General features: G+C 33.2%; 4 protein-coding genes across 4 annotated transcripts in view; 3 read left to right on the top strand and 1 right to left on the bottom strand.

Moving 5' to 3' along the window:
- LOC140961246 (pentatricopeptide repeat-containing protein At2g13600-like) overlaps positions 1 to 881 on the top strand; it is a 5,352-nt gene extending 4,471 nt beyond the window's left edge. Inside the window, exon 2 of the mRNA XM_073419651.1 lies at positions 741 to 881. The gene's annotated coding sequence lies outside the window, so the exon portion shown is untranslated. The remainder of the gene's footprint in view (positions 1 to 740) is intronic.
- Positions 502 to 3,636, bottom strand: LOC140961244 (protein PLASTID MOVEMENT IMPAIRED 1-like). The gene has a single exon (XM_073419650.1). The coding sequence runs from the start codon at positions 3,322 to 3,324 to the stop codon at positions 718 to 720; it is 2,607 nt and encodes an 868-aa protein (XP_073275751.1). The 5' UTR covers positions 3,325 to 3,636; the 3' UTR covers positions 502 to 717.
- Positions 3,637 to 23,078: 19,442 nt separating this feature from the next.
- On the top strand, positions 23,079 to 27,073 carry LOC140962060 (probable serine/threonine-protein kinase PIX13). The gene is made up of 6 exons (XM_073420908.1): positions 23,079 to 23,330; positions 23,438 to 23,766; positions 25,607 to 25,742; positions 25,876 to 26,015; positions 26,100 to 26,223; positions 26,319 to 27,073. Exons 1-6 carry the CDS (start codon positions 23,267 to 23,269, stop codon positions 26,795 to 26,797), a joined length of 1,272 nt encoding a protein of 423 aa, XP_073277009.1. The 5' UTR covers positions 23,079 to 23,266; the 3' UTR covers positions 26,798 to 27,073.
- A 17,378-nt stretch (positions 27,074 to 44,451) lies between these two features.
- Positions 44,452 to 60,715, top strand: LOC140962155 (uncharacterized). Its single transcript, XM_073421034.1, has 39 exons — positions 44,452 to 44,738; positions 44,843 to 44,922; positions 45,705 to 45,798; positions 45,916 to 46,023; positions 46,102 to 46,218; positions 46,433 to 46,583; positions 46,758 to 47,005; positions 47,143 to 47,331; positions 47,709 to 47,785; positions 47,893 to 48,010; positions 48,197 to 48,280; positions 48,396 to 48,491; positions 48,587 to 48,688; positions 49,709 to 49,777; positions 49,884 to 49,979; positions 50,056 to 50,163; positions 50,487 to 50,600; positions 50,797 to 50,880; positions 51,373 to 51,501; positions 52,591 to 52,789; positions 52,901 to 53,044; positions 53,126 to 53,169; positions 54,150 to 54,233; positions 54,332 to 54,400; positions 54,490 to 54,566; positions 55,003 to 55,072; positions 55,758 to 55,907; positions 56,267 to 56,332; positions 56,581 to 56,725; positions 57,150 to 57,214; positions 57,290 to 57,355; positions 57,928 to 58,021; positions 58,510 to 58,546; positions 58,630 to 58,687; positions 58,793 to 58,903; positions 59,168 to 59,235; positions 59,809 to 59,875; positions 59,951 to 60,019; positions 60,428 to 60,715. Exons 1-39 carry the CDS (start codon positions 44,685 to 44,687, stop codon positions 60,512 to 60,514), a joined length of 3,888 nt encoding a protein of 1,295 aa, XP_073277135.1. The 5' UTR covers positions 44,452 to 44,684; the 3' UTR covers positions 60,515 to 60,715.
- Positions 60,716 to 62,877: the final 2,162 nt, after the last annotated feature.

Genomic DNA, 62,877 nt, shown 5'->3' on the forward strand with positions numbered 1-62,877 from the left:
TTGAGGGAAATAAAACCAAACGTAGCAATTAAGTCCTGGAACTGTGGCCACCAATATTTACTTCACTGTAATATTTGTGTGCTTGTATAGAACATTAGTAGGTCATGATGGTATTGTTGCACCTTCATTTTAACTTGTATTCTTCCTGTTATACTCGAACTTTTGTTTATTCCAGCTTTAATCACTTTTACATGTATCAAGAGATATGGTAAATAGCAAAGGATGTCACTTGAACCGACCACAGTTTCGATTTTAGTCTTTCTAATTTGATTTCTATATGCCTGAAAACTTGATTGTTAGTTTGTTCAGGTTTACCTTTGGCCACTAATCATTCATTTATTTTTAGACCGTTATGCTCTTCATAGACACAGTAAGTAGCAATGTTATCCTATTATTTTATGTGTTAAATGTTTTATTGAGAGCTACTTGGTCCTGGGAGTTGCATAGCGTCCATTCTTCTTGTTTAACAAGTCAAATCAACATATAACTTAGCTTTCGCTGTTAAAAGTAAAACTATGATATTTATATCACCAAGTCGAACGATCCACCAAAAACTCCGTTGTACAATGACATTTATTGAAATTTCTAATGAAAATTTTGGTTGCAAACATGATAAAACACAGACTCTGTCCTCGTTTATATTCTGCTCAATGAAAAGAATCTACGTGCATCCACAAGTTAAATCACTTGAGGATCGATACAACTCTGACAATCACTTTACTTGGTGAATTTGACATTAGGGTTTCTTATTGGTTTGAGCCACATATCAGCCATCACACGTGACGAAATGCTCCACAGAAGATCTGGTCCCTTTGATGCAAATGATTTTGCCTTCTTTCCTGCCTTTCCCAAACCGTATGCTACAAACCACTGCAGTGAAGTAAGCCTTTGCTTCTCATTATCCCACATATTTTTGTTTCCTGATGTTCTCATTTTTATGCCTCCAACTTGCAAACTCGTCACTTTGTACTTGTTCTCCTCGTAACTGTAAGATGGTTTGCTGGATATACATGGTGCGTGAATCAGTGCTATCATAGGAGCTCCTACTGCCTCATACTGCCTCATTGGATCCCGTAGTTGGACTGCCACAGACATAGTTATGGTCGCTGCATCATCATCAGAACCTTTTGCATTTTTCTGTTCTATCCAGTCCTCAATGGGAATTGCAGAATCCAACAAGTGATTGAACACTTTGCCATCAGCTGCAGTGGTTTTCGCATCAAGCGGGGAGACATCAAAAGGAGCATCTTCTTCAGCAATATCTGCTTGAATTTTTAGACCTTCTACTGTCATGTTATCAATCTTCTGCATTGAAAAGGCCAAAATCTCATCGACCGTCAATGATTCTTCACTGACAGACCATATTCCAGTTGAAAATCTTTCTTTTCTGCCGCTATTCAATGCTGTTCTGATTGATTTGAGAGCAGCAATGCTTCGAGCAGCGCTTGAACTGGCACCTTCTTTGTCCCTTCCTTGTATAATTTGTGAAGCAATGCCTTCAAAAGCTATCTGCTCTGCTGTTTTACCTTTGAGCTCATCCAAAGGCATCAATGATAAGATCTCAGAGGTCAATTCTTCAAGACCAATTGCTGCCATCTTCTGAAATAACTCGAATCCACTGTTGTTTGATTGAAGAATCAGTGGCTTTGATATCTGCATTGCGAGTTTTGGTGCGTCTTTTCTTGCCACTGCTGTATCTAAAGGATTCATCGCTGCCAAGTAGCCTCCGTTCCTTGTTTGAACCACACATCCCAATCCCTTCCCAAGATCAGGTAGAAAAGCCTCAGAATCCATCTCTTCTGTATTTTCATACTTTTCGAGCTTCAGCAAACGGGTTTCATCACGCTTAACCTTCATATCATCATCTGCATCCTCGAGCATTTGAAGAAACTCTCTTGTTACTTTATCTTCATCTGCATTTAACACTTCTATCATGGTTTCTTCATCTGTTTTGATTGGTTTCTCTCCCCCCATCAGAGATTCAAGAGCCTTTATTTGCTGAGCAATCGAATCTAGTTCCGTCAACCGTGTGATGTGAGACTGATCCTGAACTTGCACTTCTTCCTTCACAGCCTCACTTGAGAATGATACTTTGTCCGAATTTTCTTCAGATTGCTCTTCTTCCTCTCTGTCTTTGTCTTGAATTTCTACTCCTTTATCCTCAACATCAAAGTCAATTAGGTCATTATCATCCATCTTCGTCTCTAGTACCTCGGGCTTTTTCACCGGAAGAGAAATTGAAGGCGGAGGTGGAGGCGGAGGAGCTGGTTCGTCGAGATTCAGTTCATCAATCCCTTTTAGATCTTCAGCCTCTCTAGTCTGTGATGGTGTCAATGCTTCAGCTCGACTCGACATTCTTGGACTCGGAATACTAAATGATGACTTCGACTGTTTCCGGGCGATAGAGGGTGAATATATTCTGCTTTTTCCGGTCTTCTGCCCCTGCCCCTCCGGCTGACCATATATCCCAAGACCTCCATCTTTCTCCATGATCTGGAATCCCAGTTTCAGAACGAGCGCACCTCCCTTAGCTTTACCAGACAGATTAAGAGTACTATCCCATTGCCGAACCCGAGCCCCTTCAAAGCTCTTCTCTACGGATTCCTGAACCATATTACCCAAATCCACTGTGCTTTTCCCGAAATCAAGCTCATCAGCATCAACAGCCACTACATAAATAAGAAATGGTCGTGGCTCGAATTTCATCGGTGTTCCGCTACCAGGGGTGAAGTAAACATGGCACCTCATGAATAGAGTCTCTTCAAAATCAGCAGCTCCCTGTGCCACCCTGGATGGCATGGTCTGCACGGCTCCCTCCTTGCTTTCCTTCTTTCTGACACAAACTGCCATTCGAAGACCATTCATGGAAGCTGGAAGGCCCTGAACAGCGACAACTTCGACAGAGAACAAGCAGCTAAGCTTCTGCATGCCAATGTGTGACAGGGCACGCATCGGCTTCCAATTCCAAATCCCTTTCTTTTCTGATGTTGCAGCTGGTTGGTCATCAGTCCACTTGCTCTTGCCTTCTTTTGGAGCTGACCTTTCGCTTTGTTTTGTCTGCTCGGTTTCTTCGTCGATCTTCTGCCTAGACCGCCATGGAGACAAGGACATGCGCCTTGTTCTCGGTTTCTGGTCGGTCTTCATCTCGTTTTTCTCAGCCCCGGTCAAATCAGTGGTGGGAATTGCAGTTCTTGGGATAGCAAGAGAGGCAGTTCTTCGGGCAGTATTTGAAGAATGTGATTGGTACATCGTCTCACTAAGTTCCTCGAGTTCTTGTAGGATTTGTGTGTTTGAATTTCTTCTTGCTGAGTAATCAGCTGCCATGATTCAGGATTTCGCTATACAAAGAACAAAGAACAAAGCGTCGAAGCGATACTGCAAGGAATTTCGGACTTGGAAAAAGAATTAAATTGGAGAATGATGATTGTAAATGGCTTCTTGAAGTCAGGAAACTTGCACAAGTAAGAGGAAACTGGTGGTGCTTTGTGAACCAAGAGTTGGGTTTTGGTTGTTTTTGTGAAGGATAGACAATAATGTTGATTTCTTAGAAGAAAAAAAAGACAAGATGATGATAAGTGAATGATAGGAAATCATGTAGTGACAGTTGGAATTTGATTTCGGTCATTAATTTGGGAACCCACAAAATAGAAGAAGACAACCAAATCACGAAAAGAGTTCGTTGATATGGTTTTATCTTATTTTGCTTAAGTTTTCATTATTAGCACAATTAAGAAATAATAAAACTGAAAACAAAAATAAGAACACTGGCAATTTTAACGTGGTTTGGTCCAATCGACTTACTTCTATGGAGTCACGTTCTGCTATCAAGCAAATCAACTAAATATTAATGTTTATAAAATACAAAGACTTATTCAAATAAAGACTCATTTTCTAATGACGCTTCTATGATGAATACGTTCAGTAGACTTTACTTGACGAGCATCACTCGTCTTCAATATTCTTCAACTCGAACTCCCTTTGAAATTGCGGATTGTTCACTCCCGAGAACGTCACATTTCTCTCCCGAGTAATGAGTTAGAAGTCGAGTATTTGTGTACCATCAACAAGTTGAAATCTCAAAATCAAAATGAATAAGATGGAACAGGTTGAATTTTGTCTCACGACTTGCCGCAACTCTGAATGCAACACAGAATGAAGATCATCATTTTTCTCCTCCAAAAATCCGAGCAATCCAACTCTTAAATATTTTATACTCAAAGCGCATTAGTCTCCTTAGACCACACGTGGTCACCCTTGACGATCTTCAAAATGAATGAACACTCATTTTTTGCATCGTATCTAGAGCCGTCAATTTGGGTTACGTATGTTGGGTCGGTCCGTCCTACCGCACAATTTAAGTGAGTCGGGTTGAAATTTTTTCAACCCGCGTGGGTTGCGTGCCTAGGTAGTCCAACCCATGACAGGCTTGGGTTGGCCCGTTTGACTGCTCTAAACATATATTCTCATATCAATCAAGAAAATATTTTTTTTAATCACAAGATATACACAACAAAATATTTTCTTCAATTATCTTTTTATCTCTAAGATGTAACGCCCCGGATTCGACGACTGTCCTCACTGTACCAAGACGAGTCTTTCCAGCGTGCTTATGTCCTCACTCACACGCACCCTGGGAAACTTCCCAGGAGGTCACCCATCTCAGAATTGTCCCAAGTCAAGCACGCTTAACTTTGGAGTTCTTATGTGATGAGCTACCGAAAAGAAGATGCACCTTCGTGATATGAGTAGTACAAATCAAATATTTTAAGCCATCTTCAATTGTACAGTCCATTACATTGAACAGTCTCGGAATCCCTCTCATTCCAGTGTGGGATCGGTTCATTCATGTTCCCTCCACCTAGAAGCCTGCCAGGAGCTGCTCATTGTCCGTGCAACTGATGGCACCGGCGATCACCCCCCGCCCTCTTTGGCCTCGGGCCTCACATGCCCACCAGCTTCCGCTTGGTTCGTCCCCGAACCACACCGTACTAAGAGAGGTCGGCTCTGATACCACCTAAATGTCACGCCCCGAGACTGGGGTTAGTCGACACCGGCGTTGTTTTACAACCACACAATTGAAAACAACAAGCCTCGTAGTACAGTATAAACCAAAAACCAGTCTATTTCATCATTAACTCAAAATAATCTTGTCTTACGGAGATAAATTCCAAAACGAAATAAAATGTGCGGAAGCATTGTACAACTTGAATCAAAACTTAGGAAGAACTTAAGCGAGAAATCTTCATATCTCGAAACTTCATCACCAACCCCGAAGCATGTCTTATTCATCGCCGTCTACTTGATATTCGTTCTTATCTGGAGAGAGATGTAAGGGGTGAGTGTTTTGGAAAACACTCAGCAAGTGGGGGCCGATCGATTACCACAAGTACATATAAATATAATTTAAAACCCATATTGCAAACTGATTTTCAAAACGTAGTATATCATATCAGATCAGAATCAGAATCGAAATGCGAAACAGAGATTATCAGACATTCAGAACAGAATGAATCAGAACAAACGAAAACACTGTTATTCATCTCGTTATCTATGGTCAAATTGTCCCCAATATGTTAGTCCTCTAAGGGGTGAGGCCAAAACACAGTTTTATACCCACTGATGGGGGCCGAAACACAGTTTTATACCCACTGATGAGGCCAAAACACAGTTTTATACCCACTGATGGGGGCCATGTAGAACATACAATCGTCGTTCCATATCTCACTCGAATCATAACAGTGCAACACAAGATCGGATATATCAAACAACACTTATCGGAATTTTTGAATGAACTCAGCAAAATCAAAGAACATCGAAAATATGAGGAAACATATCGTACATCGATCGAGATTTTATGAAATATATAATAGCATTTTCGAAAGTGGTTTGACACACATACAAGTATGTCATGAAATACTTATACAAAGTTTAAATTACAAAGAAATACATAGCGAAAGCCCACTTACTGATTTCGTTTGGATTAAAACGCTAGAAGGACGTGCCAAAAGAACTTCGTTCGAACAAGGTTGCGATAGAGCTTCGTCTAGGCTGCTGCAAATGCTAAATTTTGAATTCTTGAAGTTATGGGGAGGGAGTTTGCTTCTTATATAGGCTTGAATAACCAACTAAAAAAGATAAGCCCGTATCTCTCCAAGAATGTCGCTGATTGCTTAATCAAAGTGATGATTGCACTTTTCTCTCCCGAATGAACGTGGCCTCTTCTTGATTCAAGATACACATCCGAGATTCATGAGTTATTTTGGTTTTCCTTAAGTGCAAATGGAGAGTGATGTTGGCTGCATGAATCTCTTCCAAGATTGGTGCACTTCCATATTACATATGGTGATAAATGGTCAATAATGAAGGGACAATGATTATTCAAATTTTCAAGATCATGATTGTATGAAACAAAAAAAAATGTTGTGCCAAAATGAGCTGAAATTTCCTATGACATATATAGATTTTTTTTTCGTTGCAAGATTTCGGGTCTTCACATAAGATTTTCAAATCAATATTTTAAATTTTCTTAACAAGATAATCTCAAAAATAAATTCAACCAAAAATATCTAGCAATCTTTCATTTTGGCTTATTTTTGGAAAAAATCATAAAGCAATCAATAAAATTAAAAATATAATAACTATCTACCTTTTTTGACAAAAATAAACACAAGTCCATAAATCAGACAGAGACATTCCAATCAGTTCTCTCTTATCTTCGAGATGGATATTGTGTTTTTCCTGAAATGTTAAATTGTGTATATCACTGCCTTAAAAAACCGAACTCAATCAACATCATAAAAATAATGAACTCGTTCTGATACTACTTGTTGATATGATTCTCTCTTATTTTACTTAGTTTTAATTATTAGACTAATTAATAAATAATAAAATTGATAGCAAAAATAAGAACACGTACAATTTTGATGTTGTTCGTTCTAACCGACCTACATCTAAAGGACAACGCCCAGCTATCAAGCAAATCTGCTAAAGATAAGCATTTACAGTCATGTAAGGATTTATCAAATAAAAAAGTTCCTCTTTTCTAATAGCGTCTCTGTGACGAACATGTTTAGTAGACTTCATTTGGTGAGCACCAGTCATCTTCAATATCTGTCAGCTCGAACTCCTTTTGAAATTGCGGATTGTTATCTCTCGAGGAATGAATCACAAGTCTTTGAGTATGTGTGTACCATAAGCAAGTTGAAATATCGAAATCATAATGAATAAGATGGAACTGACTTAATCTTGTTTCACGACTTGTCGCGACACATGATGCAACACAGAATGAACAGTAACGTTTTTCTCCTCCAAAAATCCGTGCACTACAACTCTTAAATATTTGACACTAAAAACTCATTGGCCTCCCTCGACCACACGTGGCCACCCTCGAAAATCTTCAAAATAATTGAAAGCTCTTTTATACCGAGGATCTCATCATATCCAAGATACATTATATTTTCAAATCTTGCATAATATCTTATCATATCGATCAAGATAATATCTTTCTATATGCACATAACATCTTTAACAATCACAAGATAAATATAACAAAATATTTTATCCTGCTATCTCCTTATTTCCAATCAAATCAATATTTTAAAATCTTTTGACAAGATAATCTCAAAAATAAATCCAACCGAGAATAACATCTAACAATCATTCTCCTTTGACTTAGTTCTTAAAAAATAATAAAGCAGTCAAAAAAAATAAAAAATATAATAACACTTTTACTTTTTTTTTGACAAAAATAAACACAAAATCAGATATCAGAACAAGAGGTTTCCAATCAGTTCTTCCATATATTCGCGATGGATACAGTGCTCCCCTTAAATGCCAACTTGTGTATTCTACATCATGCATCGTATCATTGTCTTCAAAAACTGAACTCCATAATCAACGTCATAAAAATAGATGCCAATTTTTTTAATCTGGTTTTCTCTTATTTTGCTCAGTTTTCATGATTAGCTCAATTAAGAAATAATGAAACAGAAGGCAAAAATAAGAACGCATGCAATTTTAACGTGGTTCAGTCCGATCGACCTATATCCAAAGTGTCATGTCCAGCTATCGAGAAATTTCGTTCAATATAAGCTGTTACAATAACACAATGACTTATTAAAATAAAAGACTTCATCTTTTTTAATGATGTCTTTAAAACGAACACATTCAGTAGACTGATTTTAGCTGAAATTTTTGATTTTATTGTTATTGTGTGTATATATTGCTTAGTATTGGTGTAACACTTCATGTTTCAATAAAAACATATGCACATACTTTGTTGTTTATTGGTTTCTTCAAACTGAAATGAAATTCAAATTTCAGACGCTCTAGACCCAAATTGATCTTGTTCCGCCTCTACATTCATATCATTGCCACAAATAATCCTAAAAATAGGAAAATGGTTTGCAGTCAACAGATAGGGGGGTGGGATATTTGACATAGGTTATTGGAATCCTGTTTTTATCATTATTTAGCACGTTTCATTGGTATTCTTCACTTGTTCATAAAGATATCATCGTTGGCAATTGGAAGTGCAAGATTTTTTTTAATGAAAGAGCTTGTTTTTAGGTTATGTATGATAATTGAGTAGGTCTCTTGTGAGACGGTCTCACGAATCTTTATCTGTGAGACTGAGTCAACCCTACCGATATTCACAATAAAAAATAATAATCTTAGCATAAAAAGTAATAATTTTTCATAGATGACCCAAATAAGATATCCGTCTCACAAATACGACACGTGAAACCGTCTCACACAAATTTTTGCCATGATTAATTTAGGTGTGGTAGATGCTAAATATTAAGGTAATCGGATATGACAAAAAAATTTCGATTGTAATGTCCAATATACAAACATTAAGTAGTCAATTCTTCCTTTAATGTACTCGAAATTAATAAATATATAATCTTTTTTATAACAATTCATGCTTGTTTTTTTTTAATATCATGATTTTCCCAAATAGTTTCAAATTTCCATACTGAACAATACGCCTTATGGTGATTAATTTATGTACCCGAATCTGATAATATTACAGCAGGTTGCATGCTTTGATCAATGAAGAATTGAAACCTCACCTTGAAATTGAGCTTATTCAATCTTAATGAGATCGTCTATCTACAAGTTTTGACCATTGGTGGATTAGTATATGAAATTTAATCACCAACAATTATGTTCTCGATCGTGTAACAGAACTTTTCCTTGATGATTTCAATCAAAATTAGCGTTTTAGGGTGTCGTATGCACCAATATTGAGGTGATCGGATATGGCCATAGCTTTTAATCATCCCATGAAAGTTGCAAAACTGGTCCAATAATTCAAATAAAAAAAATACATCAATAAACCACAATTTTCGTACTCGTTTTGAACAAATAAATCCTAAAATTGGACAAAAAAATATGCAAACAAAAAATCTACAATTCCATAAAACATTACGGCAACATTATTTCACTCAAAGCATATATACAAACAAGTATGACTTCATTGTAACACAATACCGCGTACATATTGAGGATTGGGATACAAAAACATAACTTAATTCATCGTACTTTTTTAACTGCAAAGATAAAGAATTTGTAAGATCTAAACAATTTTAATAATTTTACAAGACTCCATGCTCGAGCAAGTATCGACGAAGTCGTCGTGAACAAAACTCTGAAAATTATACAAAAACTCTCAATCTCAAAACAAATATATGAAATAAAATAAAAACGTAAATAATGAAAAAAGTTTTGAAGATTTGAAGGCGTAAAAGCTTAAAGGATGTGTTCATGTAAGATTTTTGTATAACGTTTTTTGAAAAAGTGTTCTCTCAATATAGTTTTTAAAAGAACAATTGAGATATGTTTTTTGATGTATTTATAAATAAAAACAATGATGGAAATCAAAACATCTTATTTTTTAACCGTAAAAACGTTTTAATAAAATAGTTGTTCAAACGCATATCTTAAAAGAATTTTTAAAATATTTTATAAAAAAAATTGTAAAAACACTTTTATAAAAACGTTTTATAAATATTTGTTCAAACGGAGTGATAGTTCGTGTGGTCGTGATACTCAATATGTTATTAAAGTTCCGATCCACATGTCTAAATGGACCGCTGAGTTTATCAACGAAGAAAGAATCCTCGGTTGTCCCGATTCGAATTGTACGAGCCGCTGGGACTCATTCAAAAGTACGTAGATGAGCCTGTGGCAGATTTTTCTCGTGCTGCGTTTGGTCGTGTTTGTGCCGAACTTAATGTACTCAAAATCGTTGGTGGACTAATTAATCTTCGTAAGATAAGATAATATCCCTGTTAAGCAATAAAATTCAAGTAATGGTGGCAGTGTGTTACCCCTTGATTAGTCCTGTGATATTGCGTAATCCTCATAACCGCCAATGCGCCACCCACGTCTAAACGACTAGTCGTCCTCGCATGCCTGTACGGGCAATGAAGATCCTAACCATGTTTGATCTAAATTATTCGTGAGATGAGTTGATACAAACATAAGACAACATGGACAAAAGTTCAAGGATTATATTTCTGCTCTTAAATGGTAGTCAAATAGTTAGTTTTTAGGCCTAGATCGAATACAATTTCTTCGTATAGATCACATTAGAGATGTGCGTGAAATTTTGTGTTGAGAGTAGTCACTGGAATTACGCAACTCTGGCAAGCGACGTGCAGCAAGGCAGCGGCGCGACAGTTGCGTTGTGGTGGCTCGACCGTGAGCTCCTCAAAAGGGCTAGTGGTCGAGTTTCCTGTGTGTAGGAAGAGAGAGATTATTTGTGTCTCATATATTTAATAAATTATTGATTATTGATTATTGATTACTATTTATTAACTCTCAATTATAGAGTCTCGTTGAGTGACTCCAACTCAATTGTATGAAACTCTTATTTCAATGTTTGATTAAAATACTCTAGTGCACATAATTAAAACTTTTGCCTGGTTTTTTTATTAAAACATTCCAGCGCACGGATTTGAAACTCTTACCTAAGGTTTTGAATATTGAGGACTCTCCGAGTTAATTAATCAAACTTTTAATGATCGTGTGTTCATCATAATCTCGATTGACGATCTGTTATCGCCAATGTGGCGAGTACACAAAATTCGTTATTATGGCGAAAAATGAAAATTTTGAACGTCAAAATTTTCCGATGCCTATATTGTGATCTCCTTTATCAAATTTGGTAGTTCCACTCTTCTCATATGATTAGCAGTTAAGCTAACTTCCACAAATTTCAAAAATTGAATTTACTTATAAACTCTTTTATAAACAATATTTTTTTATCTTAATCAAACTACACTCGCCAAATTCAATTATTTGAATTTGACTATCCCAACGACAACACAAAATTCAATATTTTTGTGACTATCAATGATTCAGAGATACAGCTAATAGTGGGTTCACTCTACTCAAGTGATTCGAAACAACATTTGTTTCTTATATGGGTTTACCCTAATTAGCCTCGTTCTATGTATCAACCCTTTGATCACAAGAATGTCAGAAATCAAGTCTGATCACACTCATCAGATCTTGGTAAGAGCGTCTAGTAGCATCGTCTCATGATCTTCTAGGTATCATGATCTGTATGAATTGACATCTCCATGTCGTTATCAATAAAACATAAAGTTTACATCATATATTCTAGTCCCGAGCTCGGGCGACTTTTATCATTATTTTTTGCTGCTTAATCGACTAATAACGTATTTAGAATATACAATACACGTGTAACGAATTTCATGATCAACCATGCGAAATTGGCCTCGTGGTACTAAAGTATATTCAAGGTCTTTATCTATACAAGTAAATTTCATAATTAGATAAAATTCTTAAAATATTATTAAAATAAAATCATTTTACATTTTATCAAAGATATGTTCAATAAGATTTTATAAAGTTTTGCATCTTTCAAATTCTCTTGTTCTTCATCCTTATGCTTAGGAGTCAAGAGTCGGGCTGACTCGAACTAGTCATCCTATCGCGATTAGTCCACGAGATCAAATACATGTTCAACATTTGATCAATAGTAATCCTATAAAAATATTGGTTGATGTAGATTTTAATATGGTTCTAGGTGTGTCGATGAAATGTTATTCGATGCTACCGTTAGGACATATAACATAGGATTTTCCATTTTGGTGATACGATTGGTCACATGGATGACTTCATCCTTGACATTTTTGTTCGTTTATTTCTTAATAGTGGAGCCAATATTGTCAATTGTTATGAGTCAACTTCTTTGACCTTTTTTTATTTAATTCCTTTCATTTTCTTTTTAAAATACTTTAATTATTTATTCAAATATAACCTATAGTTATAGTTAAATTTTATTAGAATAAAAATTACATAAACATGCACTGTTTTAATATAATTGATTAAAATGTGAACAATCCTTTAACAAAAAATTGGGGTAGGTGGGCATTTTAATTTTAAAAAATAATTAAAATTAAAATATTGTCGTTGACTAGTGTCGTGTTTTTTTTTATTACAACTCACGCGGAGATGAGGGATCGAACTCGGAGAAACCGACTATTCCAGCAGGGGATGAGACCACTGGGGGCTACAAGTCCGGTCTCACTAGTGTCGTGTTTGGAGTTGACAAAAATGTTGAAACAATTAATTATTGGGATTTTGAATTGTAAATTATTAAATAAAAAAAAGTACGTAAGAGTCCAATTATTACTTTTGGGACAAAAAAATGCTTTTACCCATTCTTTTGAATATATTATCGATTTTCAGAAGGGCTTCTAGTAAATCATAGAAACTTAGATTTAGTCAAAAGGGAATATGACTAAAATTATTATAAAATAAAAGTAAGAGTAATAGTGCTAATGATAATGATATTATAATTAAATATAGAGAAGAAATTTAAATTAAAGAATCGGTCAAAGACTTAAATCAAATATTAGACCTCGAAAATTGTTTATAATATCCAAAACAAAAAACAATTAATAATAATAAATCTTAATCTTTGAGTCCTGCAAATCTAAGCATCACATCTCCAACGTCAGGTCATATAAAATACCATAGCAAACATTTGTTAGTACTTGTACAATACATACGAGTAATCTTGTGATATGTTTAGAGTATGTCTCTTGTGATACGGTCTCACGAATCTTTATCTGTGAGACAGGTCAACTTTACCGATATTCACAATAAAAAATAATACTGTTAGCATAAAAAGTATTGTAATACTTTTTCATGAAAGACCCAAATAAGATATCTGTCTCACAAAATACGACCCGTGGACCGTCTCACACAAGTTTTTGTCGCATGTCTATGTGAAAACTGAAATTGAATTTATTGAAACATAGAAAAATTATACACTCAATAAATAAGTGTTATATCATCGAAGAGAAATATATCAAATATCTTGAGTTTTTTTTTGTATATTATATGGATGATCTCATCTGCAAGGACCATGATTGAGAATTTTTTGATCGTCTTTCTCCGAGGAATAGGCAAAATAAAATTAACTTGAATTCGGGACCGTTATTCGAAATTTTAGTGAAATATTAGATTTCTTATCTCATGACTATTTTTCATGAAAAATACCCATTGAAGTTGAGTATTTCTTCAAACAACAAAGAGTTGGGTCCAATATTCAATCAAATAAGCATGTTTCTCATCTTTTCGTGAGAAACAAATAGATTCTTTCTTTACAAAATTGTGCTTAATTTCATACGTGCGATGCGAGAAATTATTATATATTTGCAAGTGTTGAAAATTAATATTTTAATATTGACTATTTGAATATTGAATGTTGAATATTTGAATGTTAAAAATTAGGTAAAATTAGGTGTTGAATATTGAAATTTGTGTGTGATAATGAAGGTAATGATGTAATTTATTTTTGGATTATTTGTAAAGATTTTTTATAAATAGATCTCTCATTTGTGAAGAAAAACACAATTGAGTTGAGAGAAAAATATTATAAAGTGTGTAGTGTGATAATTTTGAGAGTTTGAGATTTTTACTTTTTACCGTAAATTTTTACTTTTTCACAACACGTTATCAGCACGAAGCTCTAAAAGTCCTCCATATTTTTCCAAGCTCCAAAACAGAAGAAAAAGGTAACAAAAGTAATAATATTTATTTTACTGTTTATTTATTTATTGTGTATATACTTAATATATAATATAATGTTATAATAAAATAAATTTTTCAAAAACTTGTTATAAATCCTGGGAGGATGTTAAGACGACATCCCACACTCCCGGTAAGGGATACGACAAGTATAAAAGTCTATAAGGTTTTTAAACAAAATATCTTATGACACCTCATTATAATATTGTGATATGATATACATAATTATTTAAAACATTACTAATATTATATACACCATATTATTACCATAAAATTATACAAATACATACATTTATTTTCTTGTACACCAACGGTCATAAACGGTAACAAAACGGCTAGTTTTTGCCCTATAAATATGATCTCACAAACACATTCAATCACTCCAACTTTCTCTTCTTCTCTAAAATTATTCTTCATCAAATTTTTGAAGAAAAAAGAAGATGGCTTTCACAAAGTTATTTTTAATTATTTTGGTTATAATACTCACGAATCTTGTACTTATCGGAGAATATCCTCCTCATGTGTTTTCTTTATTTTTACGAATGCTTGTATTTGTTGTTTATCCATTACTTTGTATTGCAATATTCATTAACTAATAAAATGCATCATAATTTTTTTTAGTACCACCATGTCAAACTTGACAAAGCTCGAATTTGTTGCACTCGACATTACGGGGAAAAATTATATGCCATGGACTCTCGATGTAGAAATGCATCTTGAGTCATTGGGTCTAAGCGAGACCATTAAAGAAAATGGTATATCTTCATCACAAGAAAAAGCAAAAGCTATAATATTTTTGCGTCGACATCTCGATGAAGGTTTAAAATGTGAATATCTCATCGAAAAAGATCCCATGGCTCTGTGGAAAGGATTGAAAGAAAGATTTGAACATATAAGGGAAGTTATACTTCCGACCGCCCGTGATGAATGGAATATGTTAAGATTCCAAGATTTTAAGAAAGTCAGTGATTACAATTCAGCGATGTATCGAATAATCTCGCAGCTAAAATTTTGTGGACATGAGGTCACAGAATCGGAAATGCTTGAAAAAACATTTTCCACGTTTCACGCATCAAATATAACTTTACAGCAACAATATAGAGTGCGTGGATTTGCGAGATATTCTGAGCTCATCGCCTGTCTTCTTGTGGCGGAAAAAAACAACGAGCTACTAATGAGAAATCATCAGTCCCGACCCACTGGATCATCAGCATTTCCAGAAGTAAATGCTGTAAGTAAAAATGAATTTAAACCTGGAAACCAAAATCAAATTCAAAGACAAGGTTTTGGTCGAGGTCGAGGTCGAGGTCGTGGTCGTGGACGTGGACGTGGAATTGGTCGTGGTCGTGGTCGAGGCCGTGGTTTTGAAAACAATAGAGATAGTTATTTTTATAACTCATCTCAAAAGGGCGTCACGAACCACCCACAGAAAAGGCATCATGAGAACATGAGTGTTAATGAAAATCACTCGAAAAGATTTGAAAGTTCTTGTTTCAGATGCGGCACTCCAGGACATTGGTCTCGTATTTGTCGAGCCCCTGAGCACCTTTGCAAGCTCTATAAAGAATCGATAAAGGGGAAAGAAAAAGAGACCAACTTCACTGAGCGAAGTGACCGTTTGAGTGATTCAACTCATTTTGATGCTGCTGATTTTATGAATGATTTCTCTGGAAATGATCAATATGTTGGTGGGATAGAAATGAACAATATTGATGCTGCAGATTTTCTCAATGATTTCTCTGAAAATGAACAATATAGTGGTAGAATATAAATGTACAATAATTTATTTTTCATGTATTTATATGATAATGTTTTATTGTACAATTATGATATGTGTTATATTTAAATATGTATTGTCATTAATTTTTTTTCATTGCATATTTTTTGAAGTTCAAATATGGAAAATGCTATGAGCAAAGCTGAAGTTTGCATACCCGATAGTGGTACAACGCACACTATCCTCCGAGATAAAAGATATTTCTTGGAACTAAAACCAACAAAAACAACGGTGAATACAATATCAGGTCCTGTAGACTTGATTAAAGGATGTGGTAAAGCACAATTTTTGTTACCTAATGGTACAAAATTTTTGATCAATGATGCTTTATATTCACCACAATCGAAAAGAAATTTGTTGAGTTTTAATGATATATATTCCCATGGGTATGATACTCAAACAATGAATGAAGGGAATGAGAAATATATGTGTCTTACCACATATAAATCAGGAAAGAAATATGTGATTGAAAAACTACCAATGCTCCCTACTGGATTGCATTATACACATATACGTCCCATTGAATCAAACATGGTAATTGATAATTCTTCAATATTAACCAATTGGCATGATCGATTAGGACATCCTGGTTCAACAATGATGCGAAGAATTATAGAAAATACACATGGTCATCCATTGAAAGACCAGAAGATCTTTCAGAATAATAAGTTTCAATGTAAAGCATGTTCTCTTGGAAAACTTATTATAAGACCATCACCAGCCAAAATCCAAACTGAATCACCAATGTTTCTTGAACGTATTCAGGGTGATATTTGTGGACCAATCCATCCACCATGTGGACCATTCAGATACTTTATGGTATTGATTGATGCCTCCAGCAGATGGTCACATGTATGTTTATTGTCAACTCGAAATGTTGCATTTGCAAGATTACTTGCTCAAATAATAAAATTGAGGAATCAATTTCCCGATTATACAATCAAAAAAATTAGACTTGATAATGCTGGTAAATTTACTTCCCAAACTTTCAATGATTATTGTATGTCTATGGGAATCATTGTTGAACATCATGTTGCTCATGTACATACACAGAATGGATTGGCTTAATCATTGATTAAACGTCTGCAAATGATTGCTAGACCAATGATTATGAAAACAAAGCTTCCTATTTCTATATGGGGACATGCAATTTTACATGCCGCTGCATTAATTCGTATCAGACCAAGTGCATATCATAAATACTCCCCATTGCAGCTTGCATTTGGTAAAGAACCAGACATTTCTCATCTGAGAATTTTTGGATGTATGGTGTATGTGTCTATTGCACCACCGCAACGAAAGAAAATGAGACCTCAAAGAAAGATTGGAATTTATATCGGTTATGATTGTCCATCAATCATTCGATATCTTGAACCTCAGACAGGAGACGTGTTCACAGCACGTTTTGCTGATTGTCATTTTAATGAGGAAATTTTCCCAATGTTAGGGGGAGAACAGAAACATACCGAAAAGGAAATTACATGGTATGTATCATCATTGTTACATTTGGATCCAAGAACACAACAATGTGAAAAAGATGTACAGCAAATTGTGCACTTGCAAATAATAGCAAATCAAATACCAAATTCATTTCCAGATACAAAAAGGGTAACTAAATCATATATACATGCTGTAAATGCTCCTGCTCGAATTGAAATTCCAAATAAACAAATTGAACAAAGTCATGATGTCATAAAACGCTTGAAGCGTGGAAGGTCAGTCAGTTCCAAAGATTAAAATCCTCGGAAAAAAAAATTCATAGAGAAACACAATGATCACAAAATAGAGAATGATGTTCCTGGAGAAACACATGATGATCACAAAATAGAGAATGTTGTTCCTGAAGAAACACATGATGATGAAAATGTTCTGTCAGAACCACAAACTGACGAGAATCATGAAATCTCTATCCATTATATTAATACTGGAAAAATATGGAACCGAAAAGATATAGAAGAAATTAATGATATATTTTCTTATAATGTGGCAATCGACATCATAAATGATAATGAAGATCATGAACCAAAATCTTTTGGTGAATGTAAAAATCGGCAGGATTGGATAAAATGGAAAGATGCCATCCAGGTTGAATTGGATTCGCTAAATAAACGTAATGTTTTTGGACCTATAGTCCTTACACCTGAAGGTGTAAAACCTGTTGGATACAAATGGGTTTTTATTCGAAAGCGAAATGAGAAAAATGAAATAGTAAGATATAAAGCTCGACTTGTTGCACAAGGTTTTTCTCAAAGGCCTGGAATTGATTATGAAGAAACGTATTCTCCTGTGATGGATGCAATTACGTTTNCATATCCAATTCTCAAGCGGATTATCATTCGACGAGAAGCCTGTGATACTATATGAAGATAATGCTGCATGTGTTGCTCAAATGAAAGAAGGATACATAAAAAGCGACAGAACTAAACATATTCATCCTAAGTTCTTCGCATTCACCAAGGAGCTTGAGAAGAATAAATATATTGATGTTCGTCACATTCAATCAAGTGAAAACTCATCAGATCTCTTCACAAAGGCACTTCCTACAACAATATTCAGAAAGCACATATATAATATTGGGATGCGCAATCTACGAAATTTGTGAAGAACTGTTCGTGTCAACATGAGGGGGAGTTTACGTGACTGCACTCTTTTTCCCTTACTATGGTTTTTATCCCAATGAGTTTTTCCTAGTAAGGTTTTTAACGAGACAGTATAAAAACACGTAATGAAGACAATTATTATGATCATCATCACAAGGGGGAGTGTTGAAAATTAATATTTTAATATTGAATGTTGAATGTTGAATAGTTGAATGTTGAAAATTAGGTAAAATTAGATGTTGAATATTGAAATTTTTGTGTGATGATGAAGGTAATGATGTAATTTATTTTTGGATTATTTGTAAAGATTTTCTATAAATAGATCTCTCATTTGTGAAGAAAAACACAATTGAGTTGAGAGAAAAATATTATAAAATATGTAGTGCGATAATTTTGAGACTTTGAGATTTTTATTTTTTCACAAAAGCAAGAATATTATTACACCATTAATGATGTCGTGAAAGCGAGGGAAACATATGAATGACGCTCCACGTGTCTGTTTACTTATCAATGATCATCTTATTATCATATTTCTAATTTATCGAACTATACACTAAATTTTTTTAATTATCATTTATATTTTCAAATATATGAAAATGTTGGATAAATTATGTTTAATTTATTCTGTGTGTGATTGTTTATAAAAATATAAATAATATTTAATTAGTCTATAATAGGGATGTTACCCATAATTTTTTGTCAAGATTATTATTTAATGAAAAAAGATGTGTAAGGACATCTCCAACCCCTGCGCCAAAATGACGTGAACAGAACACACGTTCACGCCATTTTGGCACAGGGTTGTTCTCCAATGGAATAGCGCAGCTCCATTTCNTTAAATAAAAAAATATCTGAGAATATTCTTTTTTAGAGTAAGATTTGAAGTAGATGAGTTGGAGATAAATATTGTATTTGGTGCAGAAACTGCATCATTTTAAAATAGAGTTGCTTTAAAATCGAGTTTTGTGTTGGAGATGGTTAAGTAAGTCGAACGCGATATTTCTTGCTGATTTCCATTAAATGTGACAAGTTATTATAATAAATTTAAGAATAAAATATCCAGTTGGCTTTTTGTTCTTATTTTCGTCTGTAATAACTTAGTGGCCCAATCCCAGCTGTTTATTCAAATACAATAAATTTTTAGTAAACATTTTAAATAAAAACAACTCTTATTTTATATGAAAAAAGACTTGTAGGTCATCTTATATTTAAATTTCAAATTTGATACGAGATCTTAGAATCGAGACTCGATTGTAATAATTATATTTTCCATCTCAAAAAAAAAAAAAAAACTTGGTGCGTATTTTAAACATAAACCAAATAAAATTTGAATCAACATAAGAAATTTTGGAAAATCGACTCGATATATTTGTATTATAAAATATCGGCAAATTAAAGACTATATTATATTAGGTATTGACTAGTTAGAGACGTGCGATGTATGTATATAATGTAATACATATTGTATTTATTTATTATATTTTTTGGTTTTAAAATACTTGATTTATTTATAATATTTTATAGAATTAATAAAATAAAGATTAAAATTCTTCTATTTATCCAATAATCGATTAGCTACCATGAAGTTTAGTAATAGAATAATAAAAAAATTAATAAATGAATGGACATTGCATATCAAAGTCATTGCTAATTTATCAATTTATAAAACAATTTTAATTTTAAACATTTAAAAAAATAAATTAGAAATTAAAACGAGGAAAAAAAATGAGGGAAAATAATCTTGAAAAGTCAAAAACATTTGTGTTGCTCTGCTTTGATTGATTCAATGAAATTTCTCCGTAATATTCATGATCTTTCATGGATTTTAATTGTTATATTTTCATTCATTTTTCAGAAATAATTTTCATATTTGATTGTTAATCTAAAAACTTTATCGATCTATTTGCTTTTTCTTCTCAACAATTTCTTTTGAAAATTTGTTTTTGTTTTGTAAGCGTCTCGTTTCGTTTTTACTCCTGAATTGTTTCAAATTCCAGTGTTAGTTCGATATTTTTTTTAAAAAAATTTTAGTCATTTTAACGTGGCGCTGATGTAGCATAAATGCATACTCATGTGGTGTTGATTTGTGTAGTGTCATATCAGCACTCCAGATGAAAAACGATTAAAATTTTCAAAAATCGGAAAATATAAGACTAAAATATAATTTTGACAAATAAACGACCAAAATCGTAAAGTGACAAATATACATGACCAAAAATACAGCTTTTTTTTTGGGGTCAACTTCCTTCTGTCCAAAAAAAATGTTACTTTTAATTTAAATTTTCATATATATTCAAAAAAATTTATTTTATCAATAGTATATAAACGACTTTTTAATAAAATATAGCAAACGGCATTGAAAAAAATAACTGCTTAGGGTATGAAAATCATCTGTGAAGCGTTTGTGCACGTGTTTTGGATCTCTAAAGTTGGGTTTTTATAAATAAATATTTTCGAAATTAAGTAAACTTCTGTATAACATAAGATCAATTACATTGAAAATACTTCATTGTAATTGTTCTTTAGTAAATAGTAATGTGTGATTAATTTGTAAGTATTATTCGGATAATGCATACAAAAATTCTAACAATTTTATTAAGTATGACAAAAACTTGTGTGAGACGGTCTCATAGGTCGTATTTTGTGATACGGATCTCTTATTTGTGTCATACATGAAAAAGTATTACTTTTTATGCTAAGAGTATTACTTTTTATTGTGAATATCGGTAAGATTGACTTGTCTCACATATAAAGATTCGTGAAACCGTCTCACAAGATATCTACTTATTAAATATTCATGTAACTTATTTGATGAGATATTGATAGCCTAATTTGAAACCTAGTCCATTAAAGGCAGTTGCTTGAGTTGCTTGCCTTTCTTATTCTACGATAATCCAAGCTATAGCTCCAGGAGTCTCATTGAAACCTGTCGTAATTTGAAAAAATATCATATATATCAAAATATAAATTGTGTACACTAGGTCAAAAGTTATAGTTATTAGCTAAATCGTAATTTTTTTTATTATACTCGTGATAACGCGAGTGTGTCATGTTTCGATTGTCTTACCAAACAGAGATGATTATTGTACACAACAATATTATTCTCAATAATTGCACGTATTGTAATCAATGAGAACCGAACTTGTGAACTTGATTATGATACCAATTGTAAGACCGAGATATTAACATGTTACTAAATATTATAACTGATGATGACATTGTTTTATATATCATGGACAATTATTACACCTCTAACAAATAAGATTAATAATTAAATCCAATCAAATGTTTGTTATTAAAATTATAATATTATAATTTACATCTTTATTTTATTTATCATTAATTATTTAAAATTGACAAAATTATAAAATTTTAATCAAATCAAGAATAGTATTCTTAATTTGGTAATTAAAAAAAAAAAAGAAAAGAATAGTATTATTAGAAAATATAAAAATTAATAAAAATCGTGGGGTCGAGACATAAACGAGTGGACACGTGTGTGTACGTAGCAAAGAGGAGAACTGCTTTAATGGGCCCGCGTTTGTATTAAAGTGGCCACATATTCGTTGCATGTGTTTTTTCCCACTTCCCATTTGTCATGTTTTTGTAACTTCGTTCACACGCTCCCCCATTTACACAACTAAATTCATAAATTAAATTACACATTTGTCGTTTTATCAAAAATTATATTCGACATAATATAATTTTAATCTTTTAAATAAGTATAACATCACGTAAAAACGTCTTTCTAACATGAACGATTATGACACCCCGACACTGATAATCATAAATATTTGATAATGTTGATTCTAAAAGCAGTCCATGATTTTGATGATGTATCTAAAAAAATCTAGTGATTTATGGGTTTAAGTCATCTACATTTTAAATGTCTTCGAAATGAAATGAAATGAATTGTCTTATAATTAAAAGGGTATATGTTCTTTTGTCCTTGTTGAAACTTGTGTTTCACAAAATAATATCGAGTTAGAATGGTAAAGTTTTTGAGAAAAATAAATTTTTTATCATTCATGTTTGAGTATTTACGATTTTGGTACTTTACGTTGTAAAATCACAGTCTTAATCCATTTTTTTTTTGTCATTTTTGACTTTTTTCAGACGTGTTGTTTACGTGACACCAATGTGATGTTAAGATTCACATCAGCATTTCCGACGGAAAAATGACAAAATTGTCAAAAATCAAGATATACATGAGTAAAACTTAAATTCAATAACATGGGTTAATAAAAAAAAATACGATTTTCCCAAATTTTCGAGGATATGATAATTTTTTTTTAAAAAATGTTTAATAAGAAAGTGTCCACCACAAATTGAACGTGGAATATGCATGCAATGAGGTCACTACATGCATATTATTACAATTTTAGTTGAACAAAAAATAACTTTTTGATTGGTAAAAAATTGATGCCTAGACAGGTAACAATCTAGTTTGGATTTCAACCGAATATAAATAAAATTATTTAATTCGAGACTCAAAAAACACGTTAGAGGAAGAAAATTAGTCAAGTTAGAATAAGTCCACCTTATAAAATAATAATATTATTATTATTAATTAATTAATTTGTATATTTATTGTAATCCACTATATAATAAGATGAAATTATTAAATATGAAGCAAGAGAGTTTCTCTTTTTTCTTGGTGCCCACGCCCCCACCATTTTCCATCTGCTATTTCTCCTTTCCTTCCCAGAAACCTCACATTTTGCTACGAATTTCTCGCAGATTTTTCTGTAATCTTTTATATTAAACTTCCAAAATTAGATATATAGTGAAGCAGATTTTTGCAGGGAAAAGAAAAATGGGAAACTGCTGGCCGAAGCCTATCAATAATCAACCCAGCACCGTCAAGTCATCTAGTCCAGGTGTGTGTTTCTGTGTCAGTGTGTGTAATCTTTATCTACGATTGGGAAGTTTTTTTTTAAAAAAAAAAAAAATTTGCTTTTTGTTTTGATTTGATTTGATCTTGCAGTACGTAATAATGATGGGAAGGCGATCAAGAACCGGAGTCAGAAGACTCACGTGTCCCCGCCCCGTCGCGATCGCGGAGGCGGTGTGCAGCTGCCGGCGAGCGGGAAGATCAACACGACTCCGAACTTGAAGATGTTCACGTTCGCGCAACTGAAGAGCGCGACGAGGAATTTCCGGCCGGACACTGTGCTGGGGGAGGGCGGATTCGGTACGGTCTTCAAAGGGTGGGTGGACGAGAAAACCTACGCGCCGTCGCGGGTCGGGGTTGGGATTCCTGTTGCTGTCAAAAAGTCCAACCCTGATAGTGAGCAAGGTCTCAAGGAATGGCAGGTAATATATATATATATATAATTAATATTTCTCTTATTTTATTAATTTATCGTGCTTCATAGGTAAAAATTAGCTAAATACACCACCATGCTAGTAGACTAAAGAATGTGTTCAGATGATTGCACATAAGTCGAGTTGGGTACCATATTAATGGAGCTCGACTCGATTAAAATTATTTATGTTCGAGTTCAATCGAGTAATCAATTTCAAGTTCGAGTTCAATTCATATATACATATGAGAAACTTGAAAAGCTCTTCTTAGCATAGGTTTCAATTTGATCAGGTGTATATTTACCAAAATATTTCTTAAATTTTATATCTAAATAATATATATATATATGAACAAAAATATGAGAGTTCACCTCTAATCGACATTATATTAAAAGTTATTAGTTATTGATTAATTTTTTAACAAAATAATATGTACTTGAATTTATGTTTTGAATATGTTCAAGTTTAATTCGAGTGTCATAACTTTAAAAAATAAAAATAATAACTAAAATCTACCAGATTGACCTGTTGATGGCTTATTCTATGGACCTCTCATATTTTTGTTCAATTATATTATACTAGTAAGTTATGGATCATTATTGTTTTTTTTTTTTGTTTTTGTTTTTATTACATAAATATGTTTTTGTTTTGGAGACAAAATTATTTTTTATTGAATAGGTATCTATTTAGGAGATCTAGTCAAGAATAAAAAGTGTTTTTGACTGTTTAAATGACTAAAAATTACATAAATTAAATAATATTTTCAAAACTAAATAGAAATAATTGATAGCACGTTTAATAATTAAAATAAATGGTAAACTCATATATATATATATATATATATAAGTATTTATCCAGAAATGTACAAAGATATAATAAAAATAATAATATTATAAAAAATTTAATTAAATATTTGTAAAATATGTTTACTAGCAAAATACAATTGTATTCAGAAAATCAGATATAAATTATATATTCTGAACTAATAAACCACCTTTGGGTGGACAAATACCTAACACTTGTCAGAGCCCATGTGAAGACTTCTTGCCCAATTATCTTGAGCTAGATATTTTTTTTATTTGGGGAGGGGGTTTGTTCAATGAGTATTAAACTCGAAATATCATATCAAATTTGAAACTTTAATCTTAAGATAATTTATAAATCATCGTCAGGATTGGTCACGGGTCCAGTCCGAACATCGTCCAAAAACTGTTTTACTGGTCAAACCGTAAAAAACCGATCAAAATTTGTCAAGAATCGGTTGGACCAATTCACAATTTTTTTAAAAAAAAAACTAATATGTCATTTATAAATGTTGTTTTTGGTCCATCATGCTTATTATTTATCTTGTTTTCATTAATAAATCTGTTGTTTGAATATATTTCTATTTTTGAACTATTTTATTTAATAGCTCACGAGTTTAGATATTCTCCTTACGATTTAATAAATATATTTAAAACTTGATAATTTAATAGAAATCAAATAAATCTTATCCAAAGTTATTTTAAACATTAAGATGTGCTCTAAAAATATATGATTCTAGAATTTATTATTGCCCAAAAAATTAATTTAATATCTATAATCCAGCTATATTCTCTAGACTAACAAAGACCGTAAAGTTTAATTAGTTGTGCATGGAAGTCAAAATTGTAAATTAGCACAAGAAGTCAATTTGAAATGAAATCATGTGCTTTCCTCCCCATTTGCCGGCCAAGTTTTAATTGTACTTTTTAATTATGAAATATCTTCAAAAAGTCAAGCTGTATTAATTGAAAATTCCAAGGATTTCTATAATATTAATATTAATATTAATAATAATAAATATATATTTATTTATTTAAATTTACAGGCGGAAGTGAAATTCTTGGGAAAATTTAGCCACCCAAATCTGGTTAAATTAGTGGGTTATTGTTGGGAAGAGAAGCAATTCCTTCTAGTGTACGAGTACATGCAAAAAGGATGCTTGGCAAGTCACCTCTTCAGAAGTAAGCAAATAATTTTTAATATTTTTCAAAATATTATTGGTATATGAAATAATAAATCTATATAATGATGAAAATAAATAAATATATTAATTATATTATGTTTATTATTGATTATTATTTTGTTTGAATTCAGAGGGAGGGGGTGAACCAATACCATGGGATACACGAATTAAAATAGCAATAGGAGCTGCTCGTGGGGCTGCATTCCTACATACAACCGAGAAGCAAGTCATCTATCGCGACTTCAAGTCCGCGAATATTTTGCTCGACGAGGTTAGTTAGCTCGAACTAACTTTGAGCATTTGTATCTATCAGATTTGTCCCTAGATTTTATGAAGTAAACGGATCGTTTCGCAGGAGTTCAATGCAAAGCTTTCGGATTTTGGACTTGCTAAGTTGGGTCCGAGCGATGGAAACTCGCATATTACCACGGACATTGTTGGCACATTCGGCTACGCTGCTCCCGAGTATATGGCTACCGGTAATTGTTTACCTTTAACGTCGGTACTCGATAAATTATATTAAAAAAATTTCAATGATATTAATATCAAGTTTTGTGATATTAACTTGTTGTAGGTCACTTGTATGTGAAAAGTGATGTTTTTGGATTTGGAGTTGTGCTATTGGAGATCATCACGGGCCTTCAAGTGATAGATCTCAACCGGCCCAACGGGCAAGTGAATTTGGTGGATTGGGCTAAACCTATGTTGGGTAGCAAGAACAAGTTAAAGAAACTAATCGACCCTCGACTTAATAACGAATACCCTTCGAAGGCCGCATTCCAGGTATCGGAACTTATTATACAGTGTCTCGAGCCCGACCCAAAATGTAGGCCCGATATGAAGGAAGTGTTGGAGATGTTAGATCGGATTAGTACAATTCGAAGGAAGCCGAAGGAATCGAAACCCAAGCCGACGCAAAACCAATGGGATGTAAAGGACCTCCCTCTCCCCCAATGGACTCCACAAAACTCCCACCACGGCAAAGGCGGAGCTAGAGGCGGTGCTGCCGGGACTCGGGTACGTCGAAAATCGAGTGAGCCCAAGAGTTACTAACATCTAGGGTGGATATTTCCAACTTCCACTAAATGTAAAAGTATTTGGGCTCTTGTTTTTTATTTTGGCATTTGGCCCAATATGTGTTCTTGTAGTTATATCCTTGTAGAGGAAGTCAAAGATTTGATTTGACTGTGACTTGGTAATGTGCGATATTCAATTATTTCCTGTATAATTTAATGATGAATCTATCATCATATGTATATTGTACTTCCCCTTATATTTAGTGATTGTATTAATTTATCAAATTATATAAATTTTATAATTTGTTATTTATACCATCTAGTGATAAATTTTAATTAAGAAATTAGCCTGTTTAATTNTAGCTTTGCGGTCAAATGTGTTCTTGCATATTGGTTAAATAGAAAGAAATTTTAATGATGAAAATAGAATCTATCTATTTTTTAGGTGGATCAGGTTGATATATGATAATATTAAAAAATATTCAACCCAAACTCGACTCAATCTGTTTCTGAATTTTTTAAATATTAAATAATAATAATATCTTAATTTAAACACATAATAACAAAATCTCTCGTATATGATTTTAGTAAAAATATTTTTACCAAATCAAATAAAAAATTGTTTAAAAAACAAAAAAAATATATACAAAATAAATATTAAATAATAAAAATTTATTATATAAATATATAATACATTTTTTTCAAAAATGCAATATATAAAAATGTAAATAATATTTACTAATTATAAATTTTTAAACAAATTAAAATTTTTGGGTTGACCCATACACGATTATTTATTTGGAGTCAGATATCGAGTCCAACTCGATCTGACCCGAATCCAAAAAACCCCAACTCAAATCTGATTTTTTTTTAGGTCGAATTGAGTCGAGTCAGCTTTTTACACCCCTACAAATAATCAGGGATGTCATGCTATTAAAATATAGCCGAATTTTTAATTCAATTTCCTTCCCAATCACGCATACTTACTTGATATTATGAATTCAAGTCACACTCCATATGATGCATTGCATGCGTTACCCAAATAATTCAAAAAAATTTGTGCTTAATAAAGTTGGCAATGGGTCCAATTAAGATCTTCTCAATAATTTTATGCTTAATAATTTTTCTACTCATAATTATAGTTTGAATTCTTTATGTTGTTAATTATATTATGAGAAAAAACGTAGTTCGAGAGAGAAAATCTGTATGTTTTGTTCACGTGGTATACCTATTTACATGTGATGTTTAATATTTTTTTTATAACGTGAGAAGTTATATCGTCAGTTTTAGTGTACGTCCGATAAATTATAGGACGTGATGCTTAATATTTACTTAAATTATTTGTGTATCATTTTAAATCATTGAATAAATAATGATTTTTTTTAATGATTTAACAATATACAGAAATTAAAATACTTGATTATATGGTGAATGTGCTTAATATTCAAAGTCAAAAACTTGTTTGAGATAGTTTCACGGGTCGTATTTTGTTATACGAATCTCTTATTTGGGTCATTCATGAAAAATTATTACTTTTTATGCTAAGAGTATTACTTTTATTGTTAATATCGGTAGGGTTGACCTGTCTCACAGATAAAGATTCGTGAGACCGTCTCACAAGAGACCTGCTCTAATCTAAATTACATATAATTTTATAACCTTTGGTGGCCTGGCAATCATATGACTCAAATCCCTAAACGTTTTCAACAATCATTACACCAACTTTAAAACTCATGTTTTACTTGATTAATTATTCTTTTCATTTTATATATTTAGATTAGATTTATTTTTTTCGTCTTATTAAAATATATAGTCTAGTTTTCTTATTAATATTATTTTTGTATCAATATATCTCTATTTAATTTGTTTTTAAATTACTAATTTGTTTATTTAATTACTAATTGGATAAAGGTAAAATGAATAATTTTTTTGTGAATTCTACTTTTTCAATAATTTCTTAATCTGTGCAAAACATACACAATCTTGAATAGGTGGGAGGAAGGAGTAACCATATAGAAAGTTATTTCCCATTTGAAAAAAAAGGGTGTAATTGTGTACTTGTATAATTATTTTTTACGCGGAATTAAATTCTTAAAAAATTTTCACGAATATAGTCAATAGGAAAAAAAATATTCTGTTTAAATTTGCAAAAAAAAAAATTCCATTTGACGAATCTTTACTCTAAAACATAAATTATATTAAAAGAATTTTAAATTAATATCACAACATAAAAAGTATATTAAAATTAATATTATACAAACCAGAAACTTTATGCTAAAAATGGAGTAATTTAAAATTAATGAACATGATTGAGCATGGTCCACGACGTGCGCCGCTGGGATTATTCCTTTTTCAGCGGCTTTTTTGTCCTTTTTAAATATATTATTTGAATTTAATTATTATTTAGATTAGTAGTTACGTGCAAATAATGGCTCGATTTTAGAGTAGGTATATTGTGAGACGGTTTCACGAATATTTATCTGTGAAATGGGTCAATCTTACCGATATTCATAATAAAAAATAATATTCTTAGCATACAAAATAATATTTTTTAATGGATGACCCAAATAAGAGATACTATTAGCATAAAAAGTAATATTTTTTCATGTATGATCTAAACAAGAGATCTTTCTCACAAAATACGATCCATGAGACCGTCTCACACAAATTTTTGTCTTGATTTTAATGCTTTACAGATCGTGGGTGGCTCTTGGGTTTGGCCTATATGATACAAAGAAGGATTACGTAATTGGAGTGGAATTTACTTATTTCAAAAAATTACATGTATGATTAATTTTTAAAAAAAACAAAACAAAAATTTAAAACTTTAGTGTTCTTGAAAGATTTTTTCCATTGTAATGCAGATATTTTATCATCTAACGATTGACTCAAGTTTTACATAAAATAATAGTTATAAATTATTAGATTCTCCGTGCATTAATTTATTATCTATATATTATGTATCAACCGTCATATCTTCCAAATCAAACGATGTATGAATAATAGAGGCATCGAGTGAAACTCACACAAATCATATATTCTATCTCTATTGTTATTATATTATTAAATTTGATGACCTCTTACTAATTAGTTTTGAAATGTTAACATGACACCAAAGTTTTCTTTTCAGTTTTACTCTTCATAATATTTGTTAGCCAACTTTGTTGATGTGAGTAATTTTTGTAGATCTCTTTATTTGTTTTCGATTTTTTCTTCAACTTATCTCTGATTTATATAAAACCTCCCGCTCTCGTTAAATCTTATCTAATTATAAATATCTTATCATAATAATCAAGTTCATCAATTGAGTATTCAAATTATGATTCCCAAAGTTCGGACATAAAGATTCATGAGGTACTTATGCTAAAATTATAATGGTAATGAAAGTATTTCTCGTGACATAATAAATTTAAAATAAATATATGAAATCCAATATATGCATTTATCACTTATTGTCGAATAAAATAATTCTTGCTCAAATCTAATTATAAAATATACGAAATATGTTCCAACTAGTCACAAAATAAAATTATAATTGACTTTGATTCATGAGTAGGTCTCTTGTGAGACGGTCTCACGAATCTTTATCTGTGAGATGGGTCAACTTTACCCATTTTCATAATAAAAAGTAATACTCTTAGCATAAAAATAATATTTTTTCATGAATGACCCAAATAAGAGATCACTATCACAAAATACGACCCATGAGACCGTCTCACATAAGTTTTTTCCTTGATTTATTTACACCGATGCCCTATATATTTGTCCAAAAGAAGTCATAAAAATTTTATTTTTTGGTTTCTTTATAGATAACTATATTATTTTAATTTTTATGGGTCACGGTGCCTTATTTGATAATATTATTTTGGTTATCAAGTGAAAAAATAATTAGAATCGCGAAAAAAAAAACTAAAATAGTAGATTAATACTGAAATTTGACAATATAGAGAACTAAAATCACAAATAGATAAATATACATATCCAAATTGTAAAGCCCGAGATTATATCATTTTAATCCGAGATTATGTAATTTCAGAATTTTGGAATGATGAATTAGATTCCACGTTTTTTTGTAATTAAGTAGGATTGAAATTGAATTAAAAGATTGAGCGGGGGCCGATTTGCAAATAGTGAAAAGTTGAGGGACTAAAGTGCAAATATGGAATTGGGTGGGACACTTGTCCTCACCATGCAAATTGATATAAAATATTCATTCCTTCACAACCAATTTCAGCAAGAACGAGACTCAACCTTTTGGAAATTCTCTCAAACTTCTGTGTACTCTAGGAAATTGATTGTACCAAATTCGGTTATCAGAATTTGAATCTGAACACAGTTCTGAGATCCTCTCGTCGACAGCTGCTACTGGACGTAAGTTTTATTGAGTTCTGTTATCATTTGAAATTATGATATTGGGAGAATTGTTATTTGATCAGTATTATGTGTTTTGGGAATACTAGACACCGTAGAATCGAAGTTAGATCAGAAAACGGATTGATTCTGAAATTATTATGATTTTCTGATTATATTAATTGAAAATGGGACAGATTTGGATTATGAATGAATTACAGATTGTACCGGATAGGGGTTATGATTTGTAATTGTTATCTGTTGATATGGTATTGACGGGGATACTGAGATAGTGCCGTTATGCCGTTGATTTGAATTAAATTTAGATTGATCAGAATCAGTATTGAATTGGGACTGGAATGTTGATATTATTATTCTCCATATGTNGAGCATGCATTAGATGAGTAATCTTGTGACAGAAGTACCTGATAGTGGCGGGATCGCCACGGGCACATTGCACGATGTCACAAGATAGTGTATTGGCGATAGGGCCACAGTCTGTGACGGATAGGTCAGGACACTGGATGTATGGTTATATCGACGTGGATAGAATTGGAGTTTCTTCTATTACTGTTGGTCGATATAGGAATACCAACATCTGGAAACCGGGATCCCTAGACTAGGATTGAGTCTAGTCTGAGACGTGGAGTCACGAGTTTATTTACAGTTTGATATTGATTCATGTTTCCGATTTGATACATGTTCTTGATATCTATTTCATGCATTTCTATCGATTATATGCTTGCATGTTTCTTTGATTTATACTGGGAATTATATTCTCACCGGAGTTATCCGGCTGTTGTCTTGTTTGTATGTGTACATGACAACAGGTGGGACATGATCAGGGTCGAGGAGATGATGAGAGATCGAGATTAGAGTGGAGACTACGGACTTGACCTTGCTGTAGATAGGATTCAACACTTGACATTTAGTTGTTGAACCTTAGTTTGAGTTTGATGTTTGTTGTACAAGACCTGTACTTATATACAGATATGTATATTAGATTGAATTCCATTACGTTCCGCACTATATTTTAAAAAAAAAAAATGGAGACCCAGATTAATTACATTGATCCAATTGTCCCAATGACGATTAAGAAGATGATTAGCGTCCGGGTCCCCACAACAGGTGGTATCAGAGCGATAGATCCTTTAGATTGAGATTGGAGCTAGTGAGCGGGGTAGAATGTGTTTTCTTTCCTGTTTTTGATTGCTAGCATGATTTTTTGCCTTAATACATGTTTACCTGAATTATCTGATTTTGATATGGTGATATGTATTCTTGAAATGGATCAGAACCGATTCTTTATCAGAGGTAAGATGCTCAGAAAGGGACTGAGACATATTTATTATGTGATTTCTAACCCTTGTGATAATCAGGTATGCCTCCTCGAAGAATCCCAGAACAGGGCAGTACCTCTGCAAATCCGATGGATGTGACAGCAACACCAATGGAAACCTTGCTGAAGAGATTTCAGTCGTTCCATCCACCGACTCTGAAGGGTACTGAGACTTCAGTTGATTGCGAGAGTTGGTTAGATGACATTGAGATGCTGTTTGACTCTTTGGACTACACTGATGAGCGGAGAGTGAAACTGATAGGACACCAGTTGCATGATGTTGCCAAGAACTGGTGGATTACGACCAAGAGGGCCTTGGAGCAACGAGGTACGCCTATTACCTGGAATGTCTTCAAAACCGAATTCTATCAGAGATTCTTCCCTGTGTCATACAGAAAGGATAAAGGTGCTGAGTTTGCGAATCTGAGACAAGGGCAGTTGAACATTGAGGAATATGTGTCTAAATTCTCTACACTACTGAGATTTGCTCCACATGTGGCCGAGAATGAAGAAGCGGTGGCTGATCAGTTCATCAATGGCTTGAATCCGGAGATATTTACATTGGTGAACACTGGGCGACCAAACAACTTTGCTGACGCCCTGAACAGAGCAAAGGGAGCAGAAGCTGGTCTGATGAGACAGAGAGGAGCTTCATATGTTGCCCCAGCACCGAGACCACAGCAACCCCCTCCCAGATTTGAGAGTGGTAGCAGCAGTGGTGGAAAGAAGGACTATTTGAAAGCCAGAGGAAGACAGTTTAAGAAGTCTGGCAGCAGTTCTTCCAGTTCCAGTGGCTCGAGACAGACTGGTCAGAGCCAAAGTTATACAGGACCTTATTGCAGCACGTGTGGAGGGAGACATTCCACAGAGCAGTGCCGAGGAGTGTTTGGCAGTTGCCGTATTTGCGGACAGCAGGGACATTTTGCTAGAGTATGTCCCCAGAGAGGTTCTCAGGGATCCCAGGGAGCAGAGTCATCTGGATCAGTGGCTCAGACAGGGAGACGACCCTCAGCTGTTCATTCTTTCCAGCCAGCACTATCTACCCAGTCACAGCAGAGGCCAGGAGGAAGCCAGACAGTGAGCCAGCCTCCTAGACAGCAGGCCAGGGTGTTCGCTTTGACTGAGGAGCAGGCACAGGACGCACCTGATGACGTTGTTGCAGGTAACTGTTTTATTTCTGGTTATCCTGCATATGTATTGATTGATACTGGTGCATCGCATACATTTATTTCTGAGAGATTTGCATTGATGCATGCATTGCCTGTTGAGTCCCTATCTACTGTAGTATCTGTTTCTTCTCCTTTGGGGAAAGGTTTGATATCCGTGACTTCGGTTAGATCTTGTGTGCTACAGTATGACGGACATGAGATTGAGCTAGACTGTATTGTACTTGGGTTGTCTGATTTTGACTGTATTATCGGTATTGATATGCTGACCAAGTACAGAGCTACCGTTGATTGCTTCCACAAGATTGTGAGATTCAGACCTGACATGGCTGACGAGTGGAAATTTTGCGGTAAGGGTTCTAGATCTAGAATTCCATTGATATCTGTTATGGCTATGACTCGATTGCTACAGAAAGGAGCAGAGGGGTTCCTTGTCTATTCAGTTGATTTACTGAAATCGAGTCCATCATTGGCGGATTTGCCAGTGGTGTGTGAGTTTGCTGATGTATTTCCAGATGAGATTCCTGGATTACCTCCGATTCGAGAGATAGACTTCAGCATTGAGTTGATGCCAGGTACCGTTCCGATATCAAGAGCTCCATACCGAATGGCACCGATTGAATTGAAAGAATTGAAGGAACAGTTGGAGGATCTATTGGCCAAGGGATATATCAGACCGAGCGTATCTCCGTGGGGTGCTCCAGTACTGTTCGTGAGAAAGAAAGACGGTTCTATGAGACTCTGTATCGACTACCGGCAACTGAACAAAGCAACGGTAAAGAATAAATATCCCTTACCTCGCATTGATGATTTGTTTGATCAGTTGCAGGGTTCATCTGTATATTCCAAGATTGATTTGAGATCTGGATACCATCAGCTGAGAGTCAGGGATTCTGATATCTCAAAGACAGCATTCAGAACCAGGTATGGACATTACGAGTTTATTGTCATGCCGTTTGGTTTGACGAATGCACCGGCTGTATTTATGGGATTAATGAACCGTGTGTTTCAAAAGTATCTCGATGATTTTGTGATTATATTCATTGATGATATTCTGATTTACTCCAAGAATATGATTGAGCATGCAGAACATTTGAGAACTGTGTTGAAAATTCTGAGAGCTGAGAAATTATATGCTAAACTGTCGAAATGTGAGTTTTGGTTGAGACAGGTAGTATTTCTGGGTCATATCATATCCGGAGATGGTATATCAGTTGATCCCAGCAAGGTAGAGGCTGTGATTTCTTGGCCGAGACCGACATCAGTGCCAGAGATTCGCAGTTTTATGGGTTTGGCAGGATATTACCGTCGGTTTATTAAAGATTTCTCGAGCATTGCCAAACCGATTACTCAGTTAACTCAGAAGAATGCTCCGTTTGTGTGGTCAGAAGACTGTGAGTCCAGTTTTCTGGAATTGAAGAAAAGATTGACCAGTGCACCGATACTGACTATCCCCTCAGGTACTGGTGGATTTGTTGTATATTGTGACGCTTCTCACAGAGGTTTGGGTTGTGTTTTGATGCAGCGAGGCCATGTCATTGCCTATGCTTCGAGACAGTTGAAGCAACATGAAACTCGCTACCCAATTCATAATCTTGAATTGGCGGCCATTGTATTCGCATTGAAGATATGGCGACACTACCTCTACGGTGAGAAATTTGATATTTATTCTGATCATAAAAGCTTGAAATATCTGTTTTCACAGTCTGAGTTGAATATGAGACAGCGAAGGTGGCTTGATTTGCTTAAAGATTTTGATTGTGAAATCAAATACTACCCAGGAAAATCGCATGCAGCAGCCGATGCCCTAAGTCGAAAGGTATGTTTTTTGTCCTTATCGACTATAGGTGTTTCAAGTTTGATAGAAGAGTGCTGTTTGTCTGGATTAGTATTTGAAACAGGTTGTCAGCCTTTGAGATTATATGCTATTCGAGCTGAACCAGAGCTGATTTTGAAAATTAAAGCGGCTCAGAAAGTTGATCAGAAAGTACAGGAATCGATTGAGATGGTCAGAGTAGGTCATCAGTCAGAGTATCAGGTACGTGATGATGTACTGTACGTGAATAATCGTATTGTTGTGCCGAATGTTTCAGAATTGAGACAACAGATATTGACAGAAGCGCACCGCAGTCGTTTTAGCAGGCATCCTGGTGGCAGAAAGATGTACAATGATTTGAAGACACAGTTTTGGTGGAAACAGATGAAATCTGATGTCAAAGAGTTTGTGTCAAAGTGTCTGAATTGCCAACAGGTAAAAGCAGAAAGAAAGAAAGAAACCAGGAGGACTACTGCATAGCTTGTCTATTCCTGAATGGAAATGGGATCACATTTCCATGGATTTTGTGACGCAGTTACCGCGATCCTCCCGAGGTTGTGATGCGATTTGGGTCGTGATTGACCGATTGACCAAATCAGCATGTTTTATTCCGTATCAGATGACATACAGGTATGACCAGATGGCTGAGATCTATGTCAGAGAAGTGGTCAGATTGCACGGAGTGCCGAAGTCGATTGTATCAGACCGTGATCCTCGGTTCACTTCGCACTTTTGGCAGAGTTTGCAGCAGGCTCTAGGTACGAAGTTACATCTGAGTACCGCATATCATCCACAGACTGACGGACAGTCAGAGCGGACTATCCAGACATTGGAAGATATGCTGAGAGCCGTAGTGCTTGATTTTAGCACTAGTTGGCAAGATGCATTGCCACTTTGTGAGTTTTCGTACAACAACAGCTATCAGACGAGTATTGAGATGGCACCATTTGAAGCGTTGTACGGTAAGAAGTGCAGATCTCCTCTGTACTGGGATGATATCTCTGAAGTTCCTGAGACTGGACCTGATATGATCAGAGAGATGACAGAAAAGGTAAAACTGATTCAGAAGAGAATGAAGACAGCTCAAGATAGACAGGCCAAATATGCCAATGTTCGACGCAGACCATTGGTATTTGAGGCAGGAGACCGAGTATTCCTGAAGATTTCACCTTTCAGAGGAGTTGTCAGATTTGGCAAGAAAGGGAAGTTGTCTCCACGTTTTATTGGGCCGTATGAGATTCTCGAGAAGATAGGAGACCGTGCCTATCGACTTGCATTACCGCCTTCTCTATCTGGAATACATGATGTCTTTCATGTATCTATGTTACGGAAGTACCTCCCCGATGATTCTCATATTATTCAGCCAGACGAGGCAGCACTTGATGAAAGTCTGAGTTATGTTGAAAAGCCGATTCAGATTATTGATCGTAAAGAAAAACAACTCAGAACGAAGATTATTCCTCTTGTGAAAGTCCAGTGGACTCGTCATGGCATTGAAGAAGCTACTTGGGAGACTGAATCAGATATGAGACAGGAATTCCCAGAGTTATTCCACTGATGTGAGTTTCTTATTTAAGTTTCTGTTATTTCTGATTTGATTGCCTGTGATATGATTGCTTGAGATTTCGAGGACGAAATCATATTTCAGAGGGGGAGAATTGTAAAGCCCGAGATTATATCATTTTAATCCGAGATTATGTAATTTCAGAATTTTGGAATGATGAATTAGATTCCACGTTTTTTTGTAATTAAGTAGGATTGAAATTGAATTAAAAGATTGAGCGGGGGCCGATTTGCAAATAGTGAAAAGTTGAGGGACTAAAGTGCAAATATGGAATTGGGTGGGACACTTGTCCTCACCATGCAAATTGATATAAAATATTCATTCCTTCACAACCAATTTCAGCAAGAACGAGACTCAACCTTTTGGAAATTCTCTCAAACTTCTGTGTACTCTAGGAAATTGATTGTACCAAATTCGGTTATCAGAATTTGAATCTGAACACAGTTCTGAGATCCTCTCGTCGACAGCTGCTACTGGACGTAAGTTTTATTGAGTTCTGTTATCATTTGAAATTATGATATTGGGAGAATTGTTATTTGATCAGTATTATGTGTTTTGGGAATACTAGACACCGTAGAATCGAAGTTAGATCAGAAAACGGATTGATTCTGAAATTATTATGATTTTCTGATTATATTAATTGAAAATGGGACAGATTTGGATTATGAATGAATTACAGATTGTACCGGATAGGGGTTATGATTTGTAATTGTTATCTGTTGATATGGTATTGACGGGGATACTGAGATAGTGCCGTTATGCCGTTGATTTGAATTAAATTTAGATTGATCAGAATCAGTATTGAATTGGGACTGGAATGTTGATATTATTATTCTCCATATGTCCTTTCAGATTTACAGAGACAGTCTTGAATTCAGAATTGATATTTCTTCAGACCGAGACTACGAACGAAAGGTATAAGTCAATGTGGTATTGGGAGATCGACTTGAGTAGGACATACTTGAGTTTCCCTAAATCACATACTTATTCTGATGTTTTATTATTGTGTTTATTGATTTGATTAAAATGCATGTTCTATGGATTTATAGGAGCATGCATTAGATGAGTAATCTTGTGACAGAAGTACCTGATAGTGGCGGGATCGCCACGGGCACATTGCACGATGTCACAAGATAGTGTATTGGCGATAGGGCCACAGTCTGTGACGGATAGGTCAGGACACTGGATGTATGGTTATATCGACGTGGATAGAATTGGAGTTTCTTCTATTACTGTTGGTCGATATAGGAATACCAACATCTGGAAACCGGGATCCCTAGACTAGGATTGAGTCTAGTCTGAGACGTGGAGTCACGAGTTTATTTACAGTTTGATATTGATTCATGTTTCCGATTTGATACATGTTCTTGATATCTATTTCATGCATTTCTATCGATTATATGCTTGCATGTTTCTTTGATTTATACTGGGAATTATATTCTCACCGGAGTTATCCGGCTGTTGTCTTGTTTGTATGTGTACATGACAACAGGTGGGACATGATCAGGGTCGAGGAGATGATGAGAGATCGAGATTAGAGTGGAGACTACGGACTTGACCTTGCTGTAGATAGGATTCAACACTTGACATTTAGTTGTTGAACCTTAGTTTGAGTTTGATGTTTGTTGTACAAGACCTGTACTTTTATACAGATATGTATATTAGATTGAATTCCATTACGTTCCGCACTATATTTTAAAAAAAAAAATGGAGACCCAGATTAATTACATTGATCCAATTGTCCCAATGACGATTAAGAAGATGATTAGCGTCCGGGTCCCACACAAATAAAACAATTTTTCCTTATTTGAAAAAACAAATTCGCTAAATTTTGACAAATTTCCTTTTTTCATACTTCTACCGAAAATATTAAAAATAAATTTAGAAAAACCAAATTATAATGGTATTCACACAATAAATCTCAATTTTTCCAGGAAATATCTCAGTATCTCTGTAGTTGATATTTTATCTGTTTTAAATATATAGATTTGTTTAATTTTTTGTAAACATATTCGTAAAATTATTAGAAAAACAAATTTAATTTAAATAAATAAATTTATTTTATTTTATTCAATTATTAAAAAATGATAATACCATTTTTCCAAAAATTAGCTGACATTAATATACTAAAAAATGAAAAATTATTATTAAAAATAGAATCTAAACTATATATTTTGAACCATCCAAGAAAAAAAAAATCTCAACATATATATAATTTTTCAGACCAACCCGAGAAAATGTGTGGTCTGACTTTGTTCAGAGCGAAATAAATTAAATTAAATGAAGGTCCACATCAGTCAAAATAGGCTGTCGACTTCATTTTGACTAATAATTATTTCCAATTTAAATATCCCACAACTGTGATTGTATACATCAAAGTTATTCAACGAAAGCATTTCTTACGCTGAGTTCGACTTTAAAATTATATATAAAATACAAAATTAAAATACAAATTCGTCAATCAAAATTACAATTTTTGATAATAATGTGTTATATAAACTATTGATTACTATTGCAATATATTTATAATCTATATTATACTGGTGGTCCGTAACATACGCGATATGTATAGTCTTTAAAAAAACGAAGTATATTTTTCAAAAAAGTTTATTAAAATTATCAATTTTTGAAACTGAAATAATAAGAGATAAGACAAGATGAAATTATAAAACAAGTAACCATAACAAAAAAAACTTAGTTATCATATGATTTACATTTAATTGATTCCATAAAAAATAAACTTTGTTATGATTGGGTTATTGGTTAGACGATGAGTTGAATAAATGATCAAACTAGTTTGTCAAATTAATTGGTTGGATTAACAACTTTGAATTTAATGATTCTCGTCAAGTCAATGTCAGTTGATTAATCAGATATGTTCTTTACGGATGGATGGTAAGCTGACATATTGAACACTAAAAAATGATAATAAGAAAACAATTGGGTTAATGAAGATTACAAAGTAAGTCGACTGAAATGTATATAAGTATATAACGCAAAGATGATTCTGGATGTTGAAAGATTTTAATAACTCATACGTCACTCATTCTTTCTTGTAATAATGATGTTCACTAGAAGTTTTTGGATATTACAAATTTTGTAACAATCCAATTCAAAGAGCTTTATCGCTCCATAACTGAAAATTCTCGTTTAACTTACTTAAACAACACTAAACAAAACACTAACTTTGAGTTTACAAGTATTTCGAAAAGAAAATATTAATAATAAATTGATTCTCAATTATCTGATATAATACTTAAGCATACACTGAGAAATTTTGAAAGAAGTCGGGTTATTAAAAGCTTAAATAATTGAACTTATGCGATGATTTCAGATATCTTAACTGATTTACAAGTTCTTCTATTTATAGACTTCGATTCAATGGTCAGTAAAATCAAGTATTATATTAGTTCCAAATATAGTAGTCGTTAATATCGTCTTTTTCATGTCACTGTCATTTCTAACAATTTGTATATTGTAGGCAGTGCTCGAGGATTTCTGACAATTAAGATACTGTTAATACGAAATAATTTATATAATAATTTAACTTTGTAACTCTGGGTAATCTAACATATTATTTAAAAAATATTTTTCATTAACTCAACTATTTTTTAGTTCAGTTGATCTTCAATTATTAGTTGGATAAACTTTTATATTAGTTAGACTTCAAACAAATTTTATCTTATAATAATTTCAATTTAGATGTCAAAACTTATTTGTTTCAACAAAGTTACAATCAAAATCAAATCGGGACCAAAAAAATTATGTTTAGAAACCGTACAAAATCGATCTGACTTTATTCTCTTCTTTTTTTGACTAATTAATACACACACACACACACACATATATATATATATATATATATATATATGAACTTCACTAAGATTATTGTTATTGTTATGGGCCAAACAATTAAAAATCTCAACCTTTTTGCATGATCGAGGCGTGGCTAAAAGTGATGATGAGGAAGTGCAATCATATCCCCAAATAATGTTTTGGAGAGTGAAGAAGAATAATTATACTTATAGGCCAATAATAATACTAGTGTATTTGATATTTTATTATAATTATAATAACAAAATTTATTTTAAATATAGAAACTATATTTCTTGATAATTGATAAATGTGAATCTGAATATTTGAAATTGTATAATAACTCAAAAGTTATGAGAGAACGATCATACATTAATTCAAAAACTACTATAGTTCTCCCGATAAAAGCAATCATCGCATAACAACATTATTTATGTTACTAAGGTATGATTATTTTTCAAAATATGGATGACACAAAATATAATGGAATATAATATGTTGTTTATATAATCAGTGGCAGAGCCACATGTAGCTCGGGTGGTTCAATTTGGTTCAATTTTTTTTTAATTTATATGTAAATTTTGTATAATTTTGGAATAATATTATATTAGTCCGGATAGATCAATTTAAAATATTAAAAAATTCTAGAGTTTAAAATTCTAACTCGGACAGAGCCATACTTCTAGCTCCGCCACTGTATATAATACATATAACATCCACATATTATTAAATTTGTTAAATGTTGGGATACTTATAAATTATTACATTAATCGATTTGAAACAAATGTTCGATCAAACCATATGTAATCATTTAGTTTCTAGTGAATTTTTGTTTTTTTGCTCAGAATTGGGATATGTGTGAAAAAGGTTTTCTAGATAAAAAATTTATTTCATAAATAAAAAAATAATTTTTTTTAAAAATAATTTATTTAAAATATATTAATGACCAACTTGAGAAATTATAGCTCCTGGAGAGTGTTCCACACTGTCACACTCTCAATCATTAATTCCATTTCCTACTCTCCCAACTGTCTTATTTCCATTTATTTATTAGGGTTGTCTTTCCTCCTTTTCAAACTAGTATTCAATTTCATTCCAAACGAAATTATATATATATATATGTATATATATATATTTTTATAACAACGTTAATCACAAAATGTATTTTTAACCTATATCTAAATTATATCATCAAAATTGAGTTTATGGGTTGGTTATCTGATTTTTCAAAATCATATCTTAGTCCAATATCTTAAATAATTATATTATTATCATCATCTATAATTTTTTTATAAAACAACAAACGTTTTTTGTCGAGTTATATTATATTTCATTAGTCTGACTAATTTTTTTTTATCAGGTTTTTATGCTCCTTAGAATGATGTGAATGTAAGTGAGTCACACAATTTTGAAGAGTGAATTTCAAATGATATTTAATTTTCATATGCTGGATATTGATACACATCAATCGATATATGAGTACGTTGTGTGTGTATAAAATAGTTTTTTGTCTTTGATATATGTTGGTTTGGATAAATTTCGTGGTTGAAAGATCATGATTCGTGGAAAATAAGATGGTATGGAATTACGTAAAAATTCAACGCTTACAATTCAAATATTTTAAAACGTATACCAACTCAAGTAAGACATTTGGATAATTCTAAAAAAAGGTCATTATTGTACACAATGTTCTAGAAAACAAGAAAAAACATTGATTAAACGCAAAACGTGAAAGAAAAGCTTAGTTTTAGAAAAAAGTAAAAAAAAAAAAAGAGACTAATTTATTGTTGACCACATTAAGTGCGAAAAAGCGTTGAACATTTTAGATTTAAAAAATTAAGTTTAAATTAAATTTATTTGGTAAATGTTAACTTTTAAATTCTAAATTTTTTTATATAAATTTTTTAAACAAAAAAAAAATTCATAAAAGCGCCTAAATTTTCTTTAATGGTTATTCTTGATATCAAAAATATTTATAAAATGTATTCTTAAACTTTTTATGTTTATATGTTCTTTAATCTACTTATCGACTTTATATAATTAAAATTATAGTAAAAATAACAAAAAAATGTTTTTTTACACTTAATCTTGTATTAGACCCGCTAAAACCTGTAAAGTTTGAAGCTTGACAATACCACTGTGTGTTTTTTAGAACTTAGATTGTACCTTATAAGCAATTCTTCTCCAAAAAATTGCATTTATTGCATGAGAATTAAACACGTGACATTGAATCTGATATCAATGGTAGAATCGTATGCTTGCCTCTTTGTTAAAAGTTATAATAAGTGATAATGATACAACTCAAATCTTTTACTTTACATTTACATCGAAAGATTTGAATTTGATAACGTATTTTAGTGGATGATTTAAAATGACTCGATGTTGATATTGATTTGAAATCCACAACAATGATTCAAAAAATAACTATTTGAGATTTGAATTTAATTGTCAAGGAGATTTGCTCAAACAAATCACAATATTTCTTATTATAAATCTGAAATCACTAACTTTAAATCTATAAATCCAAACACAATAATAAATTATAAAACAGTTCAAATATCATATTTCGATATCGCACATCGTCAAACTTGAATAAAAAATATAATCTAATATGGTTAATATGGTGCCAAGACATGTTAAAATATTCGGGTTACATCCAAATCACATCATTATTTGATTTGTAAGAAAGAGAAAATAATATTTACATGGGTGTTTGACTTTATTTGTAATATATTTAAAATAATTTATAACTTATTGTTCGATAATAAAAATTTATAATCAGATTAGAAGCTGATATCAAAATTTATTTCTTTTCCATATTTGATATAAACTAATCACAAAATATTATACATAAAACAATGCAGTCGTTGAATTTTTGTAAATTAAATATCTTATGGATATCAATTATCTTACTTCTGGACGAAGTTATTTTCATAATTCCACCATTACCCTCTATATTTTTATGAAAAGTTGGAAATCATGAAGACTAAGTTAAAATCATAATTAAAAACTACCAAAATATAAAATCATGATTTTATTTTGATATTTAAAAGCTAAATAAAATGTAAATTATTAAAGTATTTTATAATGAAGATTTATATATAATAACACTTGTTACGATTGTGCTCAGAATACTAATACACCGACAACGTATGTGTATACACAACACTACTGATACATAAAAAAATAAACATAATCGATACCACGTAAGATAATAGTTTGCTATATCAGGAGACATAATTTTCTTCGTATCATCTCGAATATAAATCGTCTGTTACTTAGTTATCATATTGTGGAAAATAACTTTTTCATCGTATAACGAATGATCTAAGTCGGTTAAATGCGAAGGTATTTCAATTTTCGTCATATCGGAAACAAATTCATAAAAAATTTTAATTCTTAGCTAAAAAATGTCACTACTAAGAATATATTGAAATCGTCATGTTCACTTCCAAATCTCCAAAAAGGGAAGGTGGCAAAAACACGATTCATCATTGTAAACGCAAAGGAGCCGAAATCAGGGGCATTTTAGTCCAACCACAATACTATAATCCACTGGATTTTGATTTCGTCCGCCTCGGTTTTTCGCCTTAAAACTCGTGCATAATATTCTACATTAATTCTCACCACTCTCAGTGCCTGTCTGCCTCTATATATACACACACAATATGTATATATAATACTGTTTGTATTTATAGCTCTATATATATAAACTCCGTTTTGCATTGACCCTTGAATCTTAACTCTTCTCCCTCTCACCATTGATCCGTGATTCAGTTTTTGTAAGATCAACATAATATAAATATACACCGGTATATTCTTGTTACAGGTGCCAAGTTTGGATTTTTATTTGGATTGAAGGTCCATTTTCTACAAATGGACTCGTCACACTGGATGAAATGGAGGGTCGTCTCGAGTTTCCTGTTTGTGGTGAGTTTTGTTGCAGTGGGAGTAATCTTTTTCTGCTGTGACTGAAGAAGGGATGTTATCTTGAAAATTGTGGTTTGATCTGTGGGAGAATCATGGGATTGCAGGTTTTGTTTGTTTTGGTGTCCATGGTGAGTGCGGAGATGTCTGGTACAAGGTTCCTGTTAGACGCCAATGCAACGGGAGGGTAAGTTCTGTTACCTATTTGAGAAATGATGTACCGATTGAGTGATTGGGATGGATTTGAGATTTTCAACTCATGCTTGGGCCTTGGTTTTAAGTCACTTTATTTTTCTTACGATGCCTTTTTAGCTCAGTAACAGTTGTCAGGGTAGAGACATGCCAGGGGAGAAAAGTTAGTTTTAAGGAATATTTGGATTTAGTATCCAAAACTTGGATCTTTGTCATGAAATCTGATTTTAACACTAGGTAACTGTCTTAGTAGCTTTCCAAGGCTGAATAGTTTTATGACGAAATAAATTTTTTTTGAAAAAAAATTGATGAATGAAGTGGACTGTCCGAGTTTCTTCATTCTTGGAAGCAAAGAACACAAATAAGCTGATTTTGTGGATTAATATCCGATTTAGACTCGGATGTGGATTCAGAAGCTTAGCTGGAGCATGGAGTTACAGAATTATTCAGAAAAAATAGTCAAAATCATCCCCCCCCCCCCCACCCCCGTTATATCCTCCTATGTTTTGAACCATAGTCTTCAGTTGTCAAGACTAAAAGAAAACATGCTGATGCCTGCCAGATATGTTACATTTTTAACATTTTCTTTTATGGTTTAATATCCGTTTTGAATATTTGTATGCTACGAAGAAAAATAGTTAAAATATTTAATAACTAGTTGGGCAGAATCTAAATTGTAATTTTAAAAAATTTTAATGAGTGATTGTTGAGTTTGAGATTGATAGCCTGTTTTGATCTTTACTGATTGATATCTATGTTATTGATTGTTGGACAAAGACATTCTGAAGAATACTGTGCCATGTATGACATTTGTGGAACTCGTAGCGATGGTAAAGTTCTGAACTGCCCTTTTGGTTCTCCATCTGCCAAGGTATGATATTTGCACGTCTGTTGATTACCAGTTCTAGTTGTCATAACTGCTCAAGTCTTCGCTGTGTGCCTGAGCGGTATTTGTTTCATGCTGATTTTTTCGCTTTTGTGCCAAAAGCCTGATGATTTGCTGTCAGAAAAGATTCAAAGTTTGTGCCCAACAATTACTGGAAATGTATGCTGTACGGCGGCGCAGTTCGATACTTTACGGACACAAGTTCAGCAAGTAAGAAACTGAAATTGTTGTAGTTCGATGAATCAGTTCTAGCATGCAAATTGCTTAAAAGTATACATGCTGCTGCAGGCGATTCCGTTCCTTGTAGGCTGTCCAGCATGCTTGAGAAATTTCTTGAATCTTTTCTGTGAACTTACATGTTCTCCTTATCAGAGTCAGTTCATTAATGTGACGTCTATTGCCAAGGTGAGCAACTCACCTTTAATCATCTTTGCAACTTCAATAAAATTGCGATGCTACTTCTAGTGCGCTTGGTGACCTTACTTTTACTTTCTTTCTTCTCATTAAAAACTATTTGGATATGTATTGTTTTAATTTATGGTTAACTTTTTTTTTTTCTTTTTTGATATTCTTATAGCTTTTTGTGTTTTCCCTTTCTTTTATGTTATCTGTTGAGCAGGTTGGGAAGAATTCTACTGTGGACGGTATTGACTTTTACATAGCCGACTCTTTTGGGCAAGGATTATTTGATTCTTGCAAGGAAGTAAAATTTGGTACTATGAATACCCGAGCCATAGATTTTATCGGAGCTGGTGCTAGAAATTTTCATGGTAATTTTCTACTTATTTCATCACAGTCCAGGTACCATACAAGAAGGCATACTACTTGATCATACATTTAAATAATTTTATTTTTCCGTGTGATTTTCGAATCTTGTTTTGTTTTTTTTTTTGTTTTTAATTTTTTGATTGTCTGATTAACTGATTATTAATTATGTTTGGCAGAATGGTACACATTTCTAGGCAAAAAAGCAAGCCCTGGTGCACTTGGATCACCATATGCTATCAATTTTTTGTCGAGTGCCCCTGAGTCATCCATGATGAGGCCTATGAATGTGTCTGCATATTCATGTGGTGACACTTCATTAGGTTGTTCATGTGGTGATTGTCCTTCATCTGCTATTTGTTTGAATTCTGCTCCTCTTTCTGCTCCCAAGAAAGGTTCATGTTCAGTAAGAATCGGGTCTTTAAAGGTGAGAGATATATTCCTATCAATGCATTATAGTTTATGATTCACACGACATGGAAGTGGAGAGTCGTAAATTTCAGTATGCTTCCATGTTTGTGAACTATTTGTAGCTAATTCACTTTCCATTCTTGATAAATGCAGGCAAAATGTATAGAAGTTGCCGTAGCGATACTGTACATGGTACTGGTCTCCTTATTTCTCGTATGGGCTTTCTTTCACAGGAAAAGAAAAGGAAATCCCATGTCAAGAACTAAACCATTGATCAATGCCCCCAACAGTGGTATTGTTCGGCGCATTAACAGTCGAAAAGATGAGAATATTCCCATGCAGGTGCATACCAATTTGAGCCTCTGAATGATGTGTTTGTCCCTTTAATGATGCATTCTTCCTTTGTGTTATGAATTATGATATTTAGTGGTCTTTCACCTATGATTTGTGTGCCGCTAAATGAATGAACTTTCAAAGAGGAAATATTTTTTAAATATTTCTTTGTTATCTGAATGATATTCTACACATTAGAAGTTGATGCGAAGCTTCTGTGTCATTTTTAGCTCATGGAGGAGATTTTTCAACTATACCTTCTTTGTATCATTTACTTTTTTCCAAGTGCTCCTCTGAATCCATTTCACTGATTCGATTAACCTTGCCATCTTTTTGACAATTTTTCTTGTGAAGTTACATGAATGATTTTTATTTCCAATTTTCAGATGCTTGAGGATGTTCCCCAAATTACTAATGGAGTGCAACTTTCTATAGTTCAAGGTTACATGTCAAAATTTTACAGGTCATTTTCCGTGGAGTTTAGTTACTATTTTCACCTATTATTAAGCTAGCTTTTTCTTTTGGTTTCTGAATGATGCATTGAAATGGTTGAATTCATGTCTGTTTCAGGAGATATGGGACATGGGTGGCTAGGAATCCAGTACTGGTATTGTGTTCGTCAGTGGCTATTGTTCTTCTGCTTTGCTTGGGTCTTATTCGTTTTCAAATAGAGACGAGGCCTGAAAAGGTATAATATGGTTTCTGAAATTTATATGTTACCCACCAAAATAATCTACTCGGAAACATAATTTGTGTTGATCTTTGTCAGTTTTCTCTGTCAATTGGTCATGTCCTTGAGATTATCTATGGAATTACAACTAATTTATCTGTATCAGTACAAATGAATTTTTTTCTTGCATTACTACAATTACAGTTATGGGTAGGTCCAGGAAGCAGAGCTGCTGAAGAGAAACAATTCTTTGATAGTCAACTTGCACCTTTCTACAGAATTGAGCAGGTATTGTACATTAGCTGCATCTCAGCCCCAGCCTCCACCAAAAAAAATAAATAAATAAATAAAGAAAAGAATAAAGTATATAGAGATCGAGAATTTAATTTGGAAAATATTTCAGCTCATTATAGCAACAATTCCAGACTCTCCCCATGGAAAGGCACCCAGCATCGTGACAGAAAGCAATATCAATTTACTATTTGATATACAGAAAAAGGTCGCAATTTACTTCTAATTTTGGCTATTTAATTTTGTACTTATTTGACTTCTATGATTTTGAAGAGAAAACAATCTATATTATCAATTCAACAGGTAGATGCCATCAAAGCTAACTATTCTGGTACAATGGTATCTCTGACAGACATTTGCATGAAACCACTTGGTAAGGATTGTGCTACGCAGAGCATTCTTCAGGTATGATGCCTATACACCTAATAATTTCTTGCAAATATTTGCAATTTTATCATGTTTCAAGCAAAAGAGTGGTTCAAATCGATCTCTTTTACCAAAAAAAGATTAGCCGTATCCAAGATGTAACTTCTTACAGACACCTTATAGCCATTTGTTTTGTACACCGAGAATACAAGAGAAATAACTGGCTTGTCATTTTTACATAAATATATCCATCCGTAACTATAGTAGGATAATGCTGAAGAATATTGTACTAGGATCAGGGCTCATCTTTGAGAAGGATCACGAGATTTTCTTGACTGAATTCTATTTTAGCATTAGGATTTTTTCGTTACTGGGTTTGATTGAAATTATTGACGTTTACGGGATTATAAGATAACAAAGAGTCCTCTATAGATCATGTAGATCTTCAAAATTTCATTAGCTGAATCTTGTTGGATGGTGTTTCCTCCTGCAGATTTGATATACAAGTTTATGGGCATATCATTTAATTATCTTAGAATTATTGAATTTAAAATTTAAGGTTATTTATCTTTCTGTGAAGACCGAAAGAATATCTCTAAAATACTGTAAGACTTAAAAACATACGACTTGGAATTTTTTTATTCTTATCATCTAAAAGTAGGAAAAATATTTCAGTTCAGGCTGTCTATTTTAAGTTCTGTTAACTTTGAGTGCTTTTAGGCAATTTTCTGTGCAGAAGCTTTATTCATTATAACTCTGTTCATGGCTTCATGGCATTGAAAATTTTTAGAACCATGAATTCTGCCACTGCCTATGTGTACTTAAATTAAAATGCTCTGAAAACAACCGTTCTCAACAATCAGCTGTTTTTTTCTTTATTTTAGTTTCTTTTTTTATCTCCAGTTTTCTTATATGTAAAAGTATGATTGGGTTGATTCTCTAATGTTATATTGCTTGGAACTTGTATCTTTTTGTGATGAATCCACATCTATTTATTTTCAATAGTTGGCCGTGTGATATTAAATTATCAGTCAACTAATGAAGCTTGGTTGATGACAGTATTTTAAGATGGATTCTGGAAATTATGATAGCTTTGGAGGCATTGATCACGTCGAATACTGCTTCCAGGTATCTTTAGAGATCTCCACCCTCATACATCAATATTCAAAAGCTCGTTTTTCCCTCAATTTGTACTTCCTTCTACTCTATTTTGTAATCTGGATGTTTCTTGTAGCAATATTCCTCAGCAGACACATGCTTGAGTGCATTTAAAGCTCCCCTTGACCCAAGCACCTCTCTTGGTGGTTTTTCAGGAAGTAACTATTCAGAGGTAAAGTGTGCTGCTTTGGTTAGTTGATTACGCAAATTGTAAAGAATGTATAAAGTACAAAACTAATTTTAAACAGGCTTCTGCATTCATTATGACCTATCCTGTGAACAATGCCATCGACAAAGAAGGGAATGATACCAAAAGAGCTGTGGCATGGGAGAAAGCTTTCATTCAGCTAGCGAAGGTTCATAATTCTTCTCATTCTCTGTTACTGTCTTAGTTGCCCATTGCTTATTAATGAATATTGCTGTTAGTATGAGTTATTCTTATCTTTCACTGTGAGCCAATTCATCGATTTTGTCTTTGCCAATTAAGCCATGTATTGTTTAATTTAACGATACTTAATTCTTTATAAAAATACTTAATTCTTTATAAAAATTATTTGGGCACCTCTAAGAACAAATCCCCTTCCCTTGATATAAGTTTGCATATTAGCCCTTGGTCCATATGTACCTATTTTAAATTTCACTTCGTTCCGAGCACCATTAATTAGTTTTCTTTATGCAGGAGGAGCTCCTACCACTGGTTCAGTCTAGGAATTTGACACTTGCATTTTCATCAGAAAGCTCTGTTGAAGAAGAATTAAAAAGAGAAAGCACTGCAGATGCTATTACTATCTTGGTACAGATGAATCTTTTCCCCCTCCTATTGCACACTTCCCTGCATAACGTTTAATAAACTAGTCCTTGCCGAAGGAATGTAAAATAAATATGCCCACTTTTACTTTTAGACTTTTCAGACTGCAAATTGTTTAATATAATATTAAATCTGGCATAATAAAGATAATAATATTATATTTTATTGTTTTCTGTTTCAGATCAGCTATCTTGTAATGTTTGCGTACATATCTCTGACACTTGGTGATACTCGTCGTTTCTCTTCCTTTTATATTTCCTCCAAGGTACGGTTTACAGAGAAACTTGTGCGCACCATGTACGAAAATCTATGTTACCGAGTTACATCTTGACATTGGCTAATATATCTGCTATCTTCCAGTTTGTGTTTCCTTTGCATTAACATGGTCTTGCCTTCATAACTCTTCTAGTCATTGCAGAAGAATGAAGTTTAATATTCCTGTATGTTTGTATTAGAGTAAAAATGCTTTACTTTGGAAATGAGTAATCATTGAAATTTTAGCTATTTGTTCCGTTTCGAAACATTGATGAAAGCTATTTGAATAATCCTTTTGCTTGCAATAAAGGATGGTGGGTGGAATTATTCTATATCATTTAGTGAAGTATATTTTACATACTCGTGGCTCGACAAAATTTATTCCAATTTGCTCGGTGACATTACTTAATGTTGTAGATACTAATCTTAATCTACCACCCCATTCTGATCTCCAAACATCAACCTGACTTATCATTTTTTCTTCTCTTGTATGATGTTGCAGGTATTGCTTGGCCTTTCAGGAGTTTTGCTTGTCATGCTCTCAGTTCTTGGATCAGTTGGTTTTTTCAGTGCAATTGGTGTGAAATCAACACTTATAATAATGGAAGTCATTCCTTTCCTTGTTTTAGCAGTAAGCCTTATTCTCATACAACCTTGAATCACTTAACTTCATGTGCTTCTATTTGCAGCGTTTCATGCTCATTAGTTTTTGGATATGATTGCTTGCTCACAGTAAGAATATGAAAGTATCACGTAGCGAGCATATTCAATATCTATCCCATGTTTTAGCTTTTGTTCGCATTACTTGAGTTTCGACACAGTTAGAATTTTTGCCATATCAAAGAGCAAGTTTTCTCCTATTGCTTCGATTGGGAGAGTCAAATGACAGTAACTCATACATGGTGGATATTTCCATCTCTAGAATCTGTGACTACCAGATCTTAAAGATGCACTGATATAAAGAGCAGGATTTTATGAAGCTGTAAAAAGAATATTGAGAAATCAAATGATGCTTTGCTGTAGAAGTTTTAACTCACCTAGCAGGTGGAAATGAAGTTAAGTGATAAAGTTTTTAATAAAAGAGACTGGTTTCTTCCCCTCTCTAAGAAGATATGGCCAAGTTTTTGACATGTTTATATGCATTTTTTGGTGAAAATTATCTACCTTTTTAATGCTTAAACAGATAACTTAGCTCTGCAGATAAACTAAATTTACCGAAGGTTATTTCTCATCAAGATTTTTGGTTATAGTATTTTTTTGATGACTGTTTAAGATCAGCTACTTTTCTAGGATAATGAGAAACTACAGTCAGTTTGAGGCAGCAGCTCGGGCGCTGGTTAGGACTATCTTGTGTGAAATCCTCCAAAGCTTGGCTTGCTAGACAAATGCTTAGAACTTCTAACTGAAATTCTCTAGGTGATTGAATTTTCACAAACAAAGAGCCATGAAAAACTGTTGTGTAACTCTCGATTTATTCAACTGTAGTCTGAACAGCTCGTCTAGCTTTTCCAACTTCACATTGTAAAATAAGTGTCAGCATGGATATATATGTAAGGCTGTCTGAAGAGCAGCTTATGTATACACTGTTATCCTTAATTGTCAAATATAAGCTAATGTATCCTTAATCGTTAGCAACAATAGCATTTCAGTTTCTTTCCCTTAAAAATCATCAAATCATTTCAAAACTTGGTGGCTTCATCGTTGTTTCTTGTTTTATCAGGTTGGGGTGGACAACATGTGCATATTGGTTCATGCAGTTAAACGCCAACAGTTTGAATTGCCCATAGAGGGACGAATTAGTAATGCACTTGTTGAAGTTGGGCCATCTATAACATTAGCTTCTCTCTCAGAGGTACTGGCATTTGCCGTCGGAAGTTTTATTCCAATGCCAGCTTGCCGTGTATTTTCCATGTTTGCAGGTTAGAACTCTAATAGGCCATAATAATGGTTTTACAGAAGTGGATGTAGTAATTATCAACCTATTCTAAACATAACGGCTTTTTTAATTTGTTCACGAACTTGATTCACAGCACTGGCTGTCCTCTTGGATTTCCTTTTGCAAGTTACTGCTTTTGTCGCCTTGATTGCTTTTGACTTTTTGAGAGCAGAGGACAACAGGATTGATTGTTTTCCTTGCTTTAAAGTATCTAAATCAAATTCTGACCAGGAAAAAGGTAATTTTTCTACTTCATTTCAGCTCCTTTCTTATTGATTTTTAATTTGTCAACTAAGCACAAAAGTGTCTGAAAATGCAGGCATCCATCTGCAGAAGCCTGGTATGCTAGCTCGGTATATGAAGGTAATCGATGGCTGTTTTTTTTTTGGGGTGGGGGGTATATGAAGGTAATCGATGGCTGTTTTTTTTTTGGGGTGGGGGGAGGGGGTGTGGTAATTGGTATAGCAAGATGGGTTATCTTTTTTGACAAATAATTTGATTTGCAATTTTACGTGTTACAGCTTTAATAGATCTCCGGAAATCAGACTATCCTAGTATTTTTCTTCGACATTAACTTTGTATGAACCCAAAGGAGTATGTACAAATATTTGTCTACTTGTACAACCTAAAACCCAAGGTAAAAATATCAAAGGAGAGCCTCAGCAACTTAGCATTAGTGTCCACTAGACTGATGCTTCCTATAAACACAAACGTAGAATCAACTCTCACAGTTTCATCACCTGATAAAAGTTGACTTGGGCAGTTTCAATTTTTATAAACCATAAATTAACCTTTTAACAATAATTCTCGACCCATTTATCAGGTCTTCAAATCTTTGTTTAGACATGTAGTATTGTTGTAAAAAGATCTTTTCGCCTGCCTGATGAAAGCAGCACATTTTGGTAATTTATATTTTGTTCATAAATTGCACTTAAATTAGGTAGCAGATTCAATCTATGCTCTCATTTTATTATGTTCAAGATGAAAAAGTTTGCAGCTAAAGTAGGTAGCAGATTTAATCCACGCACTCCTTTGATTATGTCCAAGATGAAAAAGATTTTACCTTGCATGGACACAGTTAATTTTTTTTCACTTTTTAATACATTTGACGGAGATCTTGAAGTGTGCTTTAAGGTAATTGAAATTTGTCAATGTAATTTTCAGCCACGTTTTTAACGACTTTCTCTCATGGATTCTAGTGAGCAGGAGTATTCTCTGAAAATCTGGTTATTGGCATCATGGAATTGATAAATAATTAATTAGTTTTTGGTTATTTTTAATTGTCGAATAATTTGTGTTTATTTTCTTTTCTGACATCTTAACTACATATGTATCTTGTCTAGGAATATCATGCTCCCTTTCTGAATCTTTGGGGTGTAAAAGTAGTGGTTATTTGTGTCTTTGTTGCTTTTGCACTGGCAAGCATAGTAAGTCGACTTCTCTAATCTCTCTGCAGTTTTTAGGCTCTTTTTAGTAGCTATTTCATTTTGGCTGGGGGATGATTTTTCTATATTAACCCTTGAAGGCATTATGTACAAGAATCGAACCTGGTTTAGAACAGCAAATCGTTCTACCCCGAGACTCATATCTTCAGGTCTTAGAGGCTAAATATTTTTTTCCCCAAAATAATATGATTTTTTTTTCAATTTATTCAAACTCGATGATTATCTTCATTCTGTGCAGGGTTACTTCAATAATATTTCAGAACATCTAAGAATAGGACCACCACTCTATTTTGTTGTGAAAAACTACAATTTCAGGTGTTTTTGTCATCATAGTTTCTCTACGTCTCTAAATTGGTGTCTTTCCTGTGAATTCTATTTCTTCTAGCTCTCCATAATAAATGTGTTATTTTGAGAATATTATTTACACTATTTGTGTCTCCTCATGACTGAAGACAAAAAGGAAAGAAAACATTAAAAAAGAAATGAATAAAATGGCCGATCGTTTTTGTTTTTTGTTTAATATGAAAAATGCTGGAGAGGTTTTCTTGCTGACAGATATTATTCCTGTTGTTTGGAGAATGTGGATAATTTAGATATTTAATGTCTTTGGAGACAAAATATAAGATTCATATGGCTATGTTTTTGAAACTCTATACTGTCTAGTACATCGTAATGTTTATTTACTAATTATGCTCTTTTTTTTTTCAAAGTACTAATTTTTTCAAGATGTTCTTGTTTGTTTAATTTACAGTTCAGGATCAAGTCAGACTAACCAGCTGTGTTCCATTAGCCATTGTGAATCTAATTCTCTTTTAAATGAGGTAAATCTACTGTCGTGCAGATAGAATGATTTAGCTTAGTTGCATTTACTCTTAATGCCTGTGATATTTTTCAAGATATTTTTTCCTGTTGTTTAGAACCTTAGGACGCCTAGATTGGCCCTTCCTAATTACTTATTATTTTACACCCTTTTCTTTGGTCTTAGCTTCTATCAGAATTTATCCTATGTTCATAAGTTGCTTTTATCGGTTGACTGTTGATAGTTGATCATATAACGCGGAATCAAATTTATCGGCCCTGTGATTTGTCCAATTGCATGAGAATCGCATCAGAAAATTATTTTTAAATGTGTTTAGCTTGGGGTTGAAATTTTTGTGACTATAACATGTGTTTTTCTACCTCCCGTTCAGGCATGCCAAAATATTAACAGCAAATATTTCTTGTGAGAAGATTTATGTGGTTGAGCATTTTTCAGTGGTATTAGACACTGAAAAATGGACTTGATATCACTATATTTATTTATCGAAGATGGGATTTTAATGACCTGTTTAGTGGTTTTGCATTTTGCATGGTATGGGTAAACTGTCTTTGTTGGTTTTATTTTGTTATGTTAGTTCTTAGTATCTCTTATAACTTTGTTTGACCACATTTTCTTATTTATTTAATTGATATTTCTATTATTTTTTTTTTGATATTTTCTAATTAGAGACTTCCTGAATTCTACAGATTGCTAGAGCATCTTTGGTACCCAAATCGAGTTATATAGCTAAACCTGCAGCTTCTTGGCTTGATGATTTTCTGGTTTGGCTATCTCCTGAAGCCTTTGGTTGCTGCCGGAAATTCACAAACGGGACCTTTTGCCCACCAAATGATCAGGTTTCTCATCTGACTGTTTTTATTGATGCTTTCTGGTCCGGGACAAATATTTTCACTTGTTATTCCATATTTAAATATTTTCATTTCTTCATAGAAATCGTGGTAATATTTTTCTTTTGTCTGTTAAATATACAAAACATTAATTTTGAAGGATTTGTAGCAATTCAATCATATTCATGACAATACATCTAACTAGTTTCCTGGAAGATAAGTAAATTTAGGATCTTGAACATATTGTGATTTATTATATCCGAATGCTAGAAATTGTGAAGAAAAACTGTACAAATAGGTTTCTTTCATTATGTACTTCGTAATCTATATTTTGAATTTTCTGACATATGATGGAACATTTCTTCCAGCCTCCATGCTGTTCGGCAAATGATGGTCCTTGTGGTCTAAGCCCTGTCTGCAAAGAATGCACTACGGTAATATAGTTCTTTCAATCATCAGGCTTATTTTTGCGTATAATTCTGCCTTGATAAACTACCTTAGATATGCTTCGGAAATTTCTGCAGTATTTTGGTTAGGAACAAAATTTTACTTCAGTATTCGATCTATTCATGCATCCCCCATCGGGTTGATAAATGATGTTGTGGAAGAGTGGAAAATCAATTTAAAAACGGCTAATGCTTTAGATTTAGTAAAAACTATCACTAATATTCAGATTCTTCAGTGTTTTAGGCACTCCGATTTACAAAATGATCGTCCATCTACATCACAATTTGGGGACAAGCTTCCGTGGTTCCTTAGTGCTTTACCTTCTGCTGATTGTGCCAAAGGCGGAAAAGGGGCTTATACAGGCAGTGTTCAGCTTAAAGGTGAATGTTATAGTAGTAAATTTTTTTGTTTATTAGTGAATATGTTTACACCATATAATGATTTGCAGGCTCTTGGTGTTGGGTAACTGTGGACCCAATTAATTTGTGTGGTATTTCTCTTTTATTTGATGGAGGCAACCTAGGTTTCTCAATTCAATTTTTTCTTTGCACTCTTAACTTTTATTAGAGATTAAATTACTTATAGTTTGGGTTACAAGCTTAGTTATTGAACATTCATATATCCATTTTAAATTGTCTGTGCACCTCTACTATAAAAGGAAATAACCTGGACTTTCTCTTTAATTATTTATCTTTTTCTAATTTGGTTTTGTTGAATTTAAGATGGCCCATAACAGTTTTAGATTATAGCACAAGATATACCGTTTTCTACGGTCTTCATCAAATTGTTTTCATGCTTCATCAGGCTATGAAGATGGAATCATTCAAGCCTCAGCATTTCGTACGTATCACACTCCGCTTAATAAACAAGTGAGGCATATTTGAAAAATTTATGATGATGAATAATTGGAATTATGGCCATTTTAAAACTTGAATGGTTTTCAGGTTGATTATGTGAACTCAATGAGGGCGGCACGAGATTTTAGTTCGAGAATGTCAGATTCTCTAAAGGTAGTAATTGAGCATTTGAGCTATAAAACGTGTAGAGTTTTGTCATGTCTAGTTAGGAAATTTGTCCTCAAGCTGAATCGTTTGTAAATTGCGAATGCATTTTCAGGATCTGATCCCTTTTTTCTTGATGAAGCTCGAGTTTCTGACTTATGCCGTCCTTTATTTTCTTTTCTTAATTAAAGTTTGTATCAATGTCTGTTTACTCAGTATACTATTTACTCTTCGTGTTTTGATATTTTGGTTCTGATGAATTTATATTTAGTTTTCTTTTCCAACTGTATTTTGGCTGTTATGAAAGCATTTTCTTGGAAACTTGTGGATTCTTCCTTTTTATGAAATGCTGGTATCTGTAACTCTTGAAAGAGAAGATATATGCAGTTCAGTTACTCTTGTGATAGTGAATATTATATGCCAAAAATATTATTATTCTTTTGTGCTGCCGTGACCAATTTTTTGTCTGGTGGAATTTTGTCGGAGAAAGAGAGAGAGGGAGTAAAGAAGAGAGTTGTTTCATAAAAAGTGCATGCCATTCTGTTCTCACTATGCTGACTCTCAATTTTTGTCCATTGCAGATTGACATCTTCCCCTATGCAGTATTCTACATGTTCTTTGAGCAATACCTTAGCATATGGAAGACTGCATTAATCAATCTTGCCATAGCTATTGGTTAGTTTTTTTTTTTTTTTATTTTTATTTACACTTGATTCGAACTTTCCAATTATTTCCATGGTGATTACTGTTAGTGGTGCTATATACAATATGTGCATTGTTAGCTATGCCATTTTTTGTCCGTCTCTTGTGTGATTTCATTAATGTCCAACACATTATGACAGGCTAACCATGAAAGCACAACCCTTAGCATTCTGCAGCTAAACCATATCATATAACCAAATAAAGTAAAAATAACTTCTTCCTTATAGCTATAATTTCCCAGCCTTGTTTTATCCACGGATAAAATGGTGAACCCAGGGTAGGGATCAACCTAGATCAATTCCCATGACTTACAATTCATTTGAGATAGTTTTGTTGCTCTTAAGATGAAGCAGTGATTACTGATGAAATAAACAGTCTTTTAATCAGGCATTCACGTACTTATTTGTTTTTTTCTGGTGCTTTCTCTCCACGTTAAACTTTTAGTTTCTACAATTTGTCAGGTGCGGTTTTTGTTGTTTGCCTAGTGATAACATGCAGGTCAGTATTTTTTACCGTTGATTATATCTCAACACAGTTATTTTTGTTTCTAATTTTCTATCTTGATCTTTTTCCTTGTTTAGTTTGTGGACATCAGCCATAATTATACTTGTTTTGGCAATGATCATTGTGGATATGATGGTAAATTTATTTTTCTTTTGTCTATTGGTTGGAATTTTCATGTTTCCTTGAAATAAGAATTCTAAGTTTTAAACCCGTTTTCATCTGTGGAATGAAACTTTTCAGGGTGTAATGGCGATCCTGAATGTACAACTGAATGCTGTGTCAGTTGTGAATCTTGTAATGTCAGTGGGTATTGCTGTCGAATTCTGTGTGCATATAACACATGCTTTCTTGGTCAGATTCTCTTCTCACTTCCCTTGTAGATATAATTTTAGCATCAAATTTATTATATTTTTTCTCCATGTTGGAGAGTGATTTCACGTGGAAGTGCAATGGGCATTGCCACACCTTATGATTGAAAATTGAATGTATGATACATGATAAATGTGCAAGGAGACTATTTCAGCTCTTTGTTGTTAGGCTTTCAAGAGTCAGTAATATCTGCCAAATTAATCTCATCGGAAAGAGTGAAGATCCAATTTTACATTCTTATGACAGGTGACTAGTGGAGATAGGAATCAACGGATGCAGGAGGCTCTTACAACAATGGGGGCTTCTGTATTCAGGTCAGAGCTTTGACTTTTCTTTTAAAGAAAATTTGATTTGCCCGATCTGAAAGTGTCTACCTATGAAAAGAACACATTTAAAAATATGGAACATCTGCGTTTTAGTGCATCTCCCCAGTAGTATTTTAAAGGAGAAGTTATAGGGGCATTAGTAGCCACCACCAATTTTACCGAGCACCATGTAAACCCTGAGGTTGCACATGTTTAGGGTTATTAAATTAAATTATTTCAAACATCATATGTTGTAAATGTAATCAGTTCAAATCTCAGCGAGTTTGTGCAATTTTTTTGTTTACTAAACTAAACTATTCGGTCATGATTTTTTACAAGTAGTTCTTCAAACGTGATTTGTCCAGTCATGATCTGACCTTTTACCCTCGTTAAAGGGGCAGAAAAAAAGTTAAATGAAGTTAAATTTAAACTAGGATTCCCTTTCCAATGGTTACATGATATAGCGTTAAATAGTTGTTACACGTAACGTTTCAAGGGAAACTATTGCATTGTCATCATTTTTTCAGAAAAAGCCATTTTCAAGTAGTTTTGACTGACATTCCCTACTGTTTTTCATGGCAGTGGAATCACACTTACAAAGCTTGTCGGAGTGCTTGTTCTTTGCTTTTCGAGAACGGAAATTTTTGTGGTATTTGATCTTTGCTCACTAAGATACATTTATCAGAAAGAGCCATTGTGTTCTACTGCTAACTATTTTTTGCAGGTTTACTATTTCAAAATGTACCTGGCTTTGGTGCTGCTTGGTTTCTTGCATGGCCTTGTCTTTTTGCCTGTAAGATCTCTACTTTCCAATATGCCACAGTAACTATTGTTAATCAAAATATGTTGGATTATATTCTATATAACTAACTCAAAGATTCACATTTATCTAACTTAAAATATGTACCTATTATCATATACATCATTTTGGTCAAAACACAGGAGGAAAATATTTATATAAATCATTGATAAAGTGTATGATCAGGCATATCATTTGAAATATAAGAAGCAAAATCCATTGAAAATTCATCTCTAGATATGAGTCTAAATCAACATAACTTTAAGATGCCAAATCAAGAAAATCCCGCAAATGGCTTTCCGAATTCAGAAGCACACAATTTGATCCATCGATTGTCCTAATTTTTAAGACTCATATATACGATATAGAATGCATGATTTAGTTTTACATCTAATCTTTCAGGTTCTATTAAGCGTGTTTGGTCCGCCATCAAGGTGTGTGCTCATCGAGAAGCAAGAAGATCGACCATCTACATCCTCACAGTTTTGACGTTACAGAGGTAGGGAATACAGATGTGATAGGATCATACTTTTGGCTTATTGCATGTACAAAATGAATATATTGTGTAGTGATTCAATTGTAAAGTAGGTTCAGGTTGTTGCTTTGAGTTTTCTCATTGAAATATATGGTATTGAAATGGAAGTAAATTATTTTCGAGTAATTGAGCCATCCTATCATACTATTGGATCATTCTAATTATTTTTTTGTGATGTTGGTATTCATATGACCATAAATACGTCGCCTGTGGATTTTACCAGGATTAACTAATATAAGGCCTAAAGCCGGATGTGATATTATAAAATAATCGTGTTTTGGGAAAAAATATCAATATCGTATTCGCTTAGAAGAAAAACAAAAATTATGTTTTCATTGTAAGGTCTTACAGATAACATGCTTAGGGTTAGAATTGATCTCAACAATTGAAAAAGGGCAAAAGCTAAAATGATGTTCACCAAATCTCCCAAGAAAATGCAAAAGTCATACAAGAGGATTGCACTTTATCCTTTTGTCTACTTTAATGAGTTGATAACTACTTGAAGAGATCATTTTTCAAAATTTCCCAGACATGATGTATAATTGTTAGAATACCATAATGCAACAAATAAATGTGGGGAACTGTTAGAAATTTGCAAATGCTAAGAAAGAACACAATCAAACTGAAAAAGTAATATTATCGACCACAAATTTCAAATTGTTGTGAAAAAATAAAAATTTACGGTAAAAAGTAAAAATTTCAAACTCTCAAAATTATCACATTATAAACTTTATAATATTTTTCTCTCAACTTAATTGTGATTTTCTTCACAAATGAGAGATCTATTTATAGAAAATCTTTACAAATAATCCAAAAATAAATTATATCATTACATTCATCATCACACACAAATTTCAATATTCAACACCTAATTTTACTAATTTTCAACATTCAAATATTCAACATTCAATATTCAAATATTCATTCTTAAAATATTAAATTTCAACACTCCCCCTTGTGATGATAATCATAATGATTGTCTTCATTACGTGTTTTTATACTGCCTCGTTAAAAACCTTACTAGGAAAAACCCATTGGGATAAAAACCATAGTAAGGGAAAAAGAGTGCAGTCACGTAAACTCTCCCTCATGTTGACACGAACAGTTCTTCACAAATTTCGTAGATTGCGCATTCCAATATTATATATATGCTTTCTGAATATTGTTGTAGGAAGTGCCTTTGTGAAGAGATCTGATTAGTTTTCACTTGATTGAATGTGACGAACATCAATACATTTATTCTTCTCAAGCTCCTTGGTGAATGCGAAGAACTTAGGAAGAATATGTTTAGTTCTGTCGCTTTTTATGTGTCCTTCTTTCATTTGAGCAACACATGCAGCATTATCTTCATATAGTATCACAGGCTTCTCGTCAAATGATAATCCGCATGAGATTTGGATATGTTGGGTCATTGATTTTAACCACACATATTCACGGCTTGCTTCATGTAGTGCAATAATCTCGGCATGATTTGATGAAGTTGTTACGAGCGTTTGTTTCTATGAACGCCAAGAAATTGCAGTGCCTCCACGAGTAAATACATATCCAGTTTGAGAACGTGCCTTGTGTGGATCAGATAAGTATCCAGCATCGGCATAACCAATTATACTTGGATTAGCATCTTTTGAATACAAAAGTCTCAAGTCTGTCGTTCCTCGTAGATAACGGAATAAATGTTTAATTCCGTTCCAGTGTCTCTTTGTTGGATATGTGCTAAATCTTGCAAATAAATTTACGGCAAAAGATATATCAGGCTTTGTACAATTTGTAAGATACATAAGGGCACCAATAGCACTTAAATATGGTACTTCTGGACCAAGAATATCTTCATCATCTTCACATGGACGGAATGGATCCTTTTCTATGTTTAATGATCTAACAACCATTGGAGTACTTAAAGGATTTGATTTATCCATATTAAAACGTTTAAGGATCTTTTCTGTATAATTTCTCTGGTGAACAAATATTCCACATTCTTTTTGTTCTATTTGTAAACCCAGACAATACTTGGTTTTTCCAAGATCCTTCATTTCAAATTCTTCCTTCAAGTATGAAACAACTTCTTGAATTTCTTTATTCGTTCCAATGATGTTTAAATCATCAACATATACAGCAATAATTACGCATCCGGATGTTGTTTTCTTAATGAAAACACAAGGGCATATTGAATTATTTACATATCCCTTTTTCATCAAGTGATCACTTAGCCGATTATACCACATTCGGCCCGATTGCTTTAACCCATATAATGATCTTTGTAATTTCACAGAATAACATTCTCTAGGTTTTGAACTTTGTGCTTCAGACATCTTAAATC

The sequence above is a fragment of the Primulina huaijiensis genome, chromosome 16, assembly GCF_012295235.1.
Source record: "Primulina huaijiensis isolate GDHJ02 chromosome 16, ASM1229523v2, whole genome shotgun sequence".
Taxonomy (NCBI): Eukaryota; Viridiplantae; Streptophyta; class Magnoliopsida; order Lamiales; family Gesneriaceae; genus Primulina; species Primulina huaijiensis.

What these genes read in the sequence shown, in the direction of transcription:
- LOC140961244 (XM_073419650.1), bottom strand. Translation starts at nt 3,324, where the DNA reads ATGGCAGCTGATTACTCAGCAAGAAGAAATTCAAACACACAAATCCTA.
- LOC140962060 (XM_073420908.1), top strand. Translation starts at nt 23,267, where the DNA reads ATGGGAAACTGCTGGCCGAAGCCTATCAATAATCAACCCAGCACCGTC. An exon ending in CGTCAAGTCATCTAGTCCAG is followed by an intron (nt 23,331 to 23,437) that starts GTGTGTGTTTCT and finishes TTGATCTTGCAG; the next exon opens with TACGTAATAATGATGGGAAG. An exon ending in AAGGTCTCAAGGAATGGCAG is followed by an intron (nt 23,767 to 25,606) that starts GTAATATATATA and finishes TTAAATTTACAG; the next exon opens with GCGGAAGTGAAATTCTTGGG.
- LOC140962155 (XM_073421034.1), top strand. Translation starts at nt 44,685, where the DNA reads ATGGACTCGTCACACTGGATGAAATGGAGGGTCGTCTCGAGTTTCCTG. An exon ending in TCTCGAGTTTCCTGTTTGTG is followed by an intron (nt 44,739 to 44,842) that starts GTGAGTTTTGTT and finishes ATGGGATTGCAG; the next exon opens with GTTTTGTTTGTTTTGGTGTC. An exon ending in CAGGAAGTAACTATTCAGAG is followed by an intron (nt 49,980 to 50,055) that starts GTAAAGTGTGCT and finishes AATTTTAAACAG; the next exon opens with GCTTCTGCATTCATTATGAC.